This window comes from Carcharodon carcharias, chromosome 2 (assembly GCF_017639515.1).
Source record: "Carcharodon carcharias isolate sCarCar2 chromosome 2, sCarCar2.pri, whole genome shotgun sequence".
In the NCBI taxonomy this organism is placed as follows: Eukaryota; Metazoa; Chordata; class Chondrichthyes; order Lamniformes; family Lamnidae; genus Carcharodon; species Carcharodon carcharias.
In genome coordinates this window covers 67,197,030-67,269,118 of record NC_054468.1, presented here as the reverse complement: position 1 = coordinate 67,269,118, position 72,089 = coordinate 67,197,030, and the positions used below count along the sequence as shown (strand labels likewise).

At 42.0% G+C, this 72,089-nt stretch overlaps 2 protein-coding genes across 5 annotated transcripts; one reads left to right on the top strand and one right to left on the bottom strand.

Annotated features, from left to right (window-relative positions):
- The first annotated feature begins 10,985 nt into the window (after positions 1–10,985).
- scg2a (secretogranin II a) lies at positions 10,986–14,330 on the top strand. Of its 4 annotated transcripts, none has more exons than XM_041182994.1 (3): positions 10,986–11,127; positions 11,325–11,385; positions 12,041–14,330. In XM_041182994.1, the coding sequence occupies exon 3, from the start codon at positions 12,061–12,063 to the stop codon at positions 13,966–13,968; it is 1,908 nt and encodes a 635-aa protein (XP_041038928.1). In that variant the 5' UTR covers positions 10,986–11,127; positions 11,325–11,385; positions 12,041–12,060; the 3' UTR covers positions 13,969–14,330. The 4 variants fall into 4 exon arrangements, with proteins under 4 accessions (XP_041038928.1, XP_041038925.1, XP_041038924.1 ...); XM_041182991.1 differs by having other exon boundaries at positions 11,325–11,389; XM_041182990.1 differs by having other exon boundaries at positions 11,325–11,394.
- A 12,327-nt stretch (positions 14,331–26,657) lies between these two features.
- On the bottom strand, positions 26,658–68,482 carry ap1s3a (adaptor related protein complex 1 subunit sigma 3a). The gene is made up of 5 exons (XM_041213167.1): positions 68,382–68,482; positions 46,268–46,446; positions 40,049–40,157; positions 31,149–31,286; positions 26,658–28,328 (listed from the first exon to the last, which is right to left on the bottom strand). The coding sequence occupies exons 1-5, from the start codon at positions 68,382–68,384 to the stop codon at positions 28,293–28,295; spliced, it is 465 nt and encodes a 154-aa protein (XP_041069101.1). The 5' UTR covers positions 68,385–68,482; the 3' UTR covers positions 26,658–28,292.
- Positions 68,483–72,089: the final 3,607 nt, after the last annotated feature.

Here is a 72,089-nt window from a genome sequence, read left to right as displayed (position 1 = left end):
TATGATTATTATCAGCAAGGCACACTTCCTCAAACCTTCTCTCCCTTGGGCCAATAAAGTCCTGATGGTGTGGCTTTCCAGGGTTCCTTTTCAACCAACCAATGAGTAACACCTCAGTGCATGGTTTTATCACTTCTGGAAAAACACCCAGCTTTTTAACATCTCCAAGCTATTTCACAGCTTACCAGGTTTTAGACCTTTTTAGCCATCTTACACAGTACCTCCAAGAGTTCCTATCACTTTTTCTGCCATACATAAAAAACTGGCTTCTTTCTGAGAGTGATTGTTCTCCTCACAAGAATTCTTTATGTTCCTCTTTTCTGTCTTTGTCTGCTCTCTCTTTGTGTCTGCACCTGTGTGCTGATCTCCTTCACCCTCCAATTCCTCTGCTAATAGTTATCGTTTCTGTCTGCTAGCCACACAGCTTCTTTCTTAATTTCCTTTCTGCATCCAGGTTAAAGGTCGCCAGGACACATGGACCAGTATTTCTTATTATCCAAGCAGATTGCAACTGATCCATTTACAATTGATACTAACTCTTAAAATTCCTTTTCAAACATTCCTAAAACTCATTACAGATTCCACAGACATTTAAAGGAAATTACACATTTTCCTTGCTGTACTACTCCTGGGTCAAAGTTCATCATAAGAGAGAAAGAAAGTCAACATTTCAGGTTGATGACCTTTCATCAGGACAGTTTTGGACTGTCTTTCTTTCTTTCTTTGTATCTTTGTGTACATGGGTTCTATTCTGAGTTGGCCCCTCTTATCTATGGACTCTAGGCATGGTACTTGGTTACCTGTAGTCATACTCTAGTATCTACTTAGCATTTGTTTATTAAACAAAATTAAACAGGTCAGAGAGTAGGCATGTTGCTCCTGGGTTTTGTGTTCCAACCTCTCTCTCAAGAGTCTAACACATGTCAGTAGTACATCATCATCTACATCATACTTTAGCATATCCCAATGTTAACCCTTTATACTACACCTCCCCAAAGTATACTATCCCATTTTCAACAGCAATATTAAACTATGGGCACAATTTTGCCCTTGGAGGGCATGCTCGGTGGGGATGGGCATGAGGGGCCAGGAAGCCAACCACCACCCACGATTGGCACCGGACTGCAATTTCACACTGGCAGGCCAACTAAGGCCCACCCAGCATGAAACGCAAGTGGCAGCAGGTGCGGGTGGGGGGAGGAGGGCGAGCGGGCCAAGTACGAACTTCATGCATGCGCATGAGTGAGCACTTCATAATCTCCCTGAGGCACAGAGCTCAGAGAGATGAAGCATTGTTAAAGAAAGAAAATAAAGAAAATAAAAATGTAATGAAACATGTCCCCTCAAGTGACTCTTGTCACTTGTTATTAATTCAAATGTGAAACTTTTATTTTTATTTGCTTTTGGAAACCGCCCATGGATGAGGTTTCCAAAAAAATACAACGGCTGCTTGGCCTTTTCGCCTGTCCGTCAACCATTAGTGAAAAGTTTAGGTTAATTGATTATTTAATAGCCTTAACAGGTCTTTTAATTGTTGGTGGGCACCCTGCGCGCACCCTGCCGAATGAACTATCATGCGACTGTGCATTGATGTCGGCATGCTCGGCCGATATCAACGCGCGTCATTTCACGCTCGAGCGGGTATTTAACTATTTACATTGGATTTCTGTAGCTTTTTATGACTACAGATTATGCCCAACTCCAACTCCTACTCTTCCCCACCCCCCTCAAAGTCACAATTCTGAGGGATTCAATCTTCCACAGAATTCTTGGCCCTTAGGGAAGATGTATTGGAGATGTGGGCTTTCTTCTTTGTCTTGGATGTCAGAAAGATATAATAATTCTCATAATGTTATTGGAATTTATTGTAAAATAGTGGTATCTATGTCTGAATGTACCTGTGTGTGTGTGTCAGAGACTTAATTGGATTAAAGGCAGCTGGTCTGAAGGCTTTGATGTAAACAGGAAGTTTAGAATATAAGGAGTAAGAGGACATTTGCATTTTTTAAAGACTAGATTCTTTTCAAAGGAGGGGTGAAATGTGTCACCTAGCCAGGTGAAGTTTAGAAACAGTTTGTTTATTTTTCTCAAAGATTACTGGTAAAACTTAGTGCAATGATAGATTTTTATTTTCAGAAAGATAAAGTCCAAAGACATAGCAAAACAATGGGAATTTGCATTAAAAGGGGAAAATATGTATAAAGGAGTAAAGGCTATTTGTAAGGTAAGCATTTTTAAGATCTAAAAAGTGTGGAAAGCCTTCAGCATCTATACCTCAAGCTGCTGTTTTCAAAGAACTGAAATTAAGAAAACTCACTTTGAATTTTGTAAAACCTATAAGACTTGGTGGTGTTATTACTACTGAATTCAAGGCACGTATCTCAAAATTTATACAAATTGCAAAACAAGTTGTGGCAGTTGTTTCAAGTCTCCCTTTTGGATTTGAACAACTCAGCATTTACCATCAGCTGTGCCATAATATGGAGGACATAATCGTCATTAGAATGGGGCAGCAATTTAGCTACATTTCTGGTAATCAGTGTGTAGGTTTCAGAACTACTTGAACTACAAGGACAATGAGGACTTTTCAACAAAAGATTGATCCAAGGGAGAAGGCTGAAGAGCATCAACCTTTGGACTTGATGGGACTAGAAGAGAAGAACCCAGGATACTCTGAGGAACTTGTTGCTCCTCAAAACACACAGGGAAAGACCTTCAGAAACAGAATGATCTCCAACTCCAGGGAAGACTGTCACAGCCGCATTATTCACTGCTGCATTGAAGACTGAAAGGGCGTTGAAGATCAGAGATTTCAATCAACTTAAACAATGAAGGGAAAAAATGACAAAATTCCTGTAAGCCTTTCAGGAAAAGATGAAGAGATGGTTTCCCAATAATATTCTGGGAGGACTATCTAATTTCTGTAAGCAATGATAAGGAAGACATACTTCTCTCTCTGTGAGGTTGTTCCATTCTGGACAATGGGAAGAATTGCTGAGGGTTTGGAGACAAGACAGCATCATTTTCTGTAATGAGATGAACTTCCTGTAGATGATTAACTCGGGGACAAGATTGCTGTACAGGATTCTGCCACAGCTTCTGTGCTGACAACCAGCTCTAGAGGGATGGACATTTTCAGCTGGCACTGAAGTATGAGCGTCAATTGACTTTCACCCCTGGAAGCTACCAGCTCTTTAGCAGTGTGATTCTTCATGGACTCCAAAATAGACTCAGGCAAGGCATCCTATCTGGAAGACTCTTCATGGACAACAAGAGATAAACTAGGAAATACATTGGTAGTTTAGTGGGACAAAGATCTGCATGCTGCTCAGCCACTAGAAACACAGCTCACTCCTCTAAAAAGACAACAGAGATCTATATGGTTTGTCCATCAAATGGAAAGGCGAATCATCCTCTAGGACTTCAACCTCCAACAGATTGCACAGTGCAGCAACGACTTCTTCGTCATCCCTTTTTTCTAGGAAAAAAGTTCAGGTCCAGCAGGTCTTCAAGGGATGGTGACTATCTGCTGCAGTGCCTTCCGTATCTACCACCACTGACCTTACTTCACGAAGAACTGAGAGATTCATAACTTCAATCTCCATCCGGGGCCTAATGGATGGTGTCCCTGTGAAAGAAAGGACCTTATTGCTAATTAAATAAACTTACTCAGCTGCTGAAGGCTGAAGTTTCACTGGTTCTAAGTAAAAGGTTGAAGATTGTTCCATAAAAGGCAATGAGTCATTCAAATGCTGGGCATCATCTGGTTTTTCTAGGATTCCTAGAAGTACGCTGACATTGCCACTCAATATGGATGTACGTTTATTGTGGATAACAAAGAGGGTCAACCTCTGTTACCCCTCATAACGAAGAGGAGCAATAATCCTACCTTTAATTGGAAGGTCAGTGCAACATGGAACCTGTCATTTTAAGTCTGATGGATGAAGGGTCATTGACTGCAGTCAATTGAGAACATCTGTTAATATATTAACAGCAGCTCGAGTATCAACTTTAAAGGGAGTATCAAAGCCTTGATCTTGGATCAAGTAGGACTAAATCTGGACTAAGACCATCAGCTTCCCCTAGGGACTCTGTATTTTGTCTTTACCTTGATTTCCAATTTCTTAGATGGAGCGTGTTTCTTGTCTTCCACCTCGATTAAAGTTGTTGGATTTGCAGAAATGCTTGAAATGTCCAGTTTTGCTGCATTGGAAGCATCCTACACCCCCTGCTGGGCAGTCCTGGCATCTATGTTGGTCTCTCGGGTCATAATGCAAGCATCTCAAAATGATTGTCAGTGTGGAGTTTCCTGTGCTTCCGTCTGGCTTGGTGGGCTTTCCTGTGGGTAGGGATGCTGCCCATGCACCTACCCAGTCAACAGAGTCATGTGAAGCCTCGGAGTTGCACCGAATTGTGGCCTGGTTAAATACTCTAAGCTTGGCCTGCCTCGCATACTGGGACGATTGATCTAAAGTAAGGTCAGCTTTGGTCTGCAGAAAAGCAGAGAGTTTTTCATCCCAGACACACACAACTATGCGATCATGGATTAGCTCGTCCTTCAGCACCCTGTACCTGCAAGAACTAGCTAGGCAATAAGGATCCATTGGAAATAATTCAATTGATTCTCCAGATCATAGTGATCTTTGGTTAAAATGTGCTCATTCCATAACTAAGTTTTGATTCAAGGTAAAATAGGTGTCAATAGCTTTGAGAATGGTCTCAAAGACCCCGGTGGACTCCTCCAATCCCTGCCTCAGGAAAAAGTTGTCTCTGCTACTGGACCCACAGCATAAAGAAAGGAATAAAACAGAAAATGCTGGAAAAACTCAGCAAGCCTGGCAACACCTGGAGAGAGAAAACCAGAGCTTTGAGTCCTTATGACTTTTCTTCAGAAGCTGCTTGTTAGACTGAAGACCTGATGCTCCTGGAGGAAATGGCGTTTCCATAACTCCCACTGCTGGCCTCTTTGCGTAGCCTCAAGGCGGTTAAATGGGTAGGGTAGGAGCAGGAACTGCTCACCAGGAACAGCCATCATTATCTCTCTCCAGTATGTCTCTTCCTTCCGCCGATTTGTTATGCGTTCTCCCTTACTCTGTGGCGCCTTCAATAACACTGACGTATTTTTTACAATGATGTCTCCACTCTTGATGTCAGTGGTACATCATCAGCTACATCATATATTAGCATATTCCATCTGTTAACCCTTTATACACAAAGTTCCACAATTGTTACATGCAGAGCAATAATATTGTAATTAGGCTAATAGTGGTATCTAGTGGCTTCAATGCACAGTGAGTAAAATACACCAAAGTGTGGCACATGTGTAATGACAATGGTGCTGTGAGGACATTCTGTGGCACCAATGTAGAGTTCTGTTGCCCAGCAATAAACTTTATTTTATGTCTGGAACAAAGGGTGAGGTTAAAACACTCCACTCTTAACAATCTAGCAATGTGCAAATGACCACCAGGGCTGCCTCTGTGAAGCCCTAGTGCTGTGCGAGCCTTCTTTAAGCAGATGATAAACTGTGTAATCTTAATACACTTCAGTGTGAGATGATGACTTGACACCTGAGTTAGATTGCTAACTTTCAAGTCAGTGGACAGCCAAATCCACTTTATTGCACCAGAAGGTGTCAATTGTAGTCTAAAGTATATGTTTGTTCAACCTGCTTACAACAGTAGAGTATTACGTCTATTTTGTCTTCAATCTTGGGGTACAAATGACTTATATACATAAGCCAAATTTCCTGTGGCTCCCAATGTGCCAGCACTTGTTCATTTTTTTCAACCCAGATCCATTTGGATAGGAGCACTTAAATATTTACAGCTTGCTTCATTTGGGAGGTAGGGGTGAAAGCGCCTTGCCAAAATACAAACATGTCCATGAACCTGAGGGAATGTATATTAAACATTCTTAAAGTTACTGATTTTCCAATATGCCAGTTTCTCTAATGCAATCAATCATTCTGCCTTTTAAAATGGAAACATTCCCCTTTCCACGGCCCTTTGCTATGATGAGTGCCAGAAATGTACAGTTAGTATTGCTAGGGTATAAATGATGGAAAATACATTGTATCATGTATTTCTTTGTCTTTCTGGGACTACTCTTATAAATGTTTACTCTTATTTGGATAGAAATATTCTAATCATAGGCAAGTCAGATATGTACCTACAACAGGTGCACCACTGTCACTTGGGTAGGGCAGGAAATGCTGTTGGGTGCAGAGAACTGGTAGAATGGCTCCTACCTAAGTTTCCTCTTCCACTTCTGGCAACAGCTGCATGGGAACACCAAAACTTGCAAGCTCCTCTTCAAGTCACACATGATCCTGACATAGAAACCTTCATGGTAGCTAGGTCAAAATCCTGGAACTCTCTTCCTAACAGCACTGTTGGAGTGAATGTGGTTCAAGAAGGCAGCTCACCACCATCTTCTCAAGGGTAATTCAGGGTGGGCAAAAAATGTTGGATATGCGACTGATGCCCATATCCCATGAACAAATAAAGAAATGCTATTTTGGAAAACTTAGCAGATAAAAGTTAATAAAATGTTATTTGGTGGAGCATATTCTTCATCAAATGCCACACATTATCAACAGTTAGGAGTGTTATCAAAAGAACTAATGGCGCTCTTAGTGCTTGGAGCAATGATATCTTCACACCAAATAAGCTTTTCTCTCTTTGCTACTTGTAGCAAAATCATAAAGAGTATGAACAACACTATTAACAATACTACTGCCAACAAGAAAACTTCAGCCCTTCCCCAATTTGATTACTTCACCCAATAATCCTTGCAATACGCATTCTTCTACCCACCCTCAAGCCTTCTCCTCCCTCCCAGAAACATGATAGGGTCCCCCTTGTCCTCACTTATCACCCCACCAGCCTCCGTATTCAAAGGATCATCCTCTGCCATTTCCGCCAACTCCAGCATGATGCCACCACCAAACACATCTTTCCTTCACCCCCCTGGCAGCATTCTGTAGGGATTGTTCCCTCCGGGACACCCTGGCCCACTCCTCCATCACCCCCTACTCCTCAACCCTCACCTACGGCACCTCCACATGCATATGCAAAAGATGCAATACCTGCCCCTTCACTTCGTCTCTCTAACCGTCCAAGGGCCCAAACACTCCTTTCAAGTGAAGCAGCATTTCACTTGCATTTCCCCCAACTTAGTCGACTACATTCGTTGCTCCCAATACAGTCTCCTCTACATTGGAAAGACCAAACGTAAACTGGGCGACCGCTTTGCAGAACACCTGCGGTCTGTCCGCAAGAATGACCCAAACCTCCCTGTCGCTTGCCATTTTAACACTCCACCCTGCTTTCTTGCCCACATGTCTGTCCTTGGCTTACTGTATTGTTCCAGTGAAGCTCAAGGCAAACTAGAGGAACAGCACCTCATCTTCGGACTAGGCACTTTACAGCCTTCCGGACTGACTATTGAATTCAACAACTTTAGATCTTGAACTCTCTCCTCCATCCCCACCCCATTTCCATTTCTTCCCCCTCCCTTTTGTTTTTTCCAATAATTTATATAGATTTTTCTTTACCCACCTATTTCCATTATTTTTAAAATCTATACCTTTTACGCCCTGTTAGTCTTATTCCACTCCACCCCCACTAGATCTGTACCTTGTGTGTCCTGCCATCCATTCTTAATTAGCACATTTGTTTAGATATCACCACCTGCAACACCTCTTTGTTCTTTTGTCTGTGACATCTTTCGATTATCTGCTCCTATCACTGCTTGCTTGTCCCTACAACCACCCCCTCCCCACTTCTCTCCCCCCACCTACTCCCCCCCCCCCCCCCCCCCCCCACCCCCACCCCCCCCCCACCTTAAACCAGCTTATATTTCACCCATCTCCTAATTTTACTCAGTTCTGTTGAATGGTCATGAGGACTTGAAATGTCAACTTTTTTCTTCTCCGCCGATGCTGCCAGACCTGCTGAGTTTTTCCAGGTAATTCTGTTTTTATTTCTACTTTCTAATACGCAGGACTGCAGCTATGTTATTATTTTATTTAAATAATATACATCTACTACTTCCCATATGATGCAGTGAAATATCAGCATCATAGAGGCTGAAATCTAGGATATAACATGAGTTCAAATGATTAAATATTTATGGTATCACACACTTCGGTACTAAACCTTCCATTAATATTGGAGAATCTCTTTCATGTCTCAGCCTTAGGTCCATTACTGAAACCACTCCATTTATATTGTAAGGTAGCTTTTATAACAGTTGAATTAACTCCACAGTTGGGTTGCAAAACAGGAAGTAGCAGTTTGAAGTGCATGGAAATGATATGTGGTGGGGTGTATATTGGGCAGCTGATTTATTACCACCTGTTTTGAGTTCCACTCTGCCCCCGAAATTCAATTTCATCCCATTGTTTTCATCTATTTTGCCAGTGCTAATACTTCCTTCCACAAAGGCTGGGAATTGTATAGGGCAGGAGTGGCTGAAGTTCTCAGCTGTCCATACAGAGGTGGGCATAACATTCCAATAGCTCAGGTTGCTGATTGCTATGTTAATTGGTTACCTCTCCCTCTGATGGCTGTGGTTGCAGCTTGCAGTGGTAGCTACAAGAAATTTGATATTACCTAAAAACACCTCATTTCCTATGATGCAATCAGTTGATGACAAACTCCTAATACAAAATTATTGCAAGATACTAAATGAAGAGATTTCTTACATGTTGCCATTGTCATTCAATGGAGCAGAGTGAGCTTTTCTTTTTTAATTCTTCAAAGACACAGGGATAAAAGTTCAGCTTGGGTAATAGTGCAGAAGAGGAAGTGTCACATCGTCCGCCAGTTTTACAACCCACTCAATATTTAGTTCCATAGACCTCAATGGAATTAAATATCAGGTGTGCTAGGTGACCAATGTTGACGCTGCCTGTTTTGCATGACCACTCAAGATTAATTTCTACCCCACAAGTCCCACCATTTAGGAACCTTAAGGAACCTTTTGAAGTTTCCATCCATATATTTATTGACTAATATTCTTATGCTGACTATCGCCTCTGGACTCAGGTGAAACTTCTTTTGTTGTTAAAGCTGGTTCAAATGAATTTGGTTTTGGCTTGGTATTGAATACTTTTGTTCTTCAAAAAAATTTAACTATCTACAAATTCCAAGTTGGTAGAATACAGTTTGGATATCGATGGTGCTGTCTGAGCTGACAATTAATTTCACTCTTACCTCAAGATTGCAATCTCGGATTTTCTATTACAATATTCCTTGTGTCCCTGGAGACGTTTCACAGTTTGGGCTTGCGATAGTTGCAGGAGGAGTGCAAACTGGAATTAGTAGACTTAGCAGTTTTGCACCAACCCTGGGGTAACTGATAGGGCTATGTAGGGGTGGGGTACACACAAGGCCTACACTAATTCATTAAGCAACATTAATGTGCAATTGGTGAATTTTGTAAGTTGTCCAAAGGACTTGTAATTTCCAAATACTTTGCACCATTGTGCCATGAAGTGTTGGAGTGGAGGTGTGCCTGTTGGTACACAGTTATCAGAAATACCCCCCTGCATCTCTTAAAGTTGCATCACTCTCAGATTGGTAAATATGTGAATATATTTTGCTACTTTGTGCCTTACTTCTGATATTGATCTTGAAGCAGAAGTTTTACAGCCCTTTAAGTTGCTGTTCATGTTTTATGTCTCATGTCTCTTGTTACTTGAATAGAAAATTTCAAATTGCAGGTGACTACGACATGTGGCTTAAACTGATGGGCTCCTCTGTAAATATACAGAACCAATTCCAGTGATATCATCAGAGCCCACTCTCCTATTTTAACCTGAAATCCAAGTGGTGTCTTCCCAGCCAGGCCGAAGCTGCCAGAAACAGAAGGCCCAAAGAGGCCGGGCAAAGCAAATGATTGTTTTTGTTTAGTTTCCTTCTAGGCGAGGAGTGCGCCTCTAGGCTATACTATAGTACAAAACCATGGATTCCCTCTCCTCTAAGAATTCACCATTCTAATCCTCCTCCCAACCCCCAAGGCTTTTTCTCTATCCATTTAACATAGTGGCAGGAACTGTTCCCTCTGCTCCATGATGATAGCCTCGAAGCAGTATCATTTTAACAGCTGGGAAACCCTTTCCTGCTGATTTCCCCACCTGATTTCACCTGAAACATCTATTTCTTACAAAAATTAGGGAGAACTAGGTAGCTTCAGGGAATTTGAGAGAGAAGTCTGATGCAAGAAGTGTGAGGTGACAAAAAGGAAATGCACACATGCCCACAACTTTAATATTATCATAAATAGTTGTGCATTAAAGCACTATAGAAGGGACAAAGGTAAAAAGAGAAAAGTACAAATAATGAAAGACGGTTAACTTGGAACTCAAAATGCTGCAAATGAATATGAGCCCAGATCAGCATCTGAAAGCAAAAGTGAACATTTCCAATGGGCCCAATGGTCAAACTATTAACTTATCTTTCTCTTTCAGATGCTGACCAATGGGTATCCAACTGTTAGTGTAATTCCAGTGCATACAATAAAAGGTGCACAGTGCTGTACCATCACTTGGTACAATTGCATTTGCAAAAGAACGTGAATAGTGATGGATGATAAAGTACACAAAATCGCAGATAATGTACATACATTAAAATCTCATCCCTACAGTTGTATTGCACTTTACCTGAAAAAGCACATTAACTTCCTAAACCTAGCCGAAATTTCTGATCGAAGGTGCAAGTGAAGAATTGGAAAAGAAAATCCTGTAAGATCTATTCAAATTCGTGCGAAGTTCATCTCAGAATTACAGTAATCTTTCTTGAATCTCAGTGGTCTTCGTATTTGCGTGTACATGTTACAGACATAACGTACTTAATGCTGTTATCCCCGATCACTATGCGACCTCACGGTGATGGCTGCACTGTGTTCTCATTTCCCATTGCATTTAGTGATAAGGCTGTGCCGGCGTCAGAGCTTGGGTGACGCAGGGTCAGGTGCTTCTGACTTGTTGCGGGGCTGCTTTATAAATAGGGAGCTGTCCGGCTGCTGAAATTTTCAGACCCACTTGCTCCACACCTTCTCAAACCGGGGGAGGGGGAGGGAAAATGTTCTCAGCCGAACGGGCTTCATTTTGAAGCGCAGGTAAACCGTTTACGACACGTTTTGAGAAATTCAATCTGCCTTAGAGAATGTGGTCGAGACTGCTAATCCTTTTAACCGCGTGTATCTTTAATAGTAACCTGATGCGCTCTGTATTGTACTCCCTATTTATAGATAAAATCTTTGGCATGTTTGCGTTCACACACTTGGCTGAACTGTGTATTTTGCTTTTTTTAAAGCCTTTTTATCGTGATTTCCGGACAACTGACAGACGGTAGGGAGCAACATCCCTGAACTGAAGTTGGTAAAGTAAGGCTTTAATGTGTGCTGAGTGAAGTGGAATAAACGCTATGGACTATTTCTCCAAACTTAGTGAAAATAAGTCTAGACTTGGAATATGCTAACATAAACTGATTTCAATAATAGCGTTTCCTTTTTTGCGATTGTTGCGCATAAGAAATGTCTTTTTCCTGCTTTCAGTGATGCCAGACAAATAAATTGCATGTTACCGTGGCAACAAATACTGCAGCATTTCGAGACTCAGTGAAGTCTGTGATCAAAACAACACGCCGGGTGAATTTAGCATTTAGGCAAATAAAATGAGCAGGCAACGGATGCCAAAAACCGTTTTAAACCTCTAAGGGGAAATGGCCAATTGCCGAAATGTGTGCAATGCTTCTCGATTAGAGGAAAACCATAGCTAGTTGTGAAACCGCACATTAAATCGGCTCAACATAATTTCAGTTAATATCCATTGATCGTTGTTTCTTAGTAAATCTCTTTCAAGTACAAAGAAGCGATTAAAGTGCTGGGAAGGCTCGTACTAATCAGTATATGGAATATTCAGCGAGTTATATCAGAAATACCCAGAGTGAAAGGCATTGAAGTTTGAATTTCCAAATTAAAATGTGAATATTTTTGATGTCATCATTTTGTTTTTTTTTTATTTCACCAGTTGTGAGCTACATAATAAAGATGGCGGTGATAAAAACGTTCACAAGCGGCACAATATTGACCCTCAGCATCCTACTTTATTCCGATTGCCTTAAGGCTGCTTCTTTGGTGCCGAACAGATACGATGCGAGTACTTTTAAAGAAAGCACGTACAACTATCCGAACCCGGATATGATTAAAGCCCTAGAGTTTATTGAGAATTTAAGGCAAAACAGTGAAGACACATCCATCCCAGACTATGATGCGAGAGGCGCTTTCCGTCCAGCTGAAGAGCCCCTCTTTAAAAAGTTAGAGGAAGGTGATCAAGAGAATCAGCCGTGGGACACCATCAGGGAATCTCCAGGTGAGGGCAGGGCTGAATGGGCCAAACTTCTCCTGCAAGCACTGATGCAAGCAGAAAGCAATGACAGGGTCAACGACAATCCTCACCATTCAGCTCGGTATCATGGTCATGAAGGGAACATAGTGGGGTTCGAAGGTAACCAGCAAGACTATGATGGATACGAGTTCCCTGAAAACGACAAAGTGTCGAGGAAGCAGCATGCCGCCTATCCAGAGGACGGTTCCAGAGTCAATCCCTATAAACGCACCAATGAAATAGTAGAGGAAGAGTACACCCCCCAGAGCCTTGCAACTCTGGAGTCCGCCTTCCGTGAACTAGGGAAACATCCAGGTACCCGCAAGGAACAAGGGAGACTGGAGGAAGAGAACTTCCGCAAAGAGGAGGAAGACGATATCTCCCGGGACAGTGATTTTGCCTATGAGGATGTGGCAGAGGGGGAGGCCTGGAACTCGGTTGAGACGAAGGACAGGCATCAGCACAAGGAAGTGCAGTTTCATGATGAGGAAGCCGAGGTGGACAGAGACTCGGACCGAGCAGGAACCAACCTGAAGAATTCGTTAGCTGGTTTCAATGAGGTCGATTTGGACCAGCTCGATTCCCAAGAGAAAGCGACAGTGGAGAAAGAAAGCGAGGATGAGATGCCGGATGCGGCGGCAGATTTAATGCTGCGATATTACAAGCGGCTGCAAGACAGAATGGAGGAGGGCCAATCGAGAGGGAACATCGGGAAAACAGATAGAGACAGGAATGTGGGAAATGAGAAAATGCCAAGCAGGCAGTCCCGAGGATCCGAGGGCGAAATTGACCCAGAGGTCGTGAACCAGTTGGTGGAACTGTCCAGCAGACTCCAAATACCCCCGGATGACATCGTCAAAATGCTGAAAGACACCGAGCAAAAGAAGCAAGCGGAGATCGAGGCTGATCTCCGCAACCCGCCTGCAGGGACCTCGGAAACTGCTCGAGAAGACAAGAGGTTCAGAGCTAGTTACACCAGAGACTACAATGTACCAGACAGCGGAGCTGAAGATCTCACTACAGAAGACATTCTGAATATCCTGGGGATGGATGATAGATTGCGTGAAAACCCCGTGTATTTCCGAAAAGATCAGTCCAAGCCCCATTTGTCAGGAATTCGCGACCCATTCGGAAGGTTGAAAGGGAATCGCAACCAGGAATTGTTCGGCCTCGGCGGTGGTATTGGCCGTGGAGCAGCACACAAACAGGGCATCAACATTGACCATGAAGAACTGGCCAGGTACCTGGAAGAGATGCTGCTCAAGAACCCCGACTTTCTGAACTCAGCCGACACCCCGCGGTCCAGTGTGGCTTCATCGGGCAGACAGCAGGACCCCGTCAAAGAGTTACTGCGTGGCATTGACCCGCGGAGAGCCACAGAAATTATGTCAGTAATAAATAATCTTCCAAGCTTTGCGGGAAACGCTTACCAGGCCCCTCGAAGAGAGCAGAATGGGGAAGATTCTTCCACAGTGATGCAGAAGCTGATGGAATTGATAAATGAACAGAATGAGGAGCGGGATCGCTCGGTAAAGGAATTAAACAGGAGAATGTTTGGTAGCGATGTCTAAATCGTGTTAATGAAGAATAAAGGTTTGTTTATATTTGTAACCAGGAGAAACGGTAGATTGCACACAAATCATCAGTTGGCATTCTTAGTTAGGATTTCCATAGTTAACATGGACAATGACATGAGGGTGAAACCTCTTTATTGTGTACAGTAGGTCGCTGCAATGATTCTTTCATCACAAGCTTTTCGGCATTATTTAGCTGTGAAAATATTTACTTCTCACGATGAAGCAGCTTTTCAAGTTATGAAATGCTGAGACGTTTCTTGGCTGAAACATTTGCCCATTGTGCATTGTTAGACTGTTAGCAGAATCGCGTTGTTGTTTGATTTTTTTTAAATAAAGTTATTTCTTTTCTTAATTAACCGAAATGAGCTCGTTATTATCTATGGTTTCTTGTGAAAAGCTGAGAATAAAGTAGCATTAAGAAACTAAAGAAGCATTAGTTCTTGTACATGTTGCTCGTATTATTGTATGACTTAAAATACCACTGGATTCCTGCCATTCAGTTTCTTGTAAACACAAACTGATTATTACTTCCCTAGTTGGGGTGACATTTAAAACTGCAAAAAATAAAAAGCACAAGGGGGCTAGATTTTCACCCCCCCAAACCCCATTCGCGCGCACAGAGTTAAAATTAGACCGAACAAAACACAAATGACTTGTCTGTTAATTTACAACTTGCTTTCTCTCGGGTGCACAGTCAAATCAGAACTTAAAGCGATCTTTAAGGTTGAGTAAAACATTTTTATGACGACACCTGAGTGGGGCTGTATTACTTCAACATACAACACGCATTTCACAAGGAGTACGCCTAGTCTAATTGATAAGATCGCGCTGTAAACCGGTAAAAGTGAAAGGCGCACATTACGCAGCAGGAAGAAAATCTGGAGAATAACGGGAAGCATCAAAAGATGGAATAACCAACAAGGACAAACTTAAACCTTTGTCGCTTTACGAGTTTATTTAACGTTGGGAATTTGTCCTTGGGATAGAATTAACAGGGTCTTTCCTCAATAAAGGGACATGCAGATTTGGGATAGGAATTAATCTTGGGTAGCAACATAACATGAACAATAGCGAACCAGCAGACTCTTTCCCAATCCAGCTACCGGTTCGCTTTCGCCCATTCTGTATCACTGATCAAGGCGGATTTCTACCTCAACGTTTCACATTTTAGAGTGACCAGCCTCGATACTCAATAGCGCCCGTACACGGGTATGCACCACCTCACATGGGCACAAGGAATACGTGGAAGTCGGTCTGGGAGATCATTAGACAAGGCAGATTGTGCAGGGTGATATGCAAGTGGGAAAAAAAGACGGTAATGCCGAGAAACCATTTGGAAAGGCTCCTCCAGTATCACTTGTCGAATGCAGCCTGTTTGGGGTCCGAAGAAATCCGGAGTCATTGACAGCATTTAAAGACAACCAACGCCTCTTGAAAATGTGACAAGCAAAGCGGATAATGGGGATCCTGTAGATGTAGTATATCTGGACTTCTGAAAGGCCTTTGATAAGGTGCCACACAAAAGATTAATACACAAGATAAGATCACACGGAGTTAGGGGTAATATATTAGCTTGGATAGAGGATTGGCTAACCAACAGAAAGCAGACAGTTGGGATAAATTGATCTTTTTCTGGGTGGCAAGCTGTAACTAGTTGGGTGCCACAGGGTTCGGTTCTTGGGCCCCAACTATTTACAATTTATATTAATGACTTGGATTCAGGGATAGAAGGTACCATAACTAAATTTGCAGATGATACCAAAATAGGGGAGAAAGTAAGTTGCAATGAAGAAATAAGAAATTTATAAATGGGAATGGACAGGTTAGGTGAATGGACCAAAATTTGGCAAATGGAGTTTAACGTGGAAAAGTGTGAGGTTATCCATTTTGGTTGGAAGAATAAAAAGGCGACTTATTATTTAAATGGAGAGAAACTTCAGAATGCTTCAGTGCAGAGGGATCTGGGTGTCCTCATGCATGAATCGCTGAAAGCTAGTATGCAGGCACAGCAGGTAATAAGGAAGGCAAATGGAATTTTGGCATTTATTGCTAAAGGAATAGAGTATAAAAATAGGGAAGTGTTGTTGCAGCTGTACAAGGCATTGGTGAGACCACACCTGGAGTACTGTGCACAGTTTTGGTACCCTTATTTGAGGAAGAACGTAGTTGCACTGGAGGCGGTTAAGAGGAGGTTCACTAGATTGATTCCAGAGATGCAGGACTTGTCTTATGAGGAGAGATTGAGCAGTTTAGGCCTATGCTCACTAGAGTTTAGAAGGATGAGAGGAGATCTAATTGAGGCATATAAGATGCTAAAGGGGATAGACAAAGTAGGTGTGAAGTGATGTTTTCCATTCTGGGGCATTCTAGAACAAGAGGCCATAGTTTTAGGCTAAGGGGTGGTAGATTTAAATCAGAGATGAGGAGGAATTACTTTTCTCAAAGGGTCGTGAATCTGTGGAATTCACTATCTCAAAGTGCAGTAATGCCAGGACACTGAATAAATTTAAGGAGGAGATAGACAGATTTTTAATTAATAATGGGTTGAAAGGTTATGGGGAGAGGGCGGGAAATTGGAGTTGAGGCTGAAATGAGATCAGCCATGATCGTAATGAATGGTGAGGCAGGCTCGAGGGGCTGAATTGCCTACTCCTGCTCCTAGTTCTTATGTTCTTATGTTATGTTCTTAAACCTGTCCCCTTTGAGCCATGGCTGTGGCTGCTGAAAATGTTGGAGATGTGTCAAAGGGTTTCTTCACACCCTACTCTCCTTCTCCTTTTTCACTTCTATTCAACTCCACGTTCTCTGCATGACAAATTGCAACTGCTTTCAGTAGCTTCTCATCTCTCTCTCTCTCTGCATATCCTTGACACTAAAAACAAATTCTCATTCCTCTTATTTCGGATGCAGAGAATGTTGAGGCTTTAAAGCTGTACCATAAGCTTTTTTTTTTAAAAAAAGACATATTCAGTCAGGAGATTTGGCCCATCTTTACTGTTCATTCCTAATTGCCTTTGAGAAGATGGTGGTGAGCTGCCTTCTTGAACTGCTGCAGTTGTATGGTGAAAGTAGTTATCTAAAGCTGTAAGGTAAGGAATTCCAGGATCTGTTCAAGTGATTGAACATGTGTCTGCTACCCTTGTCCTTCTAGGTGGAGAGACTGTGAGTTGGGAAGGTGCTGTTGAAGAAACCTTGGCGAGTTGCTGCAATGCATATACACAATAATCATACGGTTGCAATGGTGGTGAAGGGAGTAAATGCTTAATGTGATTGTTGCCAGTCAAGCAGCCTGTTTTGTCCTATATGGTACCAAACTTCTGGAGTATTGTGGAGCTGCACACATCCAAGAAAGTGGAACATATTCATTTATGTCTTGTAAATTGTGGAAAAGCTTTGGTTAGGAGATGAGTCAGTCACCGCAGAATACCCAACTTCCAACCTGCTCTTGTAGTCATAGTATTTTTTTTGTTGATCCAGTTTTGTGGTTGATTGAGTCAAGGATGGCCATCAGAATGTTGATGGTGGGGGATTCAATAATGGTAATGCCCTCGAATGTCAAGAGAAGTTTAGATGCATCTTGGTCATTGTCTGGCACTTGTGTGGTGCAAATGTCACTGCCACTTATCAGAATGATCTCTAGATCTACCTGCAGAGGAATTGCAAATGGGACAGAACACTGTGCAATCATTAATAAACTTACTTAATTCTAACCTTCTGATGGAAGGAAGGTCATTGCTGCAGCAGCTGCAAATGGTTCAGCCTAGGTCACTGACCTGAGAGACTCCTGCAGTGATGTCCAGGGACTGAGATAATTGGCCTCCAACAGGTACAACCATCTCCCTTTTTGTTAGGAATGACTCCACTTGTCCTGACCTTAGGAAACACCAGCTGACACCTACTTTAGGGGGTAGGTTAGAGAAGGTGTCATCTCATGGTGAAACACTGGGAACAGGTGGGCAGGAGCTAGGATGGGAATAGGATGCCACAGATGCCAACACATCAAAGGGTGAAATGATATATTAACTCTGGTGCAGGGAACTCAGATTCTGACCTGGAGAGCCCAGGCTACTGATTAGTGTAGATACATCAGAAAATAGTAGAATTACTGCTCAGCCAGCTTGTGAGCTTGCACACAATGGCTGAGAACATGGAGGAGTCCAATTCTACAATATCAGGGGTTCGCATAGACCATCAAGGCCATTCTGTCAAACAATGAGTGAATGGTTAGCTGCATGGGGCCCACCATTTTGGAACCTCTGGTGACAGCTCTGATAGCTTCTCTCTCTGCTCTCACTGCTGCTATTGAAGCTCAGACTGCTCCCATTTTAGCGCTGGGGTCCATAATCATGGTAAGTTTATAAAGCATCATATTACCTCTGCATACCATTCCTATTTAAAACATTAGTAGGTGGTTTTGCCCCAGGAGAGTTGACATTGGCTCAATGGGAGAGGCAACTGCTATTTTCTCTCAGGACAACAGCATGCTTGTTACATTCTGCCTGTGCTACTGTCAGTGCTATGCTCAAGCACTGTATTTTGTTATCACATGCTTAAATCTTATAGCTACTCAAGATCAGCAACCACTTCCATCTGAAACATTCTTATTGGAAACACACAAGCCTTCCATCTCACAAGCTGGAGCTACTGGCATATGCTATATGGGAGCACAAGGATAGGTAAACAAGCACACAAGCCCAGCCCTAGAGGTTTGCACAAAAGATGTTCCGATCAACTCTTAGCCAATTATGAAAGGAATTTTTGTAGTGCTAGTTGTAATATTTGTAGCCATGTGAAAGTAACATGCATGAGGCTGAACTGCAGGAGAATAATCAGATGATAGAGATGGGGACAATGGTTATAAGGATAGGGGAGTGCTAGAGAAGGGACGTTGGTTCAGGTGAAACGCTTGTATGATGTTTTTGAACAGTTCTAGCAGCTTGGGAGGCACATGGACAATGCTCCCCTGCTCTTCTTCCTGCCCACATGGTGATCAGGGCTGACCCTTCTGCATTGCAAAATTATGCAGCATGCAGAGCTAATTTGGAGATAAGGTGAGGAACATAAGGCAAACATCTGCCAGAATGATCCAGGCAATGGAACCATTGTTTGGGCATGTTGCTGGTCTGCTCAATATGATAGGATGGTGGCATGATTCTCATTGCAGACCAGCCACAAGTCTGTGCCTAGGTCCTTGACATGTGTCAGGGCCATTTCTTGAAGGAATATCCCCTGCTGCTGATAACCAGCCTCCGATTTGAAGGCCTGGTTGGAATAGAGGCGAGACAGGGGACTGGTTCAAGATGAAGATATCCTGGAAATTCAACACAGGCAACAACCACACCAGCTCGTATTTATCTTACACCTTTAACGTAACAAAATGCTCCAAGGTACTTCACTAGAGCATTATAATGCAAAATTTGACATCATTCCAAATAAGGAGATATTAGGACAAGGAGGTGGGTGATACAAAGTGTCTTAAAGGAGGAAAGCAAAGTAGAGAGGTGTCAGGTAGAATTCCAGAAATTAGGTCCTTGGCAGCCACTATTTAAAATTGGAATTCTCAAGAGGCCAGAATTAGAGGAGTACTGAAACCATGAGGGTTGTGGGACTGGAGGAGATTACAGAGATAAGGCAGGGCAAGGCTGTGGAGAGATTGAAAACAAAGGATAGAAATTTTAGAATCAAACCTAGCTTAACCAGGAGGCAGTGTAGCTTAGCGAGCATGTAATCAGGACTTGGTGCAAATAAGCACGAGTCGTGGCATTTTGGATAACCTCAAGTTGATGGGGAGGTAGCAAATGGGAAGCCAACCAGGAGTGACATGAGGAAAAACTTTATCGCACAATGAATGGTTAAGGTCTAAAATGCACTGCCTGAGAGTATGGTGGAGGCAGGCTCAATTGAGGCATTAGTGAAAGGAAGGATTTGCAGGGTTACCTGGAGAAGGAGGGTAATGGCACTAGGTAAATTGCTCATTTGGAGAGCTGGCAGAGACCCATTGGGCCCAAATGGCCTCTTTCTTTGCTATAACAATTCTGTGATTCTGAGTGCATTTGGATTGTCAAATCTAATGGGAACAAAAGCATCAATGATTTCTTCAGCAGAGGATAAGATAATGCAGGGGCAGAGTAAAGTGATGTTGTGGAATTGGAAATAGGTGGGCTTAGTGATGAAACAAATTTGTGTTCAGAAGTTCATTTCAAGATCAAATATAACATTGAGATTGCAAAGAGTCTGATTCATTTTCAGACTGTGCCAGAGAAAGGGGTGGAGTTTGTAGCGGAGGCCAAAGACAATGACTTCGATCTTCTCAATATTTAACAGGAGGAAATTTCTGTTCATCCAGTACTGGATATCTGACAAGCAGTGTGACAATTTAGCAACAGTGGTGGAATTGAGAGAGCTGGTGGTGAGGTAGAGCTTTTCAGCATACATGTGAAAAATGAGGCTGTTTTTTCTGGATGATGTCACAGGAGGCATCATGTAGATGAGAAACAGGATGGGGCCAAGGATAGATCCTTGGGGGCAGCAAAGAGTGTGGGAATGGGAAGAGATGCCATCTCAGGTCATACTCTGGCTGTGATTGGATAAGAATAGAACCAGGAAAGTGCAGTTCCATCCAACTGGATGACAGTGGAGAGGCTTTGGAAAAGGATCGTATGGCCAACCATGTCAAAAGCTGTAGAGAGGCCAAGAAGGACAAGAGGGTAATTTTTGCCTTGGACACAGTCACATATCAAAGTCAAAAATGCCATTCTAAGGGTGGTTTTGGTATTGTGGTGGAGTGGATTCAAACATTCAAAGATGGGTACAGATTTGGGAGGCAACAACGCATTTAAGGACTTTGGAGATGAAAGAGCGGTTGAAGATGGGGCAGTAACTTGCAAGGATGGTGGTGTCAATGTTTGGTTTTGTGAGGACAATGGTGATGACAGCAGATTTGAAAGAGAGGAACAACACCTGAAGAGAGTGGATTATTAACAATGCATAAAACACTGCCCAAAGCTTGCACATGAGCTGGATGTTGGGGGGATGATATTCCTTTCTGTTGAGGAAGATTCCAGGCTGGTGAAAGGAAGCAAACAAGGCAATGTGAATGCAGTCTATGATCTCTTGAATCCTATAGAAACCTACACTACATGTAAAGCTGAATGCTGTTGTCCCATTGAGTAGGAGATACAGGTGGTCCTGCTGGAGTTCAACGTAGACAGCCTAAGGGCAGTGGTCTACCTTGCACTGGGAGATGCCACTGATATCACTGATATGAAGTGTGGGGGCAACCACAGAGGCTGCTGGGTGTGGAGTGGGCTGTTTAAAAGACCTGCCTCGATGTTGTGGGACTGTGTCCCAGTGAACTAAGACACAAAGCCCCCCAGCCCTCACCCTCCAAACACTCCCCATGCCCCATCCATGCCACTTCATGGCCCCCACCTACCTACCCCTATGTCCCCTCATGCCCCCTATCTCCAGTTCTGCCCTACCACCCACCATGTCCTTGCATGCTCCTATGCCAAACTTTGCCATTCCACCCACCCCGTGTCCCCTCATGTCACCTATGACAAGCTCTGACCTTCCATCCATCCCCTAAGTTCCCTCATGCAGAGATCAGACAGCCTGGGCTATTAATCAAACAATATTTTCCCTGGGGTACATGGTTCTGATATTTTAATAGCTGTCTGGGCTTTCAGCCAATTTAACTATTACAATATGAGAACACCTGTTCCCCAGACTCCCTGATCTCTGCAGTCAATTTCACAATGCTGGTTGACACAAGTTAAGTGGTTTCAAGGATTTGTGCCTCTTGAAACTTCAAAGGGGCTTGATGATTGATACTTTTTTTAGCTTGGTCCAGAAATTTATCAATGTAATTAATTTTTTAAAGCTCTTTTTAAACATATCTCACTATACATAGTGGTGTTCATTGGTTCTAGAAAGTATACAGTGGGTCAATGGGCATAGAAGTGCCAGACCTTGGCTTAGGTGGCATGAGAGGACATGGAGGTGGGTGGGTGCATGTAACTTGTTCAAGGCAGCAAACCTTTTAAAAGGTCCCCTCATGCACACTAGGGTTAACAACTCCTGAATGGGAGTGAACCAGGACTCTTTAAAAACCTGGCCTGACTCCATGAAAATTGCGGAGGAGTAGGACATGCCTATCTCCACAATGGAGCCGGTCAGGTCAGGCGTGCGGATGCGGGCTTCTGACGGGAAGCAGCCTACACTCTTTAAAAGCGGTCCCAAAAATTAGACAGCCCAGGAATAGGGTCGGGTATCCCTGAAATGGGATCTGGGTGCCATTTTTAAAGGGCTCTCTAGTCAACCCAACTTGGTGAAAATCCTGGCCATTAACACTGTTTTGTGAGAACATCATCCTAACCCGAGTATTTTCAGCACTTTCTGTTTTTAGTTTATTTCATAGCATATCAGGTGTTGAGGCAGACCCATTTCGTAAATATGCTGTCCAACTACTGGAGGACCCTTATTTCAGTATTATAAGGAAATCTACAAATACTTCTGACACCTGCTTGATCAAATGTAGTGGATAGCACACAGGATGGGCTCGAGTTGCCTGCCATACTGGCCCCTTAGGTGCCTGTTTCACGTATTGATAAAAGGCACAGCATGGTCCATTCTCTAGTCCAAAATCTCTCACTTTAATGGGGAAGGGATCAAGAGAAAATAGTTCTTAAATATTATTCACATATTTAGCTACTAAAATTATCCCAGATTTATATCTGTTGTCTGTGACAAGGGACAATCCTCCCAGACTACCCAATGTAAGGATAGCACAGCCTGAATAAGAGGTTTTCTCCAAAAACCGCAACAACCTCTTTTGTAACAAAATCTGATACTTACCTTGGTTTTGAATCAAAAACTAAAACAGAATTACCTGGAAAAACAGGTCTGGCAGCATCGGTGGAGAAGAAGAGTTGACGTTTCGAGTCCTCATGTACTGTTGAAGGGTCATGAGGACTCGAAACGTCAACTCTTTTCTTCTCCGCCGATGCTGCCAGACCTGCTGAGTTTTTCCAGGTAATTCTGTTTTTGTTTTGGATTTCCAACATCCGCAGTTTTTTGTTTTTATCTCTTGGTTTTGAATCAGCAGCCGCAGTCCAGGAACTACAGTTCCCGGCAAGCCTCGGGACTCCTGCGCATGTGTTAGCCGGGAAAGGGCTGCACGTGCGCAGTTAGTCTTTTTTTCCCCATTCTTTAGGTGAGGAAGAGGCCCTGCACGCATGTGCAGGAGGAAAAGCAGCAAAGAAGTGAAAGGGCTCAGAGCTGCAGGTCAGCTGACCTGGAAACTGGTACGCCATTTGAGAGGTGTCCCAGGGAGCAGGACACGGGGAGGGGGGCAGGGAGAAGGCCGCAAATCGAGAAGGCGGACCCAAACCAGAGACTGGGGCAGTAACTGGTCCTGGAAGACAGTTCCAGGTAAGGGACAAGGCCGGATCAGAAACAGATCCTGGGAAATAAAGTTGAAAGGAGCAGAGAAATAGGCTCTAAAGGATTGCCCTGGTGGTGGCATTGAGCTGCTACCTTGAACTGCTTCAGTTCATGTGGTAAAGGTACACCCACAATATCTTGCCAGATGTTGCCTTCATCTAGTTAAACATCGATTGTTGCCACCAGTCATTGTCCTCATTTTATTACAATAGATTCACCAAGGCATGCTAGGGATGAGAAACAATAGTTACACAACAACATTTGAGATGTTGGACAAAAACAGAATTACCTGGAAAAACTCAGCAGGTCTGGCAGCATCGGCGGAGAAGAAGAGTTGACGTTTCGAGTCCTCATGACCCTTCGACAGAACTAAGTAGAAATAGGAAAGGAGTGAAATATAAGCTGGTTTAAGGTGTGTGGTTGGTGGGGGGTGGGTGGGGGGAGAGAAGTGGGGGGGGGTGTGGTTGTAGGGACAAGCAAGCATTGATAGAAGCAGATCATCAAAAGATGTCAGACAAAGGAACACATAGGTGTTGAAGTTGGTGATATATATCTAAACAAATGTGCTAATTAAGAATGGATGGTAGGGCACTCACGGTATAGCTCTAGTGGGGGTGGGGGGAGCATAAAAGATTTAAAAATATTTAGAAATAATGGAAATAGGTGGGAAAAAGAAAAATCTATATAATTTATTGGGAAAAAAAAACAAAAGGAAGGGGGAAGAAACAGAAAGGGGGTGGGGATGGAGGAGGGTGGTCAAGACCTAAAGTTGTTGAATTCAATATTCAGTCCAGAAGGCTGTAAAGTGCCTAGTCGGAAGATGAGGTGTTGTTCCTCCAGTTTGAGTTGGGCTTCACTGGAACAATGCAGCAAGCCAAGGACAGACATGTGGGCAAGAGAGCAGGGTGGAGTGTTGAAATGCCAAGCGACAGGGAGGTTTGGGTCATTCTTGCGGACAGACCGCAGGTGTTCTGCAAAGCGGTCGCCCAGTTTACGTTTGGTCTCTCCAATGTAGAGGAGACCGCATTGGGAGCAACGAATGCAGTAGACTAAGTTGGGGGAAATGCAAGTGAAATGCTGCTTCACTTGAAAGGAGTGTTTGGGCCCTTGGACGGTGAGGAGAGAGGAAGTGAAGGGGCAGGTATTACATCTTTTGCGTGGGCATGGGTGGTGCCATAGCTGGGGTTTGAGGAGTAAGGGGTGATGGAGGAGTGGACCAGGGTGTCCCAGAGGGAACGATCCCTACGGAATGTCGACAGGGGGGGGGGGGTGAAGGGAAGATGTGTTTGGTAGTGGCATCATGCTGGAGTTGGCGGAAATGGCGGAGGATGATCCTTTGAATGCGGAGGCTGGTGGGGTGATAAGTGAGGACAAGGGGGACCCTATCATGTTTCTGGGAGGGAGGGAGAAGGCCTGAGGGTGGATGCGCGGGAGATAGGCCGGACACGGTTGAGGGCCCTGTCAACGACCGTGGCTGGAAAACCTCAGTTAAGGAAGAAGGAGGACATGTCAGAGGAACTGTTTTTGAAGGTAGCATCATCGGAACAGATGCGACGGAGGCGAAGGAACTGAGAGAATGGGATGGAGTCCTTACAGGAAGCGGGGTGTGAGGAGCCATAGTCAAGGTAGCTGTGGGAGTCGGTAGGCTTGTAATGGATATTGGTGGACAGAGATTGAGACAGGAGCTCTAGAGCTATACCTTGAGTGCCCTACCATCCATTCTTAATTAGCACATTTGTTTAGATATATATCACCAACTTCAACACCTATGTGTTCTTTTGTTCTGTTGTCTAACATCTTTTGATGATCTGCTTCTATCACTGCTTGCTTGTCCCTACAACCACACTCCCCCTCCACTTCTCTCCCCCCACCCAACCTCCCCCCCCCCACCCCATACACACCTTAAACCAGCTTATATTTCACTCCTTTCCTATTTCTACTTAGTTCTGTCGAAGGGTCATGAGGGCTCGAAACGTCAACTCTTTTCTTCTCTGCCGATGCTGCCAGACCTGCTGAGTTTTTCCAGGTAATTCTGTTTTTGTTTTGGATTTCCAGCATCCGCAGTTTTTTGTTTTTATCTTTGAGATGTTGGCACTATTTCTACTGGAGCAGAGAAGGCTGAAAGGAAATTTGATAGAAATTTTAATGTATGGACCTTTGTAATAGTGAATAGGGCAATTCCATTTCCTCTGATTGAAGATTCAGTTGTCCTCAATTTAAAATTGCAACTAAGATAATGTGGAAAGAGGTTGATAAAGGTTACTTTACACAGTACTGCTTGGCCACACAGAATGGTTGATGCGGAAGTCATTGCAACTTTTAGAGAAAAAAATACTAAGGCCAGGATTTCCCGGTTGGCGAGTGGGGGCGGAGCCCGCACGCCAACGCATAAAATGACGCGGGGTGACAGCGGGCGGATCTCCCGACGTCACCTCCCGTCATTTCAATTTTCAGAATCAGCTGTGCGCCCGCCAACCTGTCAATGGCCTATTGAGGTCATTGACAAAGTAATTAACGTAATTAGTGGACCTGCCCCATCCAATCTTAAAGTTGGCGGGCATTGGAAAAAGCATGAAACCTCATCCATGGGCGGGATGGGGTTTCATGTAGGTTTTAAAAAATTTAATAAAAGTGTATTTAAAAGTGATGGACATGTCCCAACTCGTGACAGTGTCACATGAGGGGACATGAAGGGACATGTCAAGGAATTTTTTTTTCTCTGTTTTTAAGATTTTTTATTGTGGAGCCGATCTCCCTGATGCAGCACTTAGCCTCAGGAAGATGAGGGCACTCTTTCGCACGCATGCACGAAAGAGCACACCCTCGGCTTAGGGAATCCCCCCCCACCATCCCAACAGGGAGCACATCACGCTTCCTTGCGGACGTCACCCTGGGCGGGCCTTAATTGGCCCGCACATGTAAAATGGCAGTGCCATTCGGGGGCAGATCAGAGGCGAGCCTCCATGTGCCCGCTCCTGAACTTCCCCACCAACGGGGGGAAAATTCTGCCCTAAATGTTTAAGGAGGAACGAGCAATAGAGTGGATTGTAGTATGAGTTCATTTAGCACGAGATAGCACAGCCACAATAGGTATTAGTGTCCAACAGTACAACACCACAATAAGCTTGCTCTAATTTTCTAATAAATAAGCGTTTCAACAATTTGTGCATTGGTGCTTATGGAACCTGTGTGTAAGAATAAATGTGGTTAAATTGACTCACTGCATTAGCTGTGGAATATTAATTACAATTCTTTATTTTTAAATCCATGTTTAAATGATACAAGTACATTATATGCAACTATTATTGCTAAATTCTTCATAGACCCTTTTTTAAAAATTTGAACTAAATTAATTTTTCTGGATTATGATTGGAGAACATACACCTTTCTAAATTAAAACAAAATTTTTGAGAATAGGATTATTGTGAAAGATTTTAGAAAAATACATATAATTGGTTGTTTCTTTAAGTGGCAAATTGCTAAAATGAAATCAAAAATGGAGATTTTGATATTCATCAGGGAGAAAAATCTTTATTAAGTTAAATAATCAATAATAAATCTAAGTTGGGATGTCAACACAGATAGCTTATAGAAACCACAATGCTGCTCAAAAACCATAGGGAGTGACTAAGCATATTGCAACTTGCTAATCTAAGAATGTTAATAATAAATAAGGCCAACTTTTTATCATTTGCATTGGGCTCCTAATGTAGTTTCCACACAGACGGATAACCTCATTGTACATTTCCAACAGATGGATTGTTTCGGTAAAAATTGCCTCCATGTTCAAATTCCATAGGCTCAAAAGACGATCTTACTAGTCCTCAATTACCTATAGCCAGGTTCCTCTATTGAGCAGTGGTCACAGTTACCTGCCAAGAGCTTTGCACTAGTTCATGTTTCAAACCAGAATTTAAATGGGTTTCAGGGCTTCAGAAGGGGCCAGAATCTTAAATCGACATCAGGTTTGGCTGCTTTAGAATGCAAATAATTTCAGTTTTGCAATGATGAAAAAATTATCAATTAATCTGGTTTTTGGTAATGTTGACTGAAGCACACTGAGATAATTTCCTAACTCTTCTTTGGATGGTGTTATAAATCTTTTACATCCAGCTGAATGAACAGATGGAACCTACGTTCAAAGTCCGCACCTCTGAAAATTCGGTTCTCCCTCTGTACTATATGGTAACGCCAGCCTAGACTATGTGCTCAATGCTTTTAAGTTCTTATAGCTTCAACCTATTTCAAGTATTTGAATGTAATATTCTTGTGTCTTGTGAGGTTATCACAGAATCACACAGTGCAGAAGAGGCCCTTCAGCCCATCGAATCTGCACCAACACATGAGAAACACTTCTTTCAAAAAGAAAAAAAGCTTAATGGAGATGATCATTTTCAGAATAAATTACTATTATATTAACTGACAACTTCAGTCCCCTACCTGAATTTGGTACACAAATTTCAGAATTAATGGTTTATTAATTATAATGATTAGAAGCATCTTTTGCAGATTTGATTGATTTTTATATAAATAGAATATTTTGAGTGACAATAGAAGAGCTACAATATTATCTAGTTAGAGATTTGTAAGAAATGCATATTTTTTTTTAAAAAGTAGTGAAGCTTCATACCTACTACATAACAGCGAACAAAAGCTTAGAATGAACAATACAACACACAGATATACATACAAAAACATTATAAACAAGCTATGCTTGAGCATAGCACAGTGCTAATTTGCTATTGCATTTTGGGTGTCATCCTTCTACTTTCTTCTAGATACAGCTGCAAAATGTATCTAATTTTTAAGTCACTGTAGGTTTATGTGCTTGGTTTAGAAATTCAGCCTATCGTCCAGTTCTTCAAAAGCCCAAGTTAGAATGTTGGCTTTGCCATATATTCTTCCATGGTCTGGAACAAACATGTTGCAATATTAGTTAAATCAACTCAACTCAATGTTAAGGTTATTTCATTAAAATTTTTGTTAATAAGACTATGCAAAGCATGTAATATGGCATTGATTTATTTATTTTAGAATGAAGTCTGCAAACTGATCAATAATTCCTCACAGAAACTAATTTCATAGCAAAGCAATTGCCCAAATGAAATGAGTGAATGTGACCAAGGGATCAAAATAGAGTTGAGAAACATTTAAATGGTGAGAGTATCAATACAAGTGCAAGGAATAACTTCAGTACGAGGGCTTAGGCCTTTCAGAAAAATAAATATATAGGCCTGGAAATGTCTTTATGCCTAGAGGCATGTGCTTACTATGATGGTCAGCCAGCCACAAAATTCTCTGCAGATTTTCCTAAACAATAAACAAGGTTTGGATAATGTAAATACATTCTTTGAAAATCCTAAACAGGTATTACAATCCAACTGGTGTATGTTTAAAATAAATCAACGTAAAGTTTTATTACAACAGTAAAGAGAGTTATTTGGCATAAAATGGAATATCGGGAATTATTAAATGAAAACAAGATTTCAAAACTGAGTCTACACCAAAAATTTTTTTAAAAACCCATGCAACAACTGAGTAGTATTTTTAACGCCAAAGCAAACTTTTCCGTTTTCTGGCAGTGAAAATATCAAACTCCCACAATGACTCAAATATGCCTTAAAATTGTTGCAAAAGAAAATACAATCTTTTCTTCCATTTCCCCGCTCCCAATTTTCTTCCTTTGAAGCCATTGCTTCTTTGCTAGAGTACAGATTTACAGGATCAGCCAGCTCCCATTCTTCATGTATGAACCTGAACAGTGAGGGCTGTTAGACTACAAAGAGACATCAGTGCTGAACATAATCTGCTTTCAGTCAACATCCATGAACATTTTACAAAAAGTACAACCAACCAGTCTTTTGGATTCATTAAAAAGAAACCAATAGTAAGTTTTCCAACAAGGGTTGATGGGTAGCTAGAACTGTGGCTGCTAATCTAGCACCCTACACTGGGAAATGAAACTTTTTACAACCCAATCTTTATGGTTCATTATTTGCTGTCTTAATCAACTGAACCATTGGGAGAGTTAAAGAAAATACCTTGCACAAGGTACAAGATCTAATTATTTAAAAGAACTACGAGTACTAAAGGAAGTGGCCCTAGAAATAGTGGATGCATTGGTGGTCATCTTCCAAGATTCTATGGACTCTGGAACAGTTCCTACAGATTGGAAGGTAGCTAATGTAACCCCACTATTTAAAAAGGGAAGTAGAGAGAAAGATGGGAATTATAGGCCAGTCAGCCTGACGTTGGTAGTGGGAAAATTTCTAGAGTCCATTATAAAAGATTTAATAGCTGAGCACTTGGAAAACAGTGGCAGAATTGGACAGAGTCAGCATGGATTTACGAAAGGGAAACCATGCTTGACAAATCTACTGGAATTTTTCGAGAATGTAACTTGTAGATATGATGATGGGGAGCCAGTGGATGTGGTTCATTTGGACATTCAGAAGGCTTTTGACAAAGTCCCACATAAGAGATTAGCATGTAAAATTAAAGCACATGGGATTGGGGGTAGTGTACTGAGATGGGTAGAAAACCGGTTGGCAGACAGGAAACAAAGAGTAGGAATAAACGGGTCTTTTTCTAAATGGCAGACAGTGACTAGTAGGGTATCGCAGGGATTGGTGCTGGGCCTCAGCTATTCACAATATATATTAATGATTTAGATGAGGGAACTAAATTTAATATCTCCAAATTTGCAGATGACACAAAGCTGGGTGGGAGGGTGAGCTGGGAGGAGGATGCAGAGATGCTTCAGTGTGATGTGGACAAGCTGAGTGAGTGGGCAAATGCATGGCAGATGTAGTATAATGTGGATAAATGTGAGGTTATCCACTCTGGTAGCAAAAACAGGAAGGCAGATTATTATCTGATTGGCTACAAATTGAGGGGAATGTGCAACGAGACCTGGGTGTCCTCGGACACCAGTCACTGAAGGTAAACATGCAGGTGCAGCAGACGGTAAGGAAGGCAAATGGTATGCTGGCCTTCATAATGAGAGGATTCGAGTACAGGAGCAGGGATGTCTTTCTGCAATTATACGGGGCCTTGGTACACTGGAATATTGTGCGCAGTTTTGGTCTCCTTATCTGAGGAAGGATGTTCTTGCTTACAGGGAGTGCAGCAAAGGTTTACCAAACTGATTCCTGGGATGGCAGGACTGATATATGAGGAGAGATTGAGTCAGTTAGGATTATATTCGCTGGAGTTCAAAGAATGAGGAGGGATCTCACAGAAACCTATAAAATTCTAACAGGACTAGACAGGGTTGATGCAGGAAGGATGTTCCCAATGGTGAGGGAGTCCAGAACCAGGAGTCACAATCTGAGGATACAGGGTAGATCATTTAGGAATGAGGTGAGAAGAAATTTCTTCACCTAGAGAGTGGTGAGCCTGTGGAATTCGCTACCACAGAAAGTAGTTGAGGCCAAAATATTGTATGTTTTCAAGGAGGAGTTAGATATAGCTCTTGGGGCGAAAGGGATCAAAGGATATGGGGAGGAAGCGGGAACAGGCTATTGCGTTGAATGATCAGCCATGATCATAATGAATGGTGGAGCAGGCTTGAAGGGCCGAATGGCCTACTCCTGCTCTCATTTTCTATGTTTCTATGTAACTGCAACGACCACATTTTAACACAGTATAGAATAACATGCAAACATTTGTATGAACACTAATATAAATACAAGGTTTTTGCTTCAGATATCAGCAAATCTATGCCTTACCTCTTGAAGCATATCTGCTTCTTCTATCGCTTTTGGTATACTTTGCTTTGAGGTGTCCTGCAATTCTCCTCCAATTAGAAATTCATCAAGAATGAAATAGGCCTTCTCAAAATTAAAGATGATGTCTAGTTCACAGACCTAAGAAAAAGCACCAAAATTGCCAGTTGCTGAACCCACAGTGAATTTGTTAATATAAAGAATTACACAAATAATTGTGTAGATGTGTAGTCCTCAAAATATTCTGATTACATATTTAGTGCAGTTGAATGCTAAGTATCCTATCTGCTATTGAATTTTAGATACAATATTTATACCATGTGATTTTTCTTTGTTTGCATTATATCCTCAGTTCTTTGAAGCACGACAGAACCAGGAATTATGTTCAGTTTACAAGTTTTTCATTTTACAATTTATTATTTTAAAAAGCACCTGAGGGTTAATTGGCAAAGCAGTTATTATCTTTCCATTCTAGGATGGAAGTTTAAATCCAATCCAAACTAATATGATCAAGTCTATTCTCTCTCTCTGATTCTTAAGTGAAATTAATTCAGTCTCATCCTTGCAGCTGGTGGTCCAGACACAGCCAGTATTTATTTCTGATTGGGTATATTCCAGTGCAGTAGGAGATGTGCTTTGAATTTATAGTTGAGGGACATTGTTGGGACATTTACCTTATCTGTATTTACAATCCATAGCCTGCATATTATGCAAAAATGAAAAATTACTCAATTTTCTAACACATCATCCTGGCAACCACAAAATTCAGTAAAAAAAAATAAATTCAGAATTAGAGATTGTATCCTTTAGAGGAAACTAAAGATCCAACACCAGGGAGATTCCCAAGCTTTGTCTTTTATAGATGCTGACTGTCCTGCTTAGTATTTTCATACAAATCTAAAGTGAGTGAGTGATGTATGCTCTGCCTGAAGGCAAGTTCTTGGCTCGTTGTCTGCTGATGTTTCATCCTGAGCTGTTTTCTTGGCTGATTTTTTTCTCTGGCAGTTTGCCATTACCTTCCACTTATTATGTGGCATAGGTGACGAGACAGGCCCCAGTCTGCCTCAGCGAGAATGGGGATCATACCTGCACAGTTGGCGTTATTCTGAACCACTAGCTAACCATCTATCGAAATAAGCTGCATGGCCCCAAATCTAAAGTAAGTTTGTACAAAATAATTCTTGGATGGCAAACATAACAGCTCCACATAAAGGAGCAGGAGATTTTAGAATCTATTCCATAAGTAAGAACAATATTAAGCATTAACTAATATGGCTATGTAGCAGTTTTAGGAATTTTACACACCAACTCTCAAACTTTATTATTTCACAGAAAAGAATTCAGAAAAATAACTAGTACTATATTAAAAACAGGTAAATATTTATTGAGTACAAATCAACACCTTAAAGATATTCTCAACTTTTAAAACAAGTGGTATTCAATGAATGTTACTACTCCACAGTGGAACAGCAAACTCAAAAGAATCTCAAAATATTTTCCTAAATCTCTTTCAGTACCCTATGTTTACCATTTGTCTCATTGAGAGGAGTAGGCCTTTTTCACAAACCCAATGAGCGTTGTGCTCTCTAAACAGACTTGATGCACACACTTCTGATCCTCCTCGCCCTTGCCGTCTCTCTTGGGAGTCTACTGTCAACTCTACTGCTGCCTCCCCACAGATTTATCACTGAGATCTGAAATTCACTAAGGAGGAAATGTGACCCATCAATTGTGTTCTACCACCTCAATGAAACTTACCAGTTCCCTAACCTACTGCACTAAAGAAAATAATATTTAATTGACATGTTATTCCTGAGTTAGATTCAAATTTCAAATAATCTTAACTGAGAATTAAAATCTCCACAAGGAGACCTCTAATCTAAAAGTAACGTGATGCAGGAATCATGGAAAGAGGTTTAAAATCTAAAATAATTTATTTTTTAAAATTCCTTTACGGGATGTGAGCATCACTAGCTAGGCCAGTATTTATTGCCCATCCCTAATTGCCCTTGAGAAGGTGGTGGTGAGCTGCCTTCTTGTAGTCCACGTGGTGTGGGTAAACCCACAGTGCTGTTAGGGAGGGAGTTCCAGGATTTTGGCCTAGTGAGTGAAGGAACGGCAATATATTTCAAGTCAGGATGACGAGTGGCTTGGAGAGGAACTTCCAGGTGGTGGAGTTCCCATCTATCTGCTGCCCTTGTCCTTCTAGATGGTAGCAGTCATGGGTTTGGAAGGTGCTGCCTAATGAGTCTTGGTGAGTTTTATAGTGCATCTTATAGATGGTACACGCTGCTGCCAATGTTCGTCGGTGGTGGAAAGAGTGAATGTTAGTGAATGGGGTACCAATCAAGCGGGCTGCTTTGTCCTGGATGGACAAGCTTCGAGTGTCATTGGAGCTGCACTCATCCAGGTAAGTGGAGAGTATTCCATCACACTCCTGACATGTCTTGTCGGCAGGCTTTGGGACTCAGGAGGTGAGCTACTCGCAACAGGATTCCTAGCCTCTGACCTGTTCTTGTAGCCACAGTATTTATATGGCTAATCCAGTTGAGTTTCTAGTCAATGGTAACCTCCAGGATGTTGATAATGGGGGATTCAGCGATGGTAATGCCATTGAATGTAAAGGGGTGATGATTAGGGTTTTTCTCTTGTTGGAGATTGTCATTGCCTGACACTTGTGTGGTGTGAATGTTACTTGCCACTTATCAGCCCAAGCCTGGATATTGCCCAAGTCTTGTTGCAATTGGACATGGACTGCTTCAGTATCTGAGGAATCACAAATGGCGCTGAATATTTGTGAACATTCCCACTTCTCACCTTATGATGGAAGGAAGGTAATTGATAAAGCAGCTGAAGATGGTTGGGCCAAGGACACTGCCCTAGGGACCTCCTGCAGTGATGCCCTGGAACTGCGATGACTGACCTCCAACATACATACCTTTGTGCTAGGTATGAGTCCAACCAGCAGAGTGTTTTCCCCCTGATTTCCATTGACTCCAATCTTTTGCCAGGGCTCCTTGATGCCACACTCGATCAAATGCAGCCTTGATGTCGAGGGCAGTCACTCTTACCTCACCTCTGGAGTTCAGCTCTTTCGCTCAAGTTTGAGCCAAGGCTGCAATGTGGTCAGAAGCTGAGTGACCCTGGCAGAATTCAAACTGAGTGTCAGTTAGCTGGTTAATGCTAAGCAAGTGCCACTTGATAGCACTGTTGATGACTTCTTCCATCACTTTACTGATGATCGAGAGTAGACTGATGGGGCAGTAAATGGCCGGATTGGATTTGTCCTGCATTTTGTCTACAGGACATAACTGGGCAATTTTCCACATTGCTGGCTAAATGCCAGTGTTGCAGCTGTACTGGAACTGCTTGGCTAGGGACGCAGCAAGCTCTGGAGCACAAGTCTCCAGTACTATTGCCGGAATTTTGTCAGGGCCCATAGCCTTTGCACTATTCAATGCCTTCGGCCGTTTCTTGATATCACGTAGAATGAATCAAATCGGCTGAAGATTAGTATCTGTGATGCTGGGGACCTCCAGAGGAGGCCGAGATGGATCATCCACTCAGCACTTCTGGCTGAAGACTGTGGCGAATGCTTCAGCTGCATCTTTTGCACTGATGTGCTGGGCTCCTCCATCATTGAGGATGGGGATATTTGTGGAGCCACCTCCTCCAGTGAGTTGTTTAATTATCTATCACATAGAAAATAGAAGCAGGAATAGGTCATTCAGCCCTTTGAGCCTGCTCTGCCATTCAATATGATCATGGCTGATCCTCTGTCTCAATACCATATTCCTGCTCTCTCCCCATACCCCTTGATGCCTTCAGAGTCTAGAAATCTATTGCCTCCTTAAATATATTCAATGGCTTGGCTTCCACAGCCTTCTGTGGTAGAGAATTCCACAGATAAGGTTTCTCCTCATCTCAGGCTTAAATTGCCTATCCCATATCCTGAGACTGTAACCCCTTGTTTCAGATTTCCCAGCCAGAGGAAACAGCATCCCTACATCCAGACTGTCCAGCCCAGTCAGAATGTTATATGTTTTAATGAGATCCTCTCTCATTCTTCTAAACGCCAGTGAATACTGGCCTAGTCGGCCTAATCTCTCCTCAAACAACAATCCTGCCATCTCAGGAATCAGTCTGGTGAACATTCGCTTCACTCCCTTTATGGAAAGTATATTCTTTATTAGGTAAGGAGGCCAAAACTGCATACAATACTCCAGTTGTGGTCTCATCAAGGCCCTGTACAGCCGCAGTAAGACATCTTTGCTCCTGTACATAAGTCCTCTTGCAACGAAAGCCAACATACCATTTGCCTTAACTGCTTGCTGCATCTGCATGCTTGCTTTCAGTGATTGGTGTACAAGGATACCCAGGTCCCTTTGCACATCGGCATTTCCCAAACTATCACCATTTAGATAATACTCTGCCATTCTGTTTTTCCGACCAAAGTGGATAACTTCACCCTTATCCACGTTATACTGCATCTGCCATGTATTTGCCCACTCACTCAACCTGTTTAAGTCATCTTGGGGAGAATCTTTGGCTCAGTGAGCAAGGGCGGGGCCTGCTCGCCGAGGCATAAAATGACGCAGAGTGACGTCGGTCATGCGTCCCAACGTCGCTGCACGTCATTTAGATTCTTAGTTTGGCGGGCGCGCAGCCAAGGTGGCTGTGCACCTGCCAAACTGTCAAATGCCTATTATGGCCATTTAACTAACAATTAAAATAATTAACAGAGCTGCCCATCCAACCTTAATATTGGCAGGCAGGTGAAGAGCCCAGGCGGCCTTCATATTTTTCATGGAACCTCATCCACAGGCGGGATGAGGTTTCATGAATGATTTTAAATTTTCTGAAAAATTTTTATTGAAATTAATGCACATGTCCCAGCTCCTGTCACAGTTTCACATGAGGGGACATGTCATAAAAATTTTTTCAACACTTTATTGAACTGTTAAAATTTAAAACTAATCTCCCTGAGGCAACCTGTGTGCCTCAGGGAGATTTCTGCACTCCTTCGCATGCATGCATGAAACAGCGCACTCCTGGCTCAGGGAAATCCCTCCCCCCATACTCACAGGGAGCGCACAGTGCTTCTGGGTGCACGTTGCACTGGGCAGGCCTTAATTGGCCCGCTCACGCACAACACTCCCCAGCAAAGGGAAAATTCTACCCCTTGAAGCCTCTTAACACCCCTCTTTACCACTCACATTCCCACCAAGTTTTGTGTCGTCAGCAAGCTTGGAAATATTAGATTTGGTTCCCTCATCCAAAATCATTGATATATATTGTGAATAGCTGGGGCCTAAGCACTGATCCCTGTGGTACCCCACCAGTCACTGCCTGCCATTCTGAAAACGACCCATTTATTCCTATTCTGTTTCCTGTCTGTTAACCAATTCTCAATCCATGTCAACATATTAACCCCAATCCCATGTGCTTTAATTTTGCACACTAACCTCTTTTGTGAGACTTTATCAAAAGCTTTCTGAAAATCTAAATACACCACATCCACTGGTTCTCCCTCATCTATTCTGCTAGTTACATCCTCAAAAAACTCCAGTAGGTTTGTCACGCATGATTTCCCCTTCATAAATCCATGTTGACTTTGTCCAATCCCGTTGATATTCTCTAATTGTCCCGTTGTCACATCCTTTCTAACAGATTCTAGCATTTTCCCTACCACTGATGTTAGGCTAGCCGGTCTGTAATTCCCTGCTTCTTCCCTCCCTCCTTTTTTAAATAGTGGGGTGACATTTGCCACCCTCCAATCTACTGGGATTGTTCCAGAATTTACAGAATTTTGGAAGGTGAGAACCAAGGCCTCCACTATTTCCATGGCCACCTCCTTTAGTACCCTGGGATGTAGATTGAGGCCCTGGGTATTCATCAGCTTTCAGTCCCATTAATTTCTCCAGCACTGTTTTTTTAATAATACTAATTTCGGTCAATTCCTCCTCTTCACTAGACCATTGGTTCCCTAGTATTTCTGGGAAGTTATTTGTGATTTCCACCATGAAGACAGAACTAAAGTAGTTGTTTAATTGCTCTGCCGTATTCTTGTTCTCTATTATAAATTCTCCTGTTTCAGACTGTAAGGGACCTACATTTGTCTTCACTAATCCTTTTCTTCTTACATACTTATAGAAGCATTAACAGTCCCTTTATGTTCCTTGCAAGTTTAATCTCATGGTCTATTTTCCCCTCTTAATCAATCTGTTGGTCCTCCTTTGCTGAATTCTAAACTGCTCCCAATCCTCAGGTTTGCTACTTTTTCTAGCAACTTCGTATGACATCTCTTTTGATCTAATACTATCCTTAATTTCTTTTGTTAGCCATTGTTGGGCCACTTTTCCTGTTGTGTTTTTGTACCAGAAAGGAATATAAAAATGCTCCACGCATAAAGCCATTCCTTAAATATTAACCATTTTATCCTTTTAATGAAGTTCCCCAATCTATCTTAGCCAACTCATGCATCATACCTTTGTAGTTTTGTTTGTTTAGATTTAGAACCCTAGTTTCAGATTGGGCCTCTTCACTTTCCAACCTAAGGAAGAATTCTATCACATTATGGACACTGTTCCCTAAAGCACAACAAGATTATTAATTAACCCCTTCTCATTGCACAAAACCAAATCTAGGATAGTCTGTTCCCTAGTCAGTTCCTCAACATAATGGTCTAAAAAACCATCTCATATGCACTCCAGGTATTATTGCTAATTTGATTTGCCCAGTCTATATGTAGATTAAAGTCACCCATGATTACTATAGCATCCTTGTTACATGCATCTCTAATTTCCTGCTTAATACTATCCCCTACCTTACCATGAATGTTTGGAGGTGTATAGACAACTCTCACTCATATTTTCTGCCCCTTGTTGCTTCTTAGCTCCATCTAGACCTACATCTAGATTTTCTGAGGTAATATCCTCTCTCATTATTGCACTGATTTCATTCTTAACTAACAATGCTACCTCCTTTCCATTTTTGCCTGTCCTTCCTAAATATCGAATACCCTTGGATATTCTGTTTCCAGCCTTGGTCACCCTGCAGCCACATCTCTGTAATCGCAAACATATTGTACCCGTTTATATCTATTTGCGCTATTGATTCATCTACCTTGTTGTGAATGCTATACGCATTCAGATACAATGCCTTCAGACTTGTCTTTTTACACATTTTTGTGTACTCTGGACTCTATTTGCTGCGAGTCCCTGTTTCCTCTGCCTTCCACTTTTGCCTTTTACTTTTCTGCCTTTTATTTCTATCTTTGTTTCTCTCTCGTGTCTTTCCAACCTCCTGCCACTAGTTTAAACCCTCCCAAAAATACTAGCAAATATGCCTACGAAGATATTGGTCCTGGTCCTGCTGGGGTGCAACACGTCCAGCTTCTACAAGTCCCATCATCCCCAGAATTGGTCCCAATGCCTCAGGAATCTAAATCCACCCCTCCTACACCATCTCTCCAGCCATGCATTCATCCGGTCTATTCTCCTATTCCTGATCTCACTAACTTATAACACTGGGAGTAATCCTGAGATTACTACCTTGGAGATCCCACTTTTTAATTTATTTCCTAGCTCCCTATATTCTGCTTGCAGGACCTCATCCCTTTTTCTATCTATGTCGTTGGTACCATTAATAGAATCCACTAAAACTATTGCTCTCCCTCTTTTTTTTCTTCCCTGTGCAGCTGAGCTATCTGGTGCCATGGACTTGGCTCCTGCTACATTCCCCTGAGAAACCATCGCCCCAGCAGTATCCAAAACGGAAAATTTGTTAGAGAGGGAGATGGACCTAGGGGCCTCCTGCACTACCTGCCCAGTGGCTTTGCTCTGTCCGGTGGTCACCCATTCCCTTTCTACCTGTGCACTCTTTGCCTGCGGTGTGACCAACTCACTGTATGTGTTATCCATGAAGATCTCAGCCCTGTGGATGCTCCACCATGACTCCAGCCGCTGCTCCGGATCCGAAATGCAGATTTCAAGTTGCTGCAGCTGGAGACACTTCCTGCGCACATGGTCACCATGGACACTGGAAGTGTCCCTGACTTCAAACTTCGCACAGGAGGAACATTCCACATGACCGAGTTGCTTTGCCAGGACTTACCCTTAAATTACTCCCTTTAATTTGACCTCCTCTAGTTTAGAGGATTTTAAGGACAGTAGAAATTTTCACCAAGTCCTACTTACCAAGGCTGCTGCTCTTCTTTCTGAGGAAAGGCAGAAAATGAAAGGATCACTTCCTTACCTCGTCACCGAATGCCCTCTCACCGAACTCCAACTGAAGCATTTAAATTCAGCCCAAAGCAGCACACCTGTGCAGACAAAAGCAGCACTATAGATGGCTTGCTTTTATGCTGTCTGAATCTAGCTTCTGAAAACCTGTTTAAGCCAGTTAAACAGGTTTTAAAACTGGTTTAAGCCAGTTACTAATTAACTAGCTGCAAGCAGAGCCACGTACCGCCCTCCCTCAGCTGATGAATCAGTGGTTTTCCACGTTGAACGCCACTTGGAGGAAGTACTGAAGGTGGCAAAGATGCAGAGTGTAGGTTGTGGAATCCCTTAACTCTATCAATGTGAAGGCAAGGTGGTCACTCCTACCGATACTGTCATGGACAGATGCATCTGTGGCAGGCAGGTTGGTGAAGATGAGATACAAATTGCTGAGACAGAGCTAAACGAGCTTTACACATTTAGCAGCTAACCATGGTATACTTATACTTGACCAAGTAGTTTTTGTTCCATTCCAAAGCGCTAATAAGCCTCACCTTGAGTAAAACCTCAAGTTGTTTTTTAAAGCAGAATGTAATCAGATATGCAATTCCAACCAGCACAGTGGAGCGATTAAGTGATAAAATTAAGGTATTTTAAATGCATTTACCACAGAAAACATACATTTCCAAAATACCTATCCAGCAGTTCCACGTAGCGATGGATGATTTCTAGAGTCAAAAGCTCATTGTCTTGTTCTTCTATTGCACAACAGAAAAATAAACTAGCAAACCTGAGGGACGGACAAAAACAAAAGCCCAGAAATATGCATCAATATGCAGCACCTGAATTATTGACAGTACAGTTTTATAAGCTTTATAATATTCAATTTATGTAACAGTTTTTCAGATATTCCAATGCGAACTACTGATTTTTCTATTTGTGAACATTTAATGATCAGTGAATTAGAGATCTTTGTTAATAAAGGAAACAATCCTTTGAAATAACTTTACAATAACTGAAAAATCCAACAGCAATTTTACTGAATTGTGCATTGAATAAACTGTATGCAAAGATCACATCAGTTAAGTATTAGAAATTCACATAGATATTATTTACGACAAAACCTCAAAATTGCATAGATGTGGCTTAAAAGAACTCTAGAGACCATTATTATACTTGGAAACATGCCTTAAATGGATATTACATACATGGATAGAGTAATCAAAATAGAGTCAGCAGAACAGCTCTCATCCGAGTAGTTCATGGATATGGCTTTTGAATGCCTATTTTTGATTCATGTGATCCAATACCAATTTTGTGAAGTCTCTCGGTCCAGCAGCCAGGCAAACACTTCTGCTGATCCAAATCAGAGTTATGCAAATCAGATTGCAAAAGCAGACCTGATCAAATTACTGGGCATTTCTCTAATATTTTGTTTTGCCAGTCATCTTCCACGTGAATGGAAAAAGCTTGCCATATGCTTACAAGAAAATGTGTATTTTGAATTATATTTTGGCATAGGGTGATAATGTTGGTGATTTTTTTAAGTGCCTTGCATTTGAGTACGACATTGCCATTAACTTGACACCAACATGCAACATTTCTCTGGTGCACCATTTTAGTGAAAATATAAATGCTACTGCACTTAAAATTTTGCTACAAAAGGAAATTGCCCCCATAAGTGGTAGCCAGGTAATGCATCCCATGAATAAACACCTTGCCTCATCTTTGAGGGAGGGAGAGAAATAAAAACAGGAATCAATTAAAAGAGGCTCATCATTATTCTTCCTGAGGGCAAAAATATCATTCTTCAAATCTCATTTCTCCCTTTATGGCACCAAATCCTTTCCTGGATTCTGACTATGGTGAAGCATTCTGGCTGATGTCTGACAGTTTCCCCTCGAGCTGAAGCTTCAGCTTGTTATCTTTGTTAAGCCATTCGAAAATTAATTCTGCCACCACAGAATACTTCAATTTTATGGTTCTCTGATCAAATATAAAGCACTTAGTGAAACTATACTCTAAACAGAGACGGTACATAAAACAGAAAAAAAACTTGAACTGAGTGAAATATTGCCAGAATCTAGATGAAATCTACCAAATTACTGCGTGATATAGTATCCATATTATTAGTAAGAATCCCTTAAATATACATGTCCCAGAATATAAATAGAAAACAGATGTGTGGAACTTCTATTAAGAATCAACAACATAGAGAGAACTAATTTTCACTGAGTTTCTAAATTTACATCATTAATGAAAAGTGATCAGATTCACAGATGATACCAAATTGAGGAGGGAATAGGGATAGATGAATCCAAGGAGACACCTGGAGACAATACATAAATAGATAGAGCAGTGGGAAATTAAATTTAATGCGGATAAGTGTGAATGAAAACGGTTAGCAGGTGAATGCTGTCAAAATAGCAAAGATTAAGACTGAAATGAATATAGGAGCAAATCGGTGATGGACCAAGTCCTCAAACGTGCCTAAGGACCGCATGGCAGTGAAAAACAATGCAAATAGAATGGTGAATGCTTCAGCTAAAGCAGCTGAGTACAAGCCTGAGAAATTTATGTTTAAATTGTGCAGGGCTCTGGGCAGACCACACCTTCAGTAACATGGTCATTCAGATTGCTGAGACCCAAAAGAGATGTGTTACACATTAAACAGTATGGTAAAGGTAAATCTCAACACTACAGGCAGACAAAAGACATTGGGGGTCAGTTTGATTTTGTACAATAGTTTAAGTAGGCAATAGCCAATCAGTAGCCTATTTTACATCTTAGCTAACTTTGATTTCAATTGAACTCATAAACATTGGTTTTTAATTATTGTCTAACAACTGAAAAATGGATGACATTCCCACCTAACTAAATAAAATATTTATGCCAGAAAGTGCATGAGTACTTGCTGAAAAGTGAAAAGGCGTAAAAATGGGAGCAGAACGGTGGAGCTGGTCCAGACTCATTTCCCACCACTGAAATTAGAAGAAGAATTGGCAGAGGGATGAGAAAAGATCCAGCTGCAAAGTCTGTGCATATAGATATATCGCTGGTATGGACTGGTGATGTAATGAGGGAGTGCTGCACTGACAGAGGTGCCATATTTTGGATGAGATGTTAAATCAAGGCCCAATCTGCTTGCTCAGATGGATGTATAAGATTCCATGGCACCATTTTGAAGAAGAGCAAGACAGTTGTCCTCTGAGCCTTAATATTTATCTTCTCTGAACACCACAAAACCAAATTATCTGGTCACTATCACACTGCTCTGCTCAAAGTGGCTGCTGTGTATCCTATATTACAACAGTGACTACACTTTAAAATCACTTCAATGGCTGCAAAGCACCTTTTTTATTCCTTCATGGGATGTGGGCATCACTGGCATGGCCAGTATCTGTTGCCCATCCCTCATTGTCCTTGAACTGAGCAGCTTGCTAGGCCATTTCAGAGGGCATTTAAGAATCAACCACATTGCTGTGGGTCTGGAGTCACATGTAGGCCAGACCATGTAAGGACAGCAGATTTCCTTCCCTAAAAGGACATTGGTGAATGAGATGGGCTTTTATGATGATTGGTGGTAATTTCATCACTGAGACTAGCTTTTCATTCCAGATTTGTTACTGACGGAATTCAAATTCCACCAGCTGCCATGATGGGATTTGAACCCATGTCCCAGAACATTATTCTGGGTCCTGGATTACTAGACCAGTGACATTCCCACTAACTCATCATCTCTAGTGACATTCCCACTATATCATCATCTGCCTCTTTGTTTATATGTTATGATTTGGTTGAATCCCAGAATTGACTGGGAGGTGAGCCTAGCAGGAAAGACAGGGGAACAGCAATAGCAGGAGTTTCTGGGAGTAATTTGGGAGACACAGCAAAAATTCATCCCTAGGAAGAAGAAGCATATTAAATGGAGGACAAGGCAACCATGGCTGACAAGGGAAGTCAGGGACAGCATAAAAGCTAAAGAGAAAGCATACAATGCGGCGAAGAACAGTGGGAAACCAGGGGATTGGGAAGCCTATAAAGACCAACAGAAGACAACTAAAAAAGAAATAAGGAGGGAGAAGATTAAATACGAGGGTAAACTAGCCAGTAATATAAAAAAAGATTGCAAGAGTTTTTTTTTAGATATATAAAGGGTAAGAGAGAGGCAAAAGTGGGCATTGGGCCACTGGAAAATGACGCTGGAGAAGTAGTAGTGAGGAACAAAGAAATGGCGGAGGAACTGAACAGGTACTTTGCGCCAGTCTTCATGGTGGAAAACACGAGTAACATCCCCAAAGTTCAAGAGAGTCGCGGGCAGAGGTGAGTATGGTGGCCATTACCAAGAAGAAGGTGCTAGGAAAACTGAAAGGTCTGAAGGTGGATAAATCACCTGGGCCAGATGGATTACACCCCAGAGTTCTGAAGGAGATAGCTGAAGAGATAGCGGCGGCATTAGTGGTGATCTTTCAGGAATCAGTGGAGTCAGGGAGGGTCCCAGAGGACTGGAAAATTGCTAATGTAACTCCCCTGTTTAAGAAGGGAGTGAGGCAAAAGACAGGAAATTACAGGCCGATTAGCCTAACCTCAGTCGTTGCTAAGATTTTAGAGTCCATTAGTAAGGATAAGATTTCAGAATACTTGGATGATAAAATAGGGCAAAGTCAGCATGGTTTCATCAAGGGGAAGTCATGCCTGACAAATCTGTTAGAATTCTTTGAGGAGGTAATGAGTAGGTTAGACAAAGGAGAGCCAATGGATGTTATCTACTTGGACTTCCAGAAGGCCTTTGACAAGATGCCACACAGGAGGCTGCTCAGTAAGATAAGAGCCCATGGTGTTAGAGGCAAGGTACTAGCATGGATAGAAGATTGGCTGTCTGGCAGGAGGCAGAGAGTGGGGATAAGGGGGTCCTTCTCAGGATGGCAGCCGGTAACTAGTGGAGTTCCGCAGGGGTCAGTGTTGGGACCACAACTTTTCACTTTATACAATAATGATCTAGATGAAGGAACTGAGGGCATCCTGGTTAAGTTGGCAGATGATACAAAGATAGGTGGAGGGACAGGTAGTATTGAGGAGGCGGGGAGGCTGCAGAAGGATTTGGACAGGTTAGGAGAATGGGCAAAGAAGTGGCAGATGGAATATAACGTGGGGAAGTGTGAGGTTATGCACTTTGGTAGGAAGAATAGAGGCACAGACTATTTTCTAAATGGGGAGAGAATTCAGAAATCTGGAGTGCAAAGGGACGTGGGAGTCCTAGTCCAGGATTCTCTTAAGGTTAACTTGCAGGTTAAGTCGGTAGTTAGGAAGGCAAATGCAATGTTGGCATTTATTTCGAGAAGACTAGAATATAAAAGCAGGGTTATGCTGCTGAGGCTTTATAAGGCTCTGGTCAGACCACATTTAGAATATTGTGAGCAATTTTGGGCCCTTTATCTCAGGAAGGATGTTCTGGCCCTGGAGAGGGTCCAGAGGAGGTTCACAAGAACAATCCCAGGAATGAAAGGCTTAACATATGAAGACCTTTTGAGGACTCTGGGTCTATACTCGATAAGAGTTTAGAAGGATGAGGGGGGATCTGATTGAAACTTACAGAATACTGAAAGGCCTGGATGGAGTGGACGTGGGGAAGATGTTTCCATTAGTAGGAGAGACTAGGACCCGAGGGCACAGCCTCAGAGTAAAGGGAAGACCTTTTAGAACAGAGATGAGGAGAAACTTCTTGAGCCAGAGAGTGGTGAATCTATGGAATTCATTGCCACAGAAGGCTGTGGAGGCCAGGTCATTGAGTGTATTTAAGACCGAGATAGATAGGTTCTTGATTGGTAAGGGGATCAAAGGTTACGGGGAGAAAGTGGGAGAATGGGGTTGAGAAACTTATCAGCCATGATTGAATGGAGGAGCAGACTCGATGGGCCGAATGGCCTAATTTCTGCTCCCATGTCTTATGGTCTTACGGTGATTAGGGATTTTTAAAATTCTTTCATGGGATGTGAGCATCGCTGGCAAGGCCAGCGTTTGTTGGCCATCCTTAATTGTCCTTGAACTGATCTTTCTAGGTCATTTCAGAGGCCAGTTAAGAGTCAACCACATTGTTGTGAGTCTAGAGTTACATGCAGGCCAGGCCAGGTAAGCGTGCCAGATCTCCTACCCTAAAGGGCATTAGTGAATTTTTGCGACAATCAATAGTTTCATGATCACTATCACTGAGACTAGCTTTCAATTCCAAATTTATTAACTGAATTCAAATTCCACCAGCTGCCATGGTGGTATTTGAACCCATGTTCCCAGAGCATTAGCCTGGGTCTCTGGATTACTAGTCCAGTGACATCACCGCTGAGTTTAGTGTTGAAGGAACAGGGGCAAGTTTCATCACCTTTGGTGTGACCTGCTGAAAATCCTAATCATGATTTGTAGTGGAATAGACTGTGGTTTAAGTGATTCATTTTTTTTGGATTCATTGAGAGGAAAGCAATCAAGGCAGATTAAATTAACACCAACCTTTCAACTGGAATACTGGCATCACAGAACAACAGATGGAATGGCACTGAATAAAAATTCAATAAGATGGCAAAGAAAATTACTGAAGGAGAGGAACTGTAAATTCTTTGTTTTGCAATAGTCATTCTAAACTAAGCGCCTGCTAATAAAATTCAATTAAAACAAAAATGGAAGCTTCTTCTTATTTTTCTAAAGAATCAACAGCTCTGAGACAGATGTGTCAGAAACAGCTGGTGCCAGTTCTAGATGATCAATCATCTGCATTGAAACTGGGTTTTGTTTTCTATAATGCATCAGAAGTCACAGCTATATTAAAGTTCAATAATCTATACCTGGTTACTAATTTGAGTAAAAAGTGAAATGTTGTATAGATCTGCATTATTAAAAGATAATTCAAACCTTTTATAAATAATTTTGAGATCCCGCCATTCCACAAAACTACACATTCTGGGTTGTCGAGTCAGTACAATTTGAACAAGTTCCCGAGTAATCTTTTTCTTCTCTTTATCAAGCATTGTAGTATACCACTTCTGGAGCCTCAGTTTGCCTTGACGGCTGAAAAGCAGCATAAAACGCATCTGTGAAAACAAATATTTATTCTTAAGTACTCAATATAGAGGGAGTTCTCATGGCATACTGGGTAGCATCCCCGCCTCTGACCCAGAAACTCTAGTTTTGTGTCCCACTCCCAGCACTTGATAGCTGAGGAAGGTGTGTTCATAATGCAGCCAGCCAGGTTACTTATCAACCTGAAAATCCTTCTAACACATGTCAATGGCAGGTTGTAAGAGCAGGAAAGATTCCTGGTCAGCCATGTGATGGAAAGGAAGTTGAAGCCTCTACCACCACTATCCATAACTCCAGACTGCACACATGCATGTAAAAGTGCATGTTGCCATAACAACTCGGACTCAGTGATCTGTAACACACCACCTTCACAAATACCTTGGTTTGCTCCTAGCCCCATTGTGCCAGTGCTTCCACTAGAGTTGGAGGCAAGATGATTGTGCAAAAGTAGCTCAGTGTGACAAAAGCAAAGACTAAACATGGAAATAAATAAGCTGCAAGTATAGGAAGTATTGAAAGCACACATCAGGTCAGTTAGAATCTGTGGAGAGAACAGGTAAATTAACACAACATTGTTCAGTTCTGATGGAGGACTTATTTGAAGTCTTCATGCTTAGTTGCATACCATAAAAAACAGAAAATGTTAGAAATATTCAGCAGTGCTGACAGCATTTGTGGATAAAGAGCAGAATGAAATGTTTCAGCTCAAAGATCTTTCATATAATCTGGGAAAAAAGGTTTCTCCATGGTGCAGGTGCTATTTTGTGCTAGCCTCGCTGGTTGCCATTTTGGTGAGGTTGTTAGCACAAGCACAGGGAACCCCCACTAGAGGTCTGCAGAATAGCCACATTGTGAAGTCAATTAGCATGTAACGGTGATTTGATGCCAGCGCTGCTATGTTGCAGCTCAACACTCCAGGTGATGATCTCACACAGCTGAACACGCTTTCAACAGCAGGAAGGATCACCCCACCAGCACTATTTAAAAGGGATCATCTGCTACTTTCAAGTTAATTGCTAACTGATTTCTACTGATCTGGCTGAGTTTGTAGAACTGCTTGGTAGCTTCCAGAGTTGTTTAAAGCTGCTGACATCTAAAAGGGAGAGGTATGGTACATGCTGTAGGAACTTATCCTGACTTCAAGGATTCTGCAAAACCCACTTACTCCCAAATATGAGTGCAGAAGAATGTAGCCCCCTTGGACTACTTCATGATAGGGAAAATAAACATAAGTGTCACAGAGCAGGATTAGCTGCTAGGAGGTGGTGAAGGAGGGGCACTGCAGGAACTCACCAGGCTCCTTAGAGAGCACCTTCCAAACCCATGACCACTACCATCTAGAAGGACAAGGGCAGCAGATAGATGGAAACACCATCATCTAGAAGTTCCCCTCCAAGCCACTCACCATCCTTACTTGGAAATATATCACTGTTCCTTCACTGTCGCTGGGTCAAATTCCTGGAACTCCCTTCCTAACAGCACTGTGGGTGAACCTACAGCACATGGACTGTAAAAGTACAAGACAACAGTGCCCCACCACCATCTCAAGGGCAATTAGGGATGGACAATAAATGCTGGCCTAGTCAGCAATGCTCACATCCCATGAACAGATTTTTAAAAAAGAGCTCTTAGAAGGAGGCTATACCCACCCATGGTGTTCAGAGGGCAACTGTCCTCCCTGAACCTCAGCAAGCAATAATCTATCTGGTGTCTCCACATCGCTAAGAATGGGTGCACACTGAACACTGCAGACACAATTGGAACCTCAGAGCAGGGCTCAAACAGCATTGCCAATGACTGTGAAGGTTACTATGGCCCTGAAAACTTCAATGCAGCAGGCTCCTTCCAGACTGCAGAAAGCAATTTTTGCAAAGTCTCCCAGTTTGCAGTCCATTGGTTTTTAAGTGAGGTTATGGAGGCTCTGTATTGAAGACAGTTGAATGCATTTCATTCTCTCTTGCCAGAGGGGAGCAGTTGGAGCTAGCATGCAGCTTTGAGATTACCAACTTTGCCATGATGCAGGATGACATTGCACACATGTTAACTTTGAGATGTACACAACTATAAGGGATTTCATTCCCTTGATGCCCATCTGGTGTGTGTTCATATACAGCATATAATGCAAGTCAATGACCAGAAACCTGGCAGCAGTTAAGCTATCTTCATTTTGCACCAGTCTGCTGCACCAACTGCCTTCAAGCCACTATAATGAACCAGAGGCTGACTAATGGATGGTAACGCTTGCTGCTGACCACATGGCATAACTCTAATTTACAACACAACATATGGGCAGCAAGCACATAACAAAAGCCATATTACTATACAAACCATTGGGGTGCTTAAACAATGCACCAGTTGCCTGGATGAGCCTTGCAAAACTGGGAAGAGGAAGGAAGAGAAGAAGGCAAACCCTCTCTGTCTGAACTGATCGTGAATGACTCAACTTACTATGGTACCAGTAAATGTAACCACAAATTCCCCATTCACCAACAGTCCCACACCTTGCCTTCTGTCTGTCACTGACCATCACAGCATCTCCTTGACCACAAGTTAAAATAAAAGTCCACACAAAATAACCAATTCAAACCAAATTTATAAAATCAGACCAATGCCATGTTGCATACAAATTCCAACCGATCACCCTTGTTCATTCCCTTAATGCCAGCTTCCCAGTGCCTCTGCCTGTCCTAGTGCTCCGATACAGTGCTACTCTAGTGACTGCAACATGCTAGTGGAAGGCTGTTGACTTTCAGCAAGAGATTGTAAATGTCTTTTGATGACCACTTCTGGCAGCTGGAAGGCCCTGCTTTGGACTGCACCATCTTGACATGGGCAGCAGTAATCTGGGCTGATTGGCTGACAGGCAAGTGGAAGAGCACAGGTAGAGTAGCTGTGTTGGGAGGATGAATGCTATTGTCCTGACAGAGGGCAACAGGTTCATGCTCCATGGTGCCACTGCCATTAGCGCAGCACTGCGATATCTGCACATTTTCGTACTTCATCCAATTTCACAGTTGTCATCAAGGCTGACACACCAGTGAAATACCAAGGGAATGAAGCATCATTTTTCAGTTGAGATGTTAAACTGAGCTCCCCCCTGCTTTCTCAGGTGGATATGAAAAATCCATGGCTATTTTGAAAAGAGCATGGGAGAAAACAACAGACCGATGTCAAAGACAGTTTATGATTCAGGAATGACAGTTAAGATTATGGAATATAAAATGTATAGACTTTATGCTTCTGAGTGAACGGGAACCTGATTATATTCAGAACATGTGGCATCTGGAAAAACCACAGGTTGACAATTTACCTTAGAACAGTGTTTCTTAAACTGGGGTACACGGATGAACAGTGGTTGGAAGTGGATTTGTTGTGGATGACAGCTGAGTGCAGCCATCATATGTGCAGCACAAACTAGGCTGACTGTCTCATCTGGGAAGGGGATGTGCATAGAGGGGAGCACTGAGACTGACAGAAGATGGTCAAGCAGGCCTTCAGTTACCAAGGCTGGTGGCGGGTGCCAGGTGAGTCCAGCCTTGTCTGAGGGAGGGGAACTTTTAAGTACTACCTACTAACTAAAACTCAAAAGATAGGGCACCTAAACATGAATGAAATCAGGTATTTATTATTATAATTTCCATGGGGGATGGTCTGTGATATCTAATCCATTTGAAAAGGGGCCCTTTAACCAAAAAAATGTTGGAGAACCACTGTCTAAGAAAAAGACAGTAACTGTAGAGTAACACAACCTTAATGAAATAACAGGCAGACTTGTATAGCACAATTAATACATAATTGTTCTAAAAAATGAAACTCGTTGTATAAACAAGTATACTAATAATATGCATACGATGCATTGCTACGTTATAAAAAATATTTGAAACACTGCGAATCATATTACTTAATAGCAATTTTAGCTCTGGAATTTAACTCAAGTGCATATTTAAAGGCATGTTTTCTCATATTTAAGAAAATAACAAAGTATTTTACAACAACATTGCTGAACCCGTTCAGCCTGTTCCCAGGTTTGCACTATCCTCTAAGGATTCTTTTGAAGTGTTTTGTAATATGAAAACACAAGCTTCTTACCAAACATCCTCAAATAGACGCAGCAATATCCCTAACACAGAAAAGAGAGAGGGAGGTGGGGTGTGGGCAGAGGGAAAGGTGTTGGGAATGAGAGTGAGAGAGCAAGAGAGAGAGCGAGAGAGAGAGAGCGAGAGAGAGAGAGAGAGAGAGAGAGAGAGGGGGAGGGAGAGAGGGGGAGGGAGAGAGGGGGAGGGAGAGAGGGGGAGGGAGAGAGGGGGAGGGAGAGAGGGGGAGGGAGAGAGACACGTGCACAGACTTCGAAAGAAGAACTAGTAAAGACACCTTTCCAGATATGTCAGATGTGTACCTACTCACCTAGTCAGCCAGAATTTTATTGATTTTGAGCGAACTTAATTACCAGTATGAAATTTCAATATACCTACCATTCTGAACTGTTATGTTAGAAATGTAAAAAAAAAGATAAAAACAAAAACTGCGGATGCTGGAAATCCAAAACAAAAACAGAATTACCTGGAAAAACTCAGCAGGTCTGGCAGCATCGGCGGAGAAGAAAAGAGCTGACGTTTCGAGTCCTCATGACCCTGCAACAGAACTAGGTGAATCAAGATAACTAGGTTATCTCGACTCCCTTCTCTCTCCCCTTGTCCAGTCCCTTCCCACCTACATCCGTGATTCCTCTGACACCTTATGTCACATCAACAATTTCCAGTTCCCTGGCCCCAACCACCTCCTCTTCACCATGGACGTCCAATCCCTCTACACCTCCATCCCCCACCAGGATGGTCTGAGGGCCCTTAGCTTCTTCCTCCAGCAGAGGCCCGAACAATCCCCATCCACTACTACTCTCCTCCGTCTGGCTGAACTTGTTCTCACACTGAACAATTTCTCCTTCAACTCCTCTCACTTCCTCCAAATAAAAGGTGTGGCTATGGGTACCCGCATGGGCCCCAGCTATGCCTGTCTCTTTAAGGGGTATGTGGAATATTCCCCGTTCTAGTCCTACTTCGGCCCCCTTCCACAACTCTTTCTCTGGTACATTGATGATTACTTCGGTGCTGCTTCATGCTCTCGTCGGGACTTGGAAAAATTTATTAATTTTGCTTCCAATCTCCACCCCTCCATCATTTTCACGTGGTCCATCTCTGACACTTCCCTTCCTTGACCTCTGTCTCAATCTCTGGTGATAGACTGACCACCAATATCCGTTACAAGCCTACCGACTCCCACAGCTACCTCTACTACAGCTCCTCACACCCCGCTTCCTGTAAGGACTCCATCCCATTCTCTCAGTTCCTTCGCCTCCATTGCATCTGTTCTGATGATGCTACCTTCAAACACAGTTCCTCTGACATGTCCTCCTCCTTCCTTAACTGAGGTTTTCCACCCACGGTCATTGACAGAGCCCTCAACTGTGTCCAGCCCATCTCCCACGCATCTGCCCTCACGCCTTCTCCTCCCTCCCAGAAACATGGTAGGGTCCCCCTTGTCCTCACTTATCACCCCACCAGCCTCCTCATTCAAAGAATCATCCTCTGCCATTTCCGCCAACTCCAGCATGATGCCACCACCAAACACATCTTCCCTTCACCCCCACCGGTGGCATTCCGTAGGGATCGTTCCCTCCGGGACACCCTGGTCCACTCCTCCGTCACCCCCTACTCCTCAACCCCCACCTATGGCATCTCCCCATGCCCACGCAAAAGATGTAACACCTGCCCCTTCACTTCCTCTCTCCTCACCGTCCAAGGGCCCAAACACTCCTTTCAAGTGAAGCAGCATTTCACTTGCATTTCCCCCAACTTAGTCTACTGCATTCGTTGCTCCCAATACGTTGAGGAGACCAAACGTAAACTGGGCGACTGCTTTGCAGAACACCTGCGGTCTGTCCGCAAGAATGACCCAAACCTCCCTGTCGCTTGCCATTTTAACACTCCACCCTTCTCTCTTGCCCACGTCTGTCCTTGGCTTGCTACATTGTTCCAGTGAAGCCCAATGCAAACTGGAGGAACAGCACCTTATCTTCCGACTAGCACTTTGCAGCCTTCCAGACTGAATATTGAATTCAACAACTTTAGGTCTTGAGCTCCCTCCTCCATCCCCACCCCCTTTCTGTTTTTTCCCCCTTTTGTTTTTTCCAATAATTTATATAGATTTTTCTTTTCCCACCTATTTCCATTATTTTTAAATCTTTTATGCCCCCCCACCCCCACTAGAGCTATACCTTGAGTGCCCTACCATCCATTCTTAATTAGCACATTCGTTTAGATAATATCACCAACTTCAACACCTATGTGTTCTTTTGTCTGTGACATCTTTTGATTATCTGCTCCTATCACTGCTTGCTTGTCCCTACAACCACACCACCCCCCTCCACTTCTCTCCCCCCACCCAACCCCCCACCTTAAACCAGCTTATATTTCACCGCTCTCCTTGGATTCACCTAGTTCTGTTGAAGGGTCATGAGGACTCGAAACGTCAACTCTTTTCTTCTCCGCCGATGCTGCCAGACCTGCTGAGTTTTTCCAGGTAATTCTGTTTTTGTTTTATGTTAGAAATGTGTTCACATCTTTACATTCATGAAATTGTAATTGCTTTCCCAGAATTCTTCAAGGTAAAAGCTCCTCCCTATTTCGCAATGTCTTCGGAACCCACATGCAAATTAGTTGTGACCTTTGACTTCAACTGCAAAAATGGCAACATTCATAGTTTCTTTAATGTTCACTTCCCCTTCCGCTCTTTTTCTTTATCTGTAGCTTCCTTTCTCCACGCAGCTTTATTGATTACACCTCACTTACTAAAATACCAGACATTGTACACATGTACAAGGTGACCTTTATAATACAATTCAAAACATTTTGCCTGTAATTCCTTCATTTATTCATTAATTCATTCATTAAAAAGTTCAATCCTTCAGCTTGACTCACTGGCAAATCATAGGATAACATAGCACAAGGATATATGGCACAGAAATAGTACATTCTGCCCAATCAGTCCATGCTGGCATTTTATACTCCACTTCAGTCTCTTCCTATCTTTCCTCATCTAAATCCTCATCAAATCCCTTCATCCTCATATGCTTATCTTGCTTCCACTTAAATGCATCAATGCAATTCGTAATGGTAACGAGCTCTACATTCTCACCACTCTTCTGAATTTCCTATTGGGTCTTTTGATGGCTCTCTAATAATAAAAGCCTCTAGTTGTGTTCTTCCCCATGAGAGGAAACATTCCCTCTATCCATTCTATCAAAATCTTTCATGATTTTAAAGGCCTTAATGATGTCACCCCTCAGCATTTTTCCAACAGAAAAGAGACCCAAAACAAAAACAGAATTACCTGGAAAAACTCAGCAGGTCTGGCAGCATCGGTGGAGAAGAAAAGAGTTGACGTTTCGAGTCCTCATGACCCTTCGACAGAACTTGCGTTCGAGTCCAAGAAAGAGTTGAAATATAAGCTGGTTTAAGGTGTGTGTGTGGGGGGCGGAGAGATAGAGAGACAAAGAGGTGGAGGGGGGGTGGGGGTGTGTGGTTGTAGGGACAAACAAGCAGTGATAGAAGCAGATCATCAAAAGATGTCAACGACAATAGTACAATAGAACACATAGGTGTTAAAATTAAAGTTGGTGATATTATCTAAACGAATGTGCTAATTAAGAATGGATGGTAGGGCACTCAAGGTATAGCTCTAGTGGGTTTTTTTTTTATTTTTTTTATATATATATAATGGAAATAGGTGGGAAAAGGAAAATCTTTATAATTTATTGGAAAAAAAAGGGAAGGGGGAAACAGAAAGGGGGTGGGGATGGGGGAGGGAGCTTATGACCTAAAGTTGTTGAATTCAATATTCAGTCCAGAAGGCTGTAAAGTCCCTAGTCGGAAGATGAGGTGTTGTTCCTCCAGTTTGCGTTGGGCTTCACTGGAACAATGCAGCAAGCCAAGGACAGACATGTGGGCAAGAGAGCAGGGTGGAGTGTTGAAATGGCAAGCGACAGGGAGGTTTGGGTCATTCTTGCGGACAGACCGCAGGTGTTCTGCAAAGCGGTCGCCCAGTTTACGTTTGGTCTCTCCAATGTAGAGGAGACCACATTGGGAGCAACGGATGCAGTAGACTAAGTTGGGGGAAATGCAAGTGAAATGTTGGACTCGAACGCAAGTTCTGTCGAAGGGTCATGAGGACTCGAAATGTCAACTCTTTTCTTCTCCACCGATGCTGCCAGACCTGCTGAGTTTTTCCAGGTAATTCTGTTTTTGTTTTGGATTTCCAGCATCCGCAGTTTTTTTGTTTTTAGAAAAGAGACCCAGCCTGTCAATAATTTCCTGATATGTATACCCACACATTTCTGGCCTCATCCTTATAAATCTTCTCTGCATCCTCTCTGGTGCCTTTATCCTTTTTTATAATAATGGCAAATAGAACTACATGCAGCACTCTTAAATGTGGTCTAACCAAGGTTCAATTCAGCTTTAGCTTAGCTTCCCTACTTTTCAATTCTCTCTCTCTCTCTAATTCTAGTGCTTTGTCAATTCTGATAGCTTATTAATATTCTCTAGCAATTTATTCAAGTCTTCCACAGTATGGACTATTCCTCCGATTTTGTGTTATCTGCAAATTTAGAAATTGTGCTTTGGGTTCTGAAGTACAATTGTTAATGTAAATTGTGAACAGCAGTGGTCCCTGCACTGATTCTGTGGAACACCATTTCCTACCTTCTGCCACTCTGAATAACTATCCCACTCTCTGCTTTCTGTCTTGAAGCAATCCATTCTGCCACTTATCCCCTAACTTTACATTCTCTGGCTATATTCATTGTTCTATTATGGGGCACTTTATTGAAAGCCTTTTGAAAATCCAGGTAAATTACATTGGTAATGCAGTCATTGTCTACTCTGTTGCCTCCGAAAATAAGGGGCGGAATTTTACTGCCCTGCTGTGGTGGGCTGGGGCCGGAAAATGCGGCAAATCATTCAAATGTCCATTGACTTCGGCGGGGCTGGAAAATCCTGTTGGCAGGAGGGGCCGTAAAATTCCACCCAAGGTTGGCCAAGCAAGATTTTGCCATTTGAAATCCATGCCGAATACTCATTATTCTAAGTATAAAACATGAAGCTTTAAATTTAATAACATAATTTATAAATTGTGAATAATTACTGTAAGTTTACCCAATAGCATCGCATCCATTTTGCCCATTTTCTTTTTGGCTTGCTATTCCATGCTGCTGCAGTACAATAGTGACTGTACTTTAAAAGTACTTAATTAGCTGTGAAACACTTTGGCATGTACTAAGTCATGAAATGCTTAAGCAAATCTAAATTCTCTCTTTCGTTCATCAGTTACACGAAAGAGAGCACACAGGCAACTGTCAAATTCTTCTCAAGCCAGATCTCTGACCTAAAAGGTGACTCTTCTGTTGGTTTTGATGTGCCCCTTGGTTCCTCTTTACTGTAACACTATCGAGATCAGGAACTGATGAAATGGAAGGTCAAAAATGGTACTGGAGAAAACGATTCTTCACAGTTGTTGTCTTTGTTCCGTTTTTTTTTATTTTTCCCCATCCTTGAAATATTGGTATAAATCATAATTATCATGGGGAAAGTCATTTATATTCTATAAGGCTCAACCTACACAGAAGGAACATGGCACGATATGACCTTCTGCCATTTTGACTTCACACACACTAAGTGAGAAACTGAGGATAAGGAGGTTGAAATATTACTATTTTTATGTGCACAATAGAGAATTCTCAGGCAGTTTCAAAATATATATTCTGACCTGAAATTCCATGAACAATTCTGTAATGAAAGAATTTGACATTTATGAAAGAGTCTTGCAATGAACTTTGATGGGTGCACAGTCCTCTTTATACTAAAAGTACAATTAGTAATTTCACTGACTAAACTAATTAACACCAAAATTGTACCAACTTTAAAAATAATTACATTTTACAATACACTATTCCAACACCTAACATATTTAAGTACTCTGAATTGTTCAGACCACTCATGCATATAATTCTTCTAAAAATATCAATATAATGTTTTGTAGATAAATAATTTTGTAACTTTAAGTTGTACTGAGTGGCAGCAGGAGGGTAATGGGGAGGTTGTTTGATATTTATAAGTTAGTGTTGAAAGATTTGTCCTCTGAAAAACTGTTCTCATGGAAAGCAATAGGAAATTGGCACCATAAAGCTCTAACATCCATCCGTTCCCTAACAACATACATTCTTCATCAATCTTCATTTTTCAACACAATACTGAAGACTGAACAAATTGTTAACATGTGATGCCTATCAATATTCATGCATCACTCACTACCAAAGAATTCTTGAGGGTTGTGAGATAACCTTGATAAATAATACAACTCAGCTTGAACAATAACAGTTAATGCAGCGACAAAGTGAGTTATAAATGTCTATTATGTTTAACCTTTTTTTTAAGTTTAAAGCTATGAAGAACAAGTATGAAAATTGACCACAGATAGTAGAAAGTTCTACAGAATGCAAGTCACTTTTCAAAGGGAGTATAATGAATCACCTTGGCAATGGAACTAGTCAGAGTTATGAATGGCTTAAATTCGGATTGATACTCCAGTGTTTTGCTTGGCTATCTTTACAGGTCAGTGTGATTCCTACCCATGGACATTGCCTCTCCCAGCAGACGTTTTAAGCATCACATCTGATCAAAATCCATTAGTACTATGTCTGACTAAATCAATTAATTTTCTTTTCTTTAATTCCCTCTTCTATTAGATAATCTTACTTATTACTTTTTAATGTCATAGGCATTTAAAAAAATTATCAAGCAAATCTTATGATGTCTGATTTCTTGCTGCTTGTCAGCAAATTTCAAGGACCAGCATTTTATTTCATCCAATAGCTATATTTATAAATAAAGGGTCATAAGAAGTCACGTGTGTTGACTATTTAAAAATATGCTTTAAGGTTTCAATTTTAGGGAATTTAAAAAATGAAAAAAAAGGTAGGAAAAAATGACCCCAAAAAGGCTAGTCAAATATCACTGAAATACAACAAATCAAGGGAGGGATTTAAATAAAAATGCAGTCACACTGAAAGACAACCCAAAATTATATACAGCTCATGAGTGTATCACTAGATCCTCATTTAGTCCCTAGGTAGCTTTTTTATTTTAAAAAAAGAGGAGGAACCTATGGTTATTGTTGTGGCTCCTGCCACTTTTAATGGTAGAGTAATTCTTGGAGATTACAAGAGGAACAAATATGTGTGATCTTGCAATTAGTAAACAATATCTTGGTGTGTGTACTGGGGCAGCCTTTGACTTGTTTGTTGGCTTTTTCAAAACTATCTTTCTAAATCATAATTTAGCAGCTGGCATTATTATTTTAACAAAAATAATGAATTAACTGATGATCATAGGGACCAAACTGACATAGTCTGCACTTTTCAAAGAATGAAGCAGAAAATTTACGCGGTAGGTACCATAAAATCAACGCTTTTAACAATCAGGTTCAGAAATTTTGCCTTTCACGTTTTCCCATGCAGTAAACAGTACTGGTTTGAAAATAGCTCTTTTTAAATAATCTTCAAGGACTTATCAAGGTCACTTCACTGGTTTACGGTGATTAGATGGATCAATTTTGGTTTTTTTGAGGAATCACATTCTGCAATTCTGTTAATTTCTGTCATGACAAATGCAATAACCATTGGTTTTGATGTATAGATAGGTTAAGTGAGTGGGCGAAGATCTGGCAAATGGAGCATAATGTGAGAAAATGTGGAATTGCCCTTTTTGGAAGGAAGAATAAAATAAGAAGCATATTATCTAAATAGTGAGAGATTGCACAGCTCTGAGATGCAAAGGAATTTAGATGTCCTGGTGCATGAATCACAAAAGGTTAGTATGCAGGTAAAACAAATAATTAGGAAAGCTAATAGAATGTTATTGTTTATTGCAAGGGGAATTGATTACAAAAGTAGGGAGGTTATGCTTCACTTATATGGGTACGGGTGAGATCACATCTGGAGTGGTGTGCACAGTATTGGTCCCCTTAGTTAAGGGAGATATAAATGCACTGGAAGCAGTTCAGAGAAGGTTTACTTGACTGATACCTGGAATGGGAGAGCTGTCTTATGAAGAAAGGTTGGACAGGTTAGGCTTGTATCCACTGGAGCTCAGAAGAGGAAGAGGCAACTTGATTGAAACATACAAGATCTTGAGGGGTCTTGACAGGGTGGATGTGGAAAGGAGGTTTCCTCTTGTGGGAGAATCTAGAACAAGGGGCTCTCTCAGACAGTAATGAGTCTTTGGAACTCTATTCCTCAAAAGGTGATGGAAGCAGAGTATTTGAATAATTTTAAGGCAGAGGTAGATAGGTTCTTGATAAGCAAGAGGGTTGAAAGGTTATGGAGGGTAGATGGGAATGAGGAGTTGAGGTTACAATCAGATCAGTCATGGTCTTATTGAATGGAGGAGCAGTATCGACGGGCCGAGTGGCCTACTCCTGCTCCTAATTCATATATTGCTTATGATTCTCATGGAAACTTTCTTACAAACTTCAGTGTGAATTTTATATTAATTTGACAAACAAATGGATTCCCTGTTTTTAACATGAGACACATGATTATTTTCATAGATTTGAAAGCATTGAAAAATAGAACAAATTCTGGAAAACATGGACCAATACTTTCTCAGTGCTCATCTGCTGATTAATGCAAGGCTACTAACATTTTAAATGTGTCAGTAAGATTATTGCCAAACATCAGCTGAATGGACCTTGCGACAGTCAGAATGTCCTGATATTCAGCAAGGGAATCCGGTAACCATGGGTGAGTTCCTGCAGTGGCAACGCGAAAGGGACGTCTCTCCAGGTGCTCCTTGCTCTCAAGGAGTCAGGCCGGGACCCTCAGGCACCCAAAGGAGGAGTGGCAGCTGGACACCCCTGGGTCATCCACTCAGGAATCTCAGAGGCTGTTCTCTCGCTCTGAGTCCTTTTTGCCTGTGGCCCCCTCAACCTCATCCTCTATCACTGTAGAGGGAGCAGCTGGCCCACAGGAAGGCAGCCAAAGCAAGCCAGGGCCCTCAAGGCCTCGGCTCTCCAGAGAATGCACGCCAAAGTCATCAGGGGCAACAGGGCCAACCATTGCACAGGTTGTCTCCAACCCTGCGGCGGATGTCAGAGCAGCACATGGAAGAAGTGGTAGGCCTAGAAAAGTTAAGAAATTCTGATCACAAGTGGTTGCACGGGTGAGGTGAACACATTTTGTCACTTTATAATCTGAAAATATATTCACTTTCACTGAATAATGTGTAATGTTGTCTTTCAGATTCATTGACAGGCTTCACAAGTCCTCCCCCTGCATCTCCCCCCACCCCACTAGCAGTTCAGCTGCATGCAGTTGGACGAGTGAATCTGGAGGGAGAAGTGTGTGTGGAAGGGCCTTTCAGTGCCTCGTGTAAGCACTCTCCCACGCATGCGGAGTCTTCCTCAATCACACCCATCTCACTGTCCCAAGCATTTTCAATGCTGTCGGCTGGGGTTCTCTTTCAGTTGTCCATCTGAGTTGACCTGCATCTCCACCCACACACTGATCGCACTCCCATGCAACACCTGTGCCTATCCAACATGAGGGTCTGCTGCTTTCGATTTGAAAAACATGGTTGTAGTCAAGTTTCTTGTAAGTTCCACCATCCTTTCCCCTCCCCCAGTCACCCATGTTCTTTCCCCCATCACAGTGTACCCCCCCCCGGCATCACCTTCTACCCACCCACCATCACCTACCAACCTGGACCCTTTTCTTTCCAGGATGTCCAGGTGAACAAGCACATTCCCTACCTTCCTGAAGATCCCACCCCCATCCACATTGCCCTCCCTGACCTCCTCTTCTTACCCCCGGTATCTGTGTCGGCCTCGGAGAATCCCCACCAACCACCCTCGCTGTCCCTTCTACTGCTACCATCGTACCCTCACACCCTCGCCCTTCCACCTTTCCAGCTCACTCTGCCCCCTCACATACTCACCATTCCCTTCTAACATGCACACCCTCAGTTCACTCCCCAGGAGGCAGTCATTGACTCTACAGTACCATTCCTTGTATGTTCACCTGGACATCAGCCCTCCCCGCCACGCCACTTACTCCCTAGCTCACACTTACTCCTTCCCCCCACCCTGACTCTTCCCCTTACACCTACATCCCCACTTGCCAATGAGAATGCCTTCATTCTGCCCTGTTACTCCCTCCCCCCACCCCGCTCCCCTCCCAACCTCCTCCCCCACCACCCCGGTACACCTTCCTCTCCCACTACCACCCACACCACCCCCCCCCCCCCCCCCCCCCCCCCCCCCGCCCCACCACCCACCCCCCTCCACAGTGCACCGTCTCCCAATCACATCTGGACCTTCCTCTCCCCCCACCCCCTCATCGATCATCCATAGCAGCCCATGGGCAAGACCATGATGCTCCAAAGCAGACCTGAGACATCAACAGAGACCTGCCACCTTCTGCAAGCTGCTTCGTGGTGGAGCCAACCCCATGAGAATCCACCCAGCATATGATGTATGTATTTCCCAGGGTCCGGTAGCTGTAGGGCTCCAGCATATTCTTCTCCTCGGGTGTCTGCGATCTGAGCAAGGCCCTATCAGTAAGTCCCAACTCCTGCACATCATGCTTATCCAGACGTGTTCTGGGCCAGTGTACTTTCCTGCTGGTGTAATGGAAAATCTGGCGTGGGGGGGACGATTCCGCGGAATGCAAAGTGGGTTCACGCTGGCCTCCAGCGGGATTGGAGTTCTGCTATGACGCACGCCATCAGATGATTCCCTGTGATTTCACACTGGCATGAAACCAATTTTTGGCCTTCTCGCCATATTGTCCGCCCCCCCACCCACCCCATGACGCCCAGCGCCAACAAGGCCAGAAAATTCCAGCCATGGTGTCAAATCTTATGCTCATTAACAAATGCATAAAGGTTTGGCAAACACTTCAAGATCCCTGAAATGTAAATGCAGTGTGCCTCCATTATAAAGAAAGTGCAGGATAGCAAGTGGCACACTTGCCTTATCATCAGGTCTGAGCTGAAAGAAGGTAGAGGGCGGATTAAGCAGTGCTACAGGATCTTTAAACAAATGAATACAGGTCACAAAGGTCCAATATTTAGAAAAAAATTACATTGCACCATAGAATGCATTACTAATTCAATTATTTGTAAGATGTTTTCAGTATAAGTGATATATTGTATTGCAGAATGGAAGAATGCATTCCCACTGAACTCACTAGATGGGGCCAAACTGTACTATTTAAGAGTTCTCACATGATACTCAAGGCCCAAACTCAGATCAGTTGCCAATGGTTTGAGATCCTAAAGAACCAAGTACAAACCTACTACTTCACTGAAAGGCATCCAGGAAAATAGCAGGTAGTGGTAATATCCTGCCAAGAACTAGCATATATTGCTGCAAATTGCACTTCATATAGTGAATATCTGTTGGACTCAAAAGGTTTGAGCATTGTTGCTGATTTAAATTAATCCTACATTTAAGGTTTAAAGTTTTACTTCCTAGGAATGAAACTGGTGCAGAGAGCACAGATCTAAACAAATATAGTCCAAGACATCTTTGCAATGTGGTAGTTGTTGTTGTTGGTTGACTTACGCACCAGTTGTAGTGCAATATATTTTGGCCCAGGTTCTCCTGGGGTTGGGGGTGGGGTGTGAGGGAGATGACAGTAAACTTGTCAGCTTTCACCATCATTACCCCTTTACAGCTGACTGCAACTTCAGGATAAAAACAGAAAATGCTGGAAAAACTCAGCAGGTCTGGCAGTATCTGTGGAGAGAGAAACTGTTAACACTTCCAAGTCTATAGGACTCTTCTTCAGAACTGAAGAGAAGTCATACGGACTCAAGACATTAACTATTTTTCTCTCTCCACAGATGCTGTCAGACCTGCTGAGTTTTTCCAGCATTTTCTGCTTTTATTTCAGATTTCCAGCATCCACAGCATTTTGCTTTTCTTTTATGCAACTTCAGGATGTCAGGCATGCACAGATTAACAAAGAAATCCTGAAGTTGTGGTCTGCCATTCAGGGCTCTGACACTGGCTGCACAGTTTGTCAACCTCACAGCCCCTCACTCTGACCCTGGAGCCACAATCATGAAATCAGCGAGAATTTCAATTTGCCCGCTCCCACATCGCTGTTGGAAACCCCCTGCAAAATGACATGTATTTCAGTCAGATGAATCTTGGTTTTTAAAACAGTGATATGATTAACAAAATTTGATGAACAGAACTGACCCTGAAGAAAATAATTTTACAATTGGAGTCTGTTAAATGATTAATCTACATTGTTTATTTTCCAGAACATTTTACCTTCTGCCTTCACCCCATGTGTATGTCCCAATCTTTAATTTGCTCCGTATAAAAAAAGATTAAAAATGATTTCATTTTAGTGCTTTTTGTCTCTTTATGTAAAAACCCTAAAATGAGATTGGCAATGATAAAGCAAGCCATTTTCACTGCTGACCTCAAAGTATGTCTCACTGTGAGATCCGGCAAGAATATTACCTACATCAGTGCCACTGCAGCATTCTTATTGTTATTCTCAATATGGCACGCAGTGATATCATCAGGCTTTCCAGCAAACTCTGAAGCCTGTATGTCCAGTGCCACTTCACCTATTGTTACATACTGGGATATTTTTGCAAGTTGTTTTTTCCTATTTCCACTATAAAGGATTTTGGGATTGAGTTATGTTAAAGGTTCAGTATAAAACAAAGTGAATTTCTGCATGATTTAAAATAGGTATTGAATGACATATATTAAAGCCAGAATAACCAGCGCCATTAAACCCTTCATTACTTTGCCTTGTGTGACCAAATAAAATCCATACCCAATGTGATGAGGAAAATTATTGTCATGTGGGCACAGCTTGAGGTGTCTGCAAAAGTGATGTAAACAGGCCTCTTAGTGAACCCTTGTCTGAGGAGGTGTCAGGCACATTGCCTCTTCAGGCCAGAATTAACAGAGTAAAGGTACACAGAGGGAGTGAGTTTTCAAACAGAGGCAATAGTCCTTGGCCAAAATCTGGAAGCTAAAAGTTCAGGAGGCCAGTTGAGAATGGGCTGAATCTTCAGAGGAGGGGCAATCACGGAAACTACTGCATTGCCACTCCGCTCCCATTTACTTACCTTGCACCAGGGCTCCACATTTCTCCCCCAGACGTCTGAACTGGGCCTCCTTAAAAATGCAGAATGTACCCGTCCTGGGAGTCCTTCCTTCGTGGGGCAGGATCGTTGGGGGAAGCCAAGCCACACCCCTTTTTTATGGCATTAGCTGCCATGTTCCAATAAGTAGATAGTTTAAAGGTCCCACAGCCACTTTGAAAAGCTACAGAGAATTGGTAAGTATGTAAGTAAATGGGTGAGGGGCTAGGGCGGCAGGTGATTGGGTGAAGGAGTAGGATGAATTGGAGCGGGTAGTCACTGGGTGGTCAGATGGGGTAATTGGGTGGTCCAGTGGGGAGTCAGCGAGGTCAGTAATATACTGACAGGAGTTAAAACTAGTTTTAATCCTTCTAATATTTCCTGGGTAACTATTATGATAAGTGAGTCAGAAACATCCAAAGTCTCCAACTTTAACTCAGAGTATCGGAGGGTTCCAAATGCAGATGAATTGCCCATCCGAAGTCCAAACTTCCCAGGCAATTCCTGCATAGTCAGTGTGTCAGGACTTTTGGGGGGCCCCCCTGCCACATCTTGGGGGTACCTCCTGCGTACAATCATCTGGCGATTGGACGTTCTCAGCCAACATTAAACAAAGGTAATACCAAAAACAACTAAGTCAACCCATGAGAATAACCAGACATGTGGCTTATTTTTCCATCTTCCCCCCCCCACAGTTAGTTATGAAGCATTTTTGATGGCAACATAACATCCTAAAGTGCTTTACAGGTAACGGAGTTGTCACTGCTGAAATGCCGTAAGTGGAATTTTTTGATGTTACAATTTATCACTGGTCTCTTCTCACAAGTGTTTCAGGCCATCTTCAAACAGATTGGAAAAATGCATGTGAGAGCACTTGTGAAAGACATGCTATCCAGTTTGAATCAAAGGGTGGTAACCTGTGTTATTTTAGTTTACAGTTAGATATTGAGTATCACAGACACATAGTTAAATGCAAGGTATTCAGAGTATTCACAGGAGTAATTAGCACCACAGTACTCAAGAGAATATCTATGGCATACTTTCAACATGTTACATTTATAAACAACAGTACCAGTGGAAAATGTTCTGTAATATGCATTCAGAATAAGAGAATAGAGGCTTGCCTTGAACAGGGGGCCGTTATAGGAAGTACAGAAATAGGCAGTTTTAGGTTTGAAGTCCACATTAGATCTTTCCGTATTTGGAAAGACAATATTCTTAATCTCTCAATAACAACTACTGTTTTCCATTCATGTTTCAGATTGACATAAAAGAGCAAAGATCCTTTCCATGCCTCCATGTATATTTAAAGTGGGTACATTATGACCTTCATCAGGGTTGTTCGTACAACTGTCGCCCGATGTGTGATTTAATTGGGTGCTACACTTTTTGGTGTGATGTCACATCATGTCAATGAAAACCCACTTTACATTCTGAGACTGTGCTCAATTTTACAATTTTTTTTAAAAACAAGTAACTTATGTAAATAAAACAGGCAGGAACATTTTATACATATGAGTTGACCACTTAAAAGCTAAGTGACAGTTTATCAAATGTCAAAACCTTATGTTTTTAACCACATTTTGAAATGATTATAGTTTTAACTACTATTAAAATAATACACATTATTAAAGTCCCATGTTTGTGTCTCACTTTCATGTCACTTTTAAGTCCTCCTCCGCTTTCTGATCTAAATATCTCAGCCATATGAGATTGCTAAACAAAAATCAAAGTAAGTGCTTGGTTCTAGTAAATTTAAGATTAGATTATTTTAATCCATGGATGTAGTAGTACTGCTCTGTTCATTTTGGAGAGCAGCTTTGCTCCGTTGTTTATATTATTGTACATTGGGTTATATATCACAAAGAATATTTTTCTTTTACAGACTTAGTTATTTCTGTGCTGTGGCAGGTAATGAAGGAGACGCCGACTAAGTAATGAGGGAAGAAGAAAGATTTGCATTTATATAGCATCTTTCATGGCTTCAAATCATCAGTGCTTTAGAACCAATGAAATACTTTTGAAATGTAATCCTTGTTATAATGGAAATGTGGCAGCCAATTTGTGCACAGCAAGCTCCCATAAACAGCAAAATGATAATGACCAGATAATCTGTTTGAGCAATGTTAATGGAGGGATAAGCATTGGCCAGGACACTGGGAATATCTAGCATTGCCAACCCTCCCGGAATGGCCAGGAGCCTCCTGAATCAACATCAATTTCCTGGTGGCCAAAGAAAATTCTGGGAGATTTTAAAACACTGTTTTAAGCAAATCAGTCACATCATCCAAACATAGCTGGACCCAGCACAGCACTACCCAATCAAATTCAACTCTTAAACCAGAAAAAAAAAGCCAGGAACACCCAACTGGCTGGCAATTTTGGCAGGCTGCGATGGGATTGGTGGGGATTCGAATTTCACCGAAGGATGAGGCCCTGCTTTGAGCTTCAGTGTGCTGGGTCACACTTGATGCCACCCTGCATTCCCAGGTAGGAAATATTCTTAAACTGAAAAGGAAATAGCCCCTCAAAGGGAACAGGTTTCATATTTAAATGGGCAGTAAAATGTTTAAGTCCAGAAGCGGGCTAACAGTCTGATTAACTTCAGCAACTGTTAAGAGTGATAAACAAGTGCAGAGAGAATTCTGTGCAGTGTTCCTGAACTTCTACGATAAGGATGGATTGGGGCCGCATGTAATCAGTGAGTGAAGGTGGCTGATGCAACAGCAGCAAGGGAAAAGGACAGTGAGTGGGAGATATTTTGTAGCTGTCTTTATGCACACATGCAGAGGGAATGAGCAGTGAAATTACTACAGACCTCGAATTGCCCTTATTGTCGCCAGACAAGTCAGGACCACAATGGTTTCCAGCAAGATTTTGATGGGCTCAGATGCTGAGACAGAGTCGCACACAGGAGTGGAGACACTGGGAGAGAACTAGCAAATCCACCGCCCCTACCCCTGTTCCAGAAGCACCAACCGACAGGTTGCCGAGGAGCGGGGAGAAATTCAGATCTATGATACTGAGTATCAGTGGCGGCGGTGGTTCATCCCTTCCTGGGCATTGGCCAAGAATGAATCCCACTCCACTTTCATGGCAGGGAGCTGCTGCCCCATCATTGCTGAGCTGCAGCTGATGATCTCAGGGAGGAGAAGCAGACAGGAGTCCATGACTGGAATCCTCTGGCTCCAGCTCAGGAAGTGGCACTAAGTCGCCAGATGATTAAAAAAGGCAAAATCCCGTGCCCGTGATAATCTGCTAATTAAAAAAAGTCTTTAATTCTTGCTTTAAAAAATCCCATTTTCACTCAGAAATCCTTCAGTGACATCGCTTCTGCTGACGTCTCTCAGAATATAACCAGCCAGAGTTGGTAGCCCGAGGAATATCTCCCTGTTCTTCTTCAAAATAGTGTCCTGGGATCTTTTACATCCACCTCAAAGAGCTGATAAGGCCTTAATTTAATGCCGCATGCAAAAGGCAACACCTGTAACAGTGCAGCACACCCTCACTACTACAAAGGAGCGCGGCAGCTTAGATTTTAGTGCTCAAGTCCCTGGAGTGGGACTCAAAGGTGAGAGCGCTACTGATTGTGGCTCGGTTGACCTGTGTGGAATAGGAGGTGGCAAACACTCAGGATAGTGGAAGTGTTGGGAATTCAGATTGCAAGCCTGGTTGACCAGGCATCTAAAACCCACCTAAGTATTAGGTCATGAGGACTCGAAACGTCAACTCTTTTCTTCTCCGCCGATGCTGCCAGACCTGCTGAGTTTTTCCAGGTAATTCTGTTTTTGTTTTGGATTTCCAGCATCCGCAGTTTTTTTGTTTTTATTTTTGTTTTTATTTAGGACTGTTCCTTAGATGGGTGTTCAAAATATTGATGGACATTCTTTAAGGTGATTTCAAATTAAATCTGTTTTCCACTCAGAATCAAAACAACAGCTTTATATAATAAAATTAAATGAAGGTATTCAATTTGGAAGATAGTAAAGAATTGAATTGATTCATGTTTGGGTATTTTTAAGCATTTGATACGTTTTTATGGAGTTTTAAAAATGTTCTGTATTTTATACAAAATTCACTTTTACACCGATTGCTGTTTCTAAAATAATTTCTCTTGTTTTGATCCCAGGTTTACATTTGAGATGCCTATTTTCAGGTGCTCTCAGACCCTGTTGTCTATTTTCTATTTTTGTTCCAGATTTCCCAGCATTTGCTGTGTTTTTTAAGATATGTAATACCTGAATCATGGGTTATTTACAATTAGCATAAAGCACAAAATCTGCCATAATTTTTTTCATTTGCAGGACGTTATATTTTTCAAAATCTGTATTTTTTTTTGAGTAGTGATTTTGATTCAAATAAATTCACAGACATCCTAATCTCAGCAATGCCATCAAACCTGATTTGTTAGGCATAAGGTACCTAGTACTGTAATGGGGTACTGCTAAACAATTGATTTTAACACTTTTAACATGTAGCCTTCATATTACCTACAGTATAATTCCTAACCTAGTTCTTTAAAACATGTCAAGCACTCATAATCACAGTCTTAATCTAATTAGTAGTAAACTCCCTCTTTCAACGTAGGCCAGGTGTGTACTTGTACTTTCACCTGCACAACCAGGTAAAGGAACTGAAAACTGTACTTGACAATATAACTCTGTACTTAGATTTTTGAGACAAACTCAAGGAATGAAATATGTTTAAAAAAAAACACTTACCATTCTGCCTTAAAGCAAAAGGTGGAGGGGTTTAACCTCTCTCAAAATCTGAGCACAAAACATTTCCTGTGAAGCTTCAGGAACCCATGGCAGTTATCCCAGAATTCTTTGAGTTAAAGGCTCCTCCCTGCCTGTGGGTTACACATTAACCTGCAGTAAAGCAGCAGGCTAGGGAAACCCCTAATACCTTATTGTGTTCAATAGCCTCATCTGTGGATCTTATTATCCAGATCCTTAACATTTCATGTGTTATACAGGTAGGATAGGCAAAAGCTTATCAATTTTGCAAACAAATACTCATTGATTTAATGCTATTTCTGTGGCTGTGAGCAGGATAAGTTTTGGAATGAAGAAGTTTTTGAATTCTATTATTCATAAAGAGTTTTTAGTGATCCAATGCCAGGCAAGTGAATGTAAATTATAATAAATATGAAATTATAAAGTGTGTTATTTGCATTATAAAATATATTAATATATCTTTGAATTATTCTTGTTGAGCAACACCCTCAATCATAAAATTTCATCTTTGTTTTCAAATCGCTCCATGAACTCACCCTCTCCATCTCTGTGATCTCTTCCAACCTCAGAGCCCCCAAGATCTCTGCACTCCACCAATTCAGGCCTCATGAGCCCATCTTAATTTTAATTGGCTCACCATTAGTGGCTATGCCATAGCTGCAAAGGCCCTAAGCTCTAGAATTTCCTTTCTGATTCTCTCCTCCTCTCCACTTCTTCCTCCATTAAGATACTCCTTTAAAATTACCTTTTTGACCAAGCTTTCAGTGCAGTATGCTGTCACTTGAAGTCTGCAGATTCTTAGTATCCAAAATGCAATAACTTATCCATTCAAGGCAGCCCATATTAACAGGCTAAGAAATACCACAGGGACCTTCCACTAACCTCTGCCCTCTTATCCACAAGATGGACGAACCTTTTGCAGTCCTGGGAAGGGGAACAGCAGAGTGAAACTTGGAGATAGTAAAATAGGAAGGCAATTGCCATTAGTGCAAGCTATCATTTGCATGTTGCACTTCTGCTAGTTCCAAACAAGGCGGATATTGAAAGAGTGAAATCTTTTCCTGTTTCATAGCATTGGTGAAGGGCATGTATGGCAACAAGGGTATAACCTATGAATCCTACTGCACTTTGAAAATAAGTGGCAAAAACACTTTCCAGGAACTGTATTCGGCCTAGTTTGCACTAGTGTTCCCATTTAATTGTTGACAATTAAGTTAAGTACCAGCATTGACAGGGGCCCTAAAGAGCTCAGTAACTTGTTCTACATTCAACTTAATTAAAGGGAATTTTGACAAATATATAGAATTAAATGTGGGAAGGACATTTCTTCTGGGATTTGGTCGAAAATCTGAATTTCACCAATCCTGTATGATTCCCAACTGAAACATTGTTTTTTTCCCCTCTGTTTTCAGGCATTGATGGTCCTGCTGTGTACTTTGAGTTTTCTTATTTCAAATTTTCAGTATTTGCAATTTTTGTTGATCAGATTTCTCTTTTGAAAACTGGCACAATAATTTATAATTCTATGACCAAATTAGACAAGTGTCATGCTATCCTTCAATTTGGTCTTTTTTTGAAAATGGGAAAGCTGAGAACTGTTTGTCTGGCAATGCACACAGCCATTAATGAAGAAGGATATCAGACTGATAAATATTAGAGTTAGTTAAATTTAACTGTCTGCTGTTCTTCTCTACCCCCTCATTCTCAACTAACTTTGACGAATCCATTTCATCGCCTTAAAATTGACTCCACAGAATCTGTTTTAAGTGGACTTTGGATTATCAGACTGTTTGATTATCTTTTAGGAACTGCCCATGTGACGGTCAGATCTCGTGCCTGTGTTCCTTTTTGCCAAAAAATGCGGAGGGATTTCCACAGGTGAATATTTCTCTGTATAGAAAGATGTTTTAGCTATTAGATTTCCCTGCTTGTTCTTTTGATTTCTGTAGGGCTGCTTTCTGAATAATGTAAAACCACTTTCTACATTCTGTTTTCTCTGGAAGGTACTTGTCAATGTTATTCCCTTCTCCTGATTGATTTACATTTTCTTACACAAGGTGTCTGGCTTCAGTAAGCCTCTCTAATTCCTGTATATCCCACAAACATCCTTAATTGTATATCCCACAATTATCCTAGCAACTGAGTTAGTAATCATATTACTATATTATAGCATTTTAAATGGTAGATTTGGCAAATAAATCTGGAGTCCTTGTCCCAGTTTTGAAACCATTGGTGACAATTCCTGGGACTGTTTATGTTCCCATTCCTGTGGCATGCACCTCATTTCACTTTTCCTACTTAAACTAACCATTATAAGGGTTGTAGCAGCAGCTGAGATAATCTGCAAGAAAAACATCTGTACTAATGTTCTGCTTAGCATTTTTTTACATATAAACTGAAGCTGCCCATAGAAGGAATTTCACTCCTGCAATAGGAGCTTTCTGTCATTTCTCCCAGGTGCACAAAGACATGGCTCTAATCCCATAGTATAGACTTAACAAGGTTCACATTTCGCATTTCAACCAATTTATTTTCAATCTGCTGTACTTGAAAATCTTATATAATCTGAAACTGGTATCACAGGAAGCCTTTATTCCAAACATATGTTTTGAGCTTTATACAACCCTATAGGTGCAAGAAATAGTTCTCCTCTAGAAACCCATAAATTATATAAGACTTTGATAAAAAAAAAGACTTGTTCCAACAATGTTCCCAATCTAGAAACTGCTAAATGGTTTAATTTGCATAATTTCATTACACCCGTCACTTTGTAAGTATTTTTAAATACTAGTAAATCTGTCATGGTATTTTCTATAGTAAGGGATTTTTATCTCTTTCCTGCCCTTGTGTTCCTACATGTCAGTCTGCCTCTTCTGTGTTTCTCTCTATATGGTATTTTGGTTTGTCTTGCTGTCCCCTTCTGCATCTGTGTCTGCATTTTTATTTTCTGAAGGGCGGGAGGCAGTGTATGGTGTGGTGAGGAAAAGAGATCCTGAGGATTGGAAGCTGCATTTTTGGTGGTAGTTTATTTGGCATTCCCTTCTCATCCCCTCCCTCTGTTACTCTTTCCATACTCCCACCCACCCCACTCAGTCACTTGCTCATATTTGGTCCCCTATCCTTTAGCATCCCAATACCACCTTCATTCCTGTCACTTCCACAAGGGAGGTAAATCCCAAAAGTGACTTTAAATTGCAAGAGTAGAACAAAGACTAGTTTCAAACTGGTAAACACAAGATTTAGAACCGATAAAAATATTTTCATGTAAAGATGAGACATGATCTGGCCCTGTAATGATAGTAATAGCAATTATTCCAAATCAATCCTTCCATTTTGTGAGGAGAGCTATACATAAACACTTTCTGCCTCTCCATTTCATTCATAAATTCACAGATATTGGAGTCCTTAGAACCAGATTTAGAGGAGCTTCCAAACTCCTCCTTGTCCCAAAGGACCATCACTCAATCCCATAAACTCAGCAGGTGGGTCATCTTCCAGGTCCATCAGGGGTCCCAAAGTGGGCACATTTAACCTACCAGCAATTCATTTGGTTATCAATTTTAATCTTAGCAAAGTACTCTGTGCCATTCTCAGGATTATCCACTACTGATTTGTAATTCTTTATCTCTAGAATTATCCAAACAATCCCCATCCATTCAATTTTCTGTCTCTGCATTCTTACCAACCAAT

Bases quoted from the DNA above. Each gene is read 5' to 3' on its own strand.
- scg2a (XM_041182994.1), top strand. From the start codon at position 12,061: ATGGCGGTGATAAAAACGTTCACAAGCGGCACAATATTGACCCTCAGC.
- ap1s3a (XM_041213167.1), bottom strand. The intron at 40,158-46,267 runs GTTTGAATTATC...TCCGTCCCTCAG, and splicing joins CTCAAAATTATTTATAAAAG to GTTTGCTAGTTTATTTTTCT. The intron at 28,329-31,148 runs GTAAGGCATAGA...TGTTTGTTCCAG, and splicing joins AAGCAGATATGCTTCAAGAG to ACCATGGAAGAATATATGGC.